The sequence below is a fragment of the Scleropages formosus genome, chromosome 2 (genome assembly GCF_900964775.1).
Source record: "Scleropages formosus chromosome 2, fSclFor1.1, whole genome shotgun sequence".
NCBI classification, from domain to species: Eukaryota; Metazoa; Chordata; class Actinopteri; order Osteoglossiformes; family Osteoglossidae; genus Scleropages; species Scleropages formosus.
Genome location: NC_041807.1, coordinates 25,101,196 through 25,168,894, shown reverse-complemented (window position 1 = coordinate 25,168,894; position 67,699 = coordinate 25,101,196). Strand labels below are relative to the sequence as shown.

The following is a 67,699-nucleotide window of genomic DNA, read 5'->3' as shown; positions in this document are numbered from 1 at the left end:
ACTGTTTTAGAGGCACAAAAGTCCATTGTCTGAATCCTTCAGCGAATAAGTCCAGTGGCTTAGTAGGAGCTGTTTTAACTCCTACTACACTAAGGTTCGGGAACAATGACGTCATATTCATGCATTCTGTCTGTAATACAGCAATGAAAGGACTGTTTCTAGCTGCACTGGAAAATGTGATTCAGTACCAGGGATTGTAGTATCTCTTTATCATTCAGCACAGACTTTTTGCTGTATTGTATTGTATCTTTAGTTGGTTAGCACACACTGTAACTAAAATGTCTTAGACAGAATACAACAGCACTCTTGACCCATTTCTGCAGTTAAGTAATATATAATAAGTTCAAGGTCAAATTGCACCATACACACACACACACATTTACTGAAACCATTTGTCCCAAGTGGGGTCGCAACGAATCGGAGCCTAACCCGGCAACACAGGGCATAAGGCTGGAGGGGAAGGGGACACACCCAGGGTAGGACGCCAGTTCATCACAAGGCACCCCAAGCTAGACTTGAACCCCAGACCCACCAGAGAGCAGGATCCGGTCAAATCCATCACGCCCCCTACTGCACCATATTATACAACAATCCCCAAGACAAAAACAAGTTTTTAAATTGTTGTGTAAAAGGTCAACTTGAAGTTGTGAAATATGTTCATCTTTGAAAGCATGATTTACTTATCCAAAAAAAACCCAGATGTGACACAGAATTCTGTAGGGACTGGCTGAACTACTTGGCTACCCACTGACATCTGGATGAATGGAGCACAACAAACAAAGAGGGATATCAAAATGTTTACTCAGAAGGTGCCTTTTGGTGCCCATTGTAGAGTGAGGTTTGTTACAACAATGTCCCAGTGGGATAGACAGCAGATTGAGAAGCACATACAAGAGTGCCTAAAGCAGTAAATCTCTCAGAAATATAAAGATCTGTAGAAAGATTAATGAAACTTTCGTCCGTCAATTAAAATATTAACCAATAACATATTTAAACAGGACTGAATGGTAAACACAAAACATATGAAATCAATTACACAACAACGAAAGGCGTAAAAACAAGACAGTTTGCAATTAATATAATACTGTCCCAAATCAACCAATCAGCAAACAGAAACATTCTTGGGATGGTGACGAGTCTCCTGGGATGGTGCCGAGTCTGCTTACAGACAGGAGGTTAAAGAGCTGGCTGTCTGGTGCAGTCACAACAACCTGGAGCTGAACACGCTCAAAACGGTGGAGTTGATTGTGGACTTTAGAAAAAACACCTCAGCATTATCCCCACTCACCATCATGAACAGCACTGTGGCAACAGTGGAGTCATTCAGGTTCCTGGGCACCACCATCTCACAGGACCTGAAGTGGGAGCCCCACATAGACTCCATTGTGAAGAAGGCCCAGCAGAGGTTGTACTTCCTTCGCTAGCTGAGGAAGTTCAACCTGCCACAGGAGCTACTGCTGCAGTTCTACTCCGCAGTCATCCAGTCTGTCCTCTGCACTTCTATAACTGTCTGGTTCGGCTCAGCTACAAAATCAGACATCAGAAGATTACAGCATATAGTTCGGACTGCTGGAAGAATCACTGGCGCACCCCCCCCCCCCCCCCCCCGAGCTCTCCAAGAACTGTACTCGTCCAGAGTCAGTAAAAGGGCTAGCAAAATCATTCTAGACCCCTCACATCCAGGCCACTTCCTCTTCGAACCCTTGCCATCTGGCCGGCGCTACAGAGCACTGAGCACCAGGACAGCCAGGCACAAGAAAAGTTTCTTTCCTTAGGCCATCTACCTCATGAACAGCTAAATCCCCCCTAGAGAGTAAACCAGTGCAATACACAATGCTATTTATATTTATAATTATTTATCACATCATATGTCTTACTCACATTTCCTTGCATTTGTATAGAACATACCTGTACATACATATTATGTCTAGTGACTATTTTTTGTATATTGTGTACTTTATATTTTTATATATTTTTTATCCTTTATTCACATATTCTATCTTCTCATCTGTGTCTTGTCACTGTCATTCTGTCTGTGCTGTGGAAGTTTCTGTCACCAAGATAAATTCCTTGTATGTGTGAACATACTTGGCAATAAAGCTTGTTCTGATTCTGATTCTGATTCTTATTTAATTGAAAGGCTCATTTGTCCTATTGAGAGACTTTCTGGTTTTCACATAAAACAGCACTACTCAGAAACAGTAAGGAAATGTGTCTGGAAACAAAAAAAGTTCTTAGTGTCTTTCTGTAACAGTGTGCTGCCTCACTGGAGCATATCTGCAATAATGTTTGGCATAGCCATTTAACCTTGATATCCCTGCTTTCTGGGTTTCATTCCCCACAGGCATAAAAATATTACTAAAGAAATTTTAGGGACGTCCAATTGCCTTGAGTGGAGAAGCCATAAATATGTGTTACGTCGATTTCTAGCATAGCCAATTTCACATTCAAAATAACATCATTTTGGTTTTAATTGTTTTTTTTTTTTTTTAATCCAAGCTGAATGCAGAATTCCAGATATAAAAATCTTCTGAATCAAGCTGACTGTGTGTTTTTGGTTTGACAAACAATTCAACAACCTTTTCATTCTCCAGACTGGTCCCACACCCTGTAACACTTCCAATTATAGTGATACACACACACACACACACACACACACACACACACACACACACACACACATACACACACACACATTTTCTGAACCGCTTGTCCCATATAAAGTCTTTTTTTACACATAGCATTTGGTCAGACTGAAAATGACATTTACATTACATTTATATTTATTCATTTAGCAGATGCCTTTTTCCAAAGCAATGTACATCTCATAGAAAATACATTACATTAACAGAAAGAGAGACTTAGATGCAGACCCGTGATTCTTAAGTACAGTTAGTGTGTAATTTCCACCATATGAATCAATGTACATTACAAGAGTTGCTGTATGCAACTTTATATGAATATAAACGATTCATATATATATAAACATTTACATTAAAAGAGTAGTTGCATGAAGGTTTATCCATTGTTTAACAGGGACGATCTCAAAGTTATAGTGCATGAACATTTACACATTACATGAACTTAGTAGATAATGGTTGAAGTGAGTCCAGAAGAGGTGAATTTTAAGACCCTTTTTAAATAAGGTTTAGAGATTCAGCTATTTCTGAGTGAGAGGGGGAGGTTGTTCCACTGCAATGGAGCCAGAAGCAGGAACCTTCATGCTTTACATGTTTTTCACTGGAACGTTCAGCGGTGCTTTTTTTTAAAAAATACTGTTATATCTAAATAGAAACTGTAAATCTCTATTATAGGATCAAATTATGGAAAACATTCTGGTGACTCCTTGACATAAAGTTGGGGCCTGTCCCTTGCAGCTGTACGTAAAAAATTGTACAGGGTCAATAGGCTGTATAGCATGTTTCTGAGGGGGTGTGGTGGCGCAGTGGGTTTGGTTGGGTCCTGCTTTCTGGTGGGTCTGGGATTCAAGTCCTGCGTAAGGTGCCTTGCGACAGACTGGTGTCCTGTCCAGGGTGCGTCCCCTCCCCTTACACCCTGGGTTACTGGGTTAGGCTCCAGTTTGCTGTAACCCTGCTTGGGGCAAGTGGTTTCAGCCTCTGTGTGTGTATTTTTGACTTTTCTTTATAAAGAAAGTTGTTAAAATCTGTTAGTGCGTGAGTGCAGCATAGACAGAGAGCAAAAAATGTGAATCCTACCATAAAAATCTGTCCCTCCTGCTCCTTTTTCAAGCTAGAACATCTGGAGTACAGAACTGCAGTTAAACCATGTGGCGCCTTGATATTAATCACAGTGGCGCTCTAGTTTTCCTCCTGAATGAAAATCAAAGCTAGAAGTTAAAGTTGTAGGTGGGCTGAAGTCTTCATAAAGATGCAAACATTATTAGGGATGAAGTGAAAAGAGCAGTCATCAAAAAGTCATTCCTTACACATTCCCACTGACACAGTGTGTCTCACAACTATGGCAACCCAACTGGGGTTGGTCATTATTCTTGTATAAAATATTAAAATAAACTTAGGAAATCTCAGTCTTAAATCTTAAACTTATAAAATGAATGAATGACTATGGTTTACATACCTGATTCTACTTACCTACTTGGTGTAACTAATGGAACTTGGGCTTCACTTATTTTTTGCACTTTCACTGCTTCCATGTTTCTACTACACACACGATTTCCTCTAAAGCAACATATGGAACTGGTCATTACACACCTATGCTGTCACAGGAGAAAGACTGATTTACATTCAATAACCATTTTATGGTAGAACAAAGGGACACAAGGGCCTCACATATGTTCAGGCCGTACTGTATTAAAATAGAAAATACATGTTGAATATATCTGTATATAAATAGGACAGTAAAGTGGTGCAGCAGGTACCTTTTGTGCCTCACAGTTCCTGGGCTGGGCCGACAGAATTGGGTTTGAATCTGATGCAGTCTGTATGGAGTTCTCCTGCATTCATGTTGGTTTCCTTCAGGCACTCTGGTTTCTTCCCACAGTAAAAAGACATGCAGCTGAGATGAACTGGTGACTCTAAAATGCCCTAAGTGTGTAAATGGGTGAGAGACTGTGTGTGTTTCATTGCGATGGGCTGTAGTCCCATCCAGAGTGTGCTTCACTCCCTGTGATTCTGAGATTTCCCTGAAAACTTAATTTTATCACAGTTACAGTGATGTGCTAATGAAATAAATGATTTCATTTCTGGATATCTTTACACGATAGGGCAGATATTCAGCAATAGCTCATCCTGCAAGCATTTTATCTCGTTAACTTTACCATTTTTCAACAAACCTTAAGCAAATAGAAACAGATGCTAATCATTGATGCTGAAAGACAATATTTCAGAGTGTGGAGTTAATTCTGTTGTTTAAAAGGTTTCAGTCACAGTGGTACTGGTACAGAGCATACCGCGTAAGGTAAGCAGAGGGTCTCATTCTCGGTCAGCTTTGTTACTACTGCTGTACCAATAACACTCTAACAGTCCATCATGTGGATTGGCAGATCATACTGAAATCATATCTAAGGAGATACATTCACAAGCTTTGCTTTGTTAATATTTTACCTATTTTCGGCAAGCTATACACTAAAAACAAGAAAAAAACAGAGCAAACAAAATAATTGTTTTTGCTGATGTCCATTTACTTTACTAATATCTAGAACCTATACTCTTTCAAGAATTGATAATAAGAAAGTATAACATTAAATGCCAGTTTTCAAAGGCTTGCACAAACATCCAAGTCTGTGTTTGATCATTTTAGGATTTTTGTGTTTGTTTAAGCAAAGACCAAGAATAACTTTGTTGAGAATGACCATGCCTTTGCTGCCTTGCCAAGGTAGAGGCTCCATGAGCCGGTCAGGTACAGTATCAATGTACCACTGCCCTCTGCTGAGCAGTACTGGGAAAGAAAAGTGCACAGCTCTCATTTGCAGAGATCATTCTCACATACGTATACAGCATTGCACAAATCACATGAAGATATACACATCTGTGTCAAACTGTTGAGTATTACAGTTTACTCCCTCACTTGTCAGGGTCATGGTGGTCTGGAGCCTATGGCAGAATCGCTGAGCTCTAGGGTAGGAGGGGTACACTCTGGAGAAGGCACCAATCCTTCTTTGCAGGGCAACCATACACACAGGCACACACTAAGGGCAATATAGCATCTACATTTCACTTTGATAACATGGCTTTTGACTGTGGGCAGAAACCAGAGCACAAGAGGAAACCCTCACGGACACAGGGAGAACCTGTGAACCGCACACTCCAGACTGAGCTGGATTCAAACCTACGACTGAACAGTCTGGGTGTTTTGAGGCAGCGCTGCTACCCGCTGCACCACCATGCCACCCATTTAAATTTTAAATATAGCACATTTTTAAGGAAATAGTACCTATTTACAGGAAACAATCTAAAAGTGTGTATTTTTATTACATATTGTTGGATGCCATTTTACCAGGTCTTCCATAATGTGCTTTAGACACTCATTTACAAAAAATTAATGCAATACATCATCTCTACTCGCCATTAGTCAATTATAGATTCACTACTTGTAATATACAGAGAACAACATAAAGCACTGGTGTAAAATCTAGATATTTTTACTTAGATTGACTATCCTTAGATAATCTATATGATGATAAATTTCTTCCATTCACTTTGCTGTATGCAGTTGTGCCTTATGCTTACATAGTGTATGGACTCCTGTCAAAAACTTTTGTTACATCCATATTTGCAACTTCCAGTGAACACTATGCAGTAGTATTTAGCCAATACCTTCCCACCTTTTTTCTTGTTACAGAGGTAAACATGATTACTTAACTCAGGCTAAGGGAATGACAAAAGATAGGAGGAATGTGGAAATTATAGGTTTCCTCCAAAACACTTGAAAGTCTATTGTTTACTGATACGAGTGTAACAATGATGGAATGTGGGAGATAGTTCCAGGGTAAAGAACGCACCATGGCTCTGAGCTGTTTGTCCCTTTTATGGACATCTGTAGAACGCGGTCACTGAGAGCACTCTGATGTATTTGTCTTGGACACTTCTCTATACATTTAAATGATAAATGACACAAATAAACACACGCAGTGATGAGTCATCGGTTTTGGTTGCAAGAACAAGATGTTTAGCGTGTAGCATGGTGACGATACAGTAACTGGAAATGACAAAGTGCGGTGATTTACATCAGGGAGCAGCTTTGGTGAGTAAAGGCTGCTGGGTCACGGTGAAATTCTTGGGTTCCAGTCACCTGGCTCCTACAGCTCCTATCTGCAATTTGTCAAGGCTTTTCAGAAAATGTCCATGTTTCTCCTCATCAACTTTATTAGGATGTACTCATTGACGCATTTCCCACTAAGTGTAGTACAATCGGTTCATTTTCAGGTCAAACTGTATATAAGAGGTGGGGGCCTTCCTGAGAGAAGAGACTGAGATGTTGCAACAGAAACTGGGATATGACAGACCAGGCAGTTTTTCTCCACTAGTCACTCATCTGGTTTTGGTAACTGAATGTTTGCTGGAGCCTCATCTTCTCATTCTGAGTTCACAGAAGTAGAATCTGGTGTGCTTTTCTGCTGCTGCAGTCTATCTGCTTCAAATGTCACTGAGTGTGTTCAGAGTGTGCTCATCTCTTCTGCACACCGATGTCATACTGAGATGCTACTTTTGCACTTGTTGCCTACCTCTTAGCGTTTGGCTGCTGGCTTCTGCCATTAACAAGGTGTTTTTGCCCAGATCAGTACTACTTATGTAGTGGGTGATCATGTGACTGGATGTTTTTTTATTTAATCTTTACAGTAAAGGGGGCGCGGTGGCGCAGTGGCACAGTGGCACGGTGGGTTGGACCAGGTCCTGCTCTCTGGTGGGTCTGGGGTTCGAGTCCCGCTTAGGGTGCCTTGTGAGGGGTTGGCATCCCGTCCTGGGTGTGTCCCCTCCCCCTCCAGCTTTACACCATGAGTTGCTGGGTTAGGCTCCGGTTCCCCGTGACCCTGTATGGGACAAGCAGTTCAGAAAGTGTGTGCGTTTACAGTAAATGAAAAATATCTGTTTTCTGCAAATACTAGACAGTGTAGAGTGGAAAGTCAATTTAATGTGATTATTTCATTCCAGATTCCTTAGATCACACATCTTGCCCATTCCAATGCTTAGTTGAACAGTAACTGAACCTCCTGCCCCCCCAGCATACTGTACATATACTGAGTTGCAGCCACAACAAGGTACACTGTTTTGAAGGAGAAAGGCATTAAGAAGCAGGTGTGCCTAATAAAGTGGCCTGTGAGTGTGTGACACGTATGTCGCGTCTCTGCTCGCAATTACACTCACATTGACATTTATTTATTTAGCAGATGCTTTTCTCCAAAACAAGAAACACCTCAAGAAATTAATACACCTCACTTAGAGCTTTTTAATAGCCCACTGATCTGGGAAAGGAACTATTTGTATTACGTGATCTTTCTTACTAGTAGTGTCGCTTCCAGGAAATAGGCCCTGACCATTGAGTCATCTAAATATTGGAACCTGTGTGTTGTTTTTATAAGTAAAACTTTTAGGAAACGTCCGCAGTCTTTGTCCTTGAAATTACAAACTCACGATTTCATTTCTGAAGTTTTACTGGTCACCACACAAATGTTATGATACTAGTACTTTAGCAGGATTATGGGGAAACTACTGGCAATGTAACCACCACAGCTAGACTCTAGAGTAGAAGCTCTTTATTATTAAAAAAAAAGAAAAAGTATAACGATCAGATAAAAGTGATTTTTTGGAGAAGTCATGAGACGGGCGCTTTTCGGACCTTCTTCTTGCTTGGGCTAATTGTTCATTTCGATGTGTCGTTCCTTCTCTGTCTTTCTCTGACTCTGTCGCGCGCGTACACACACACACACACACACACACACACACACACACACCGAGAGTACACACCCACCGCTGTCAGGTATAAAAGGTTGGTGTGGGAGGCACCCGTACTGAACACGGGAGCGCGCAGCAGACTCTCGGTCGCCATGTGGACGCTACTGCTCGCACTCGCCTCGGTGCTACTTCTGATCCGGTTTCTGCTCATCTTCGCATCTCGAACAAGGTGAGTCTCCTTATTTGAATACCTGCTTCTTTCCAGTTGCGACTTGTCTTAACTGTGAACCCCATCATCGTGCCTTACACGTGTTCACAGCGGGGTATTACCACTGTACCATACAAGTACCTGATCAAGTGTACGTCAGAAGGAGTGGGTTTCGAACCCGAAACCTTACGGTGGCCAGGCGGGAGCAGCGCGCCCCGCTCTTTGTTCTTTTGGACTCGAGCAGTGAAAACGCGCTCGTGCAGCTCTGCCGCGTGCGTCAACCGATCGGCTTGAAAACGACCCGCGCGTTACGCGCCACTCACTGTGACTGTGTCAAATCCACGAGAGGTTCGGTGTCCCTCGCTGTCCCAGCCCGCACGTCTCTGGTTCGAATCCCCGCTGTAGTGCGGGATCCTCATCAGGTACTTGCCCTGAATCGATATACTTGTTTAGTTTGGTAGATCGTTGGCTACCGTAGTAAAATACATGTTCATGTTGTCCTGTGGGTGGTCCAAGGAACGCTATTTCTCCCCCTAGTTATTTATGTCTGAAACAGGTAAACACAGGTTAATAACAGCAATCAGTCGTGTTCTGCATTCGATTCGTGTCCGTTCGGAAAACTCCGCGTGAATTTCTTACAGCAACTTATAATATAATATTATATCTGAAAGCAGCGCAACATAACGTAGCTCCAGACCGCGTCGTATGATGGCTGATTATTGGCAAAAGTTGCATGTGCACTAGACATCCCAACTCTGTGTGTGTGTGTGTGTGTGTGTGTGTGCGTGCGTGCGCGCGCGCGCGCGCGTGTTCTGCGCTCCCGTGAGATAAATATACTATAAATATCCGCATATCTGTCACGTCGCCCAGGAGCTCAGTGAGTGAGAAGGGAATTTACCTGCGGTTTCCCACGTGTCCGTGACAACATCTCACCTGGTTCTTTTTCCTCACTCTAACTTGTTCATTTCCACGGTGCTTCGTACAGGCTCTGTGGATGACTGCCTTAAATTATGTCCTTGTCTAGCCTTTGTCTGCAGTAACTTAAAAAGCGAAATTATATTTACAGTTACAGTATTTGCCCATTTATACAGCTGCGTGTTTTTTCCCTGTATGAATTCAGGAGTACAATATGAAGGGAGGGATTTGAACAAATCTTACCTTCAGGTTAAAATACGGCAGCTCTAACCGCTATGTCACCTACTGGCCCGTGAAAGGACAAAAACCTAGGCATGCTTCTTTGACACTGACCAGATTGAATTGAATGCCAACTAAAAAAAACGGACCCCTGTGTCATGCCCCCGGGAACAAGCGGATCGCCAACACCTGCAACCAATCAATGAAGACCCAAGATAAAAGGAGCTCCGTGTCTGAATAACGATGCGGATTCTTGCAATCACCTTCGAGGTCTTGCAGTATCAGCGTTCTTGTTCTTTGCCTAGTATTCCTGGTTGTCGACCCTCACTTGTGTTCTACGACCACCGAGTATAGCCTTGCCTGTGAATTGATGTTTGAGCCTTGCACGACCTTTGCCTGTCCCTAACCCTGATCGTGCCCAGCCCTTTGGACCTGAGGAAAGAAATAAAACCAACCCGCAGCTGGGTCCATACTCACCACCTGTCTCCGGCCACTCTGTGTGACACCCTGACACCGACCTAATGAGTGACAGTGTTAATGTCATCGTTTAAATGTCTCTCATCTGTCTTTGGATGCAGATCTAATGATGAGCCACCCTTAGACAAAGGATTGATTCCATGGCTCGGTTATGCCCTCGAGTTTCGGAAGGATGCTGCAAAGTTTCTGTCAGAAATGAAGAAGAAGCACGGTGACATTTTCACGGTGAGGACTCCTCGTTATGTTTCCATCCGTGTGTTGAAGGGCTGCTGTAGTAAAGCTAACTAATCTGTGTCTAATTATTAACCATAATACACTCACTGAACATATAATGACTGGAACTGAAAAAATGGTCAGCACTCTTCTGACACCATGGTACATTCTGCATTCAGTGTTTTATTTATTCTCTATATGTACGGACTGATTGCATTGGGAGTTGTGATGTAAATGCTTGCATGTATTTATTCATTGTATATCTCCAGATTAGTGAAACGTAATGTTTTCAGGTAGCAGATGTTAGTGTTGTGGAAACTGCCACTGGTTTTAGTGCCTTTGCAAACATCAAAAATGCCGTTCATTGTACCTGCAACGACTACACAAAGATGTAATAACTGTTTCCAGGTTCGAGCTGCTGGGCACTACATAACCGTGCTGTTGGACCCCAACTCATATGATGAGATCCTCAACAATTCAGACTCACTGGTGTACAGTGGCCAGAAGGTTACAGAGAAGGTCTTCAGCCTAGATCTCACCAGTCACAACAGGGCTGAGGAGAAGCGTTGGATGCAGCAGTAAGTATCCCACAACACGGTAAAGCCTGTCTGTTTCAACATGTCTAACAACCACTGGTGTGGCTCAAATACACATTTGGGCAGGTTCAAAATCACTACTACAAGTTCAAAGGAGTGCTGTTATTAACAAAAAACCGCAGACTTATCTAGGGCACACATACATAAACATTGGGGGGGAAAAAAAAGTAAAACCTGCTTGACAGACAAGGGTTTACTTTGCCTTCGAATGGAGCACTTCTTGGAACTGTGCACTAACCAGCGTCCCCCCCCACAATCCCCGTTCACACTTGCCATCTTAAAAGTGGATTTCCAGTTCAAGCATGTCTTTTCTTCGTTGTGGAAATGCAGAAAACTTTGAAAAGGTGACAAGTTTGCTGAAAGGTGTCTCTGTGGGCTGTGCTCCCAGACGTTTCCACGGGGAGAACCTGGATGATTTGAGCAGGTCAATGTACAAGAACCTCCAGGTCCTGTTGCGATCAGCTGAGATCGTCCAGAAAATGACTGAGTGGAAGCAGGATCAGCTCTTCAACTTCTGCTACAGCCTACTCTTCAAGTATGTCATCTTTTGTTCATTATGTTGTCTGTTAGCTTCGTACAGAGGAGGCCTTAAATGACTTCTCAGAATAATGCAGAGTCGCTAGTTCTGTATCTTGGTGCTGATACCAGCCAAGCCTCCAGCCCACTGATAAACAGCCTAAGAATGCAAGGCTTACTGCCATCTTTCATCACAGTTCGAGTTAATGCACACAGTGTGCTGTTCGCATGGATTCTGGGAGTCATAAAATTGGGTGGGGCTGAGCACAGAATCTAACAGGGGTCTGGAATTCCTCAGCGACCGCAAACACTCCCAAAGCAGCACCCGAAACCTGTTCTTCTGCTGGGCACTGAGCACGTCACCATGCGTATACGATATTTCGCGCTGGCTGGAACTGTCGAGTACTCCAGTTGTGAAACGTTCACAAAGGAACTTTGCATATAAATCTAATAACCCAAAAAAGAGATGCATGACAAAGTACCGTGGAATTAGGTAGCTGGTTAACTTTGCCAGTACTGCACGAAGAAGGTCCAGCCGTGTCAAAGACCCTCCTCAGGTGAAACTTCAGCCATCCTTGTACAGTACCAGTCGAAAGTGAGTGCACTTAAGGTGTATAAGTCAACGTCTTCCTGGCTCTTACATTATTTATCTGACGCTTTCCCCAAAGCAACGGACAATTATTTGCCCATTTCCACAGCTGGACAATTTTTAACGGAGCATATTTTAGGGTAAATACCTTACGGGTACTAAAGTTGAAGGTGTGAACTGAACCTGCAACCTTTGGGTCCGAAGGCAACAGCTGTAACCACTACGTGCTGCTTGACTCTTCACTGGTGCTGTATAAGGGATCATTATTGGTGGTCTGCAGGAAGTTGCATCCCCTGGATTTGAATGACATATTTAGAAAATGATTTCACTCAGTATGAGTCAGTGTTTGGGTGGGGTGCGGGAGACTGAAAAGTTTACATGTAAACCTGGCCCTTGTCCGAAGTCCTTTCTCCTTAAACGTGGACACTCAGATTTCAGACTTTTCAGAAAGTAAACATCAGCCTGTTTAGTAAAAGTTCTTGAGTTTTTGAAAATCCCCCCCCCCCCCCAATATTTCTTGAATCCATAACCTGTATATTCACTGTAGTGTGCGTGATGTTTCAGCCAGCACCCTTTCTTCCTCATGGTCCTCTTTAATCGGAGCGCATGCCAGGGCTTGTGATGACCACTGAACAGTGATTGGTGTAAGGGTACAAGCTGTTTTGGATCAGCTGCAGCTCTCAGTGCCATTGCTTCCCTTTTTCCACAGAGCTGGGTATCTCACACTGTTTGACAAAGAGCACAACGGCAGTAGCGTTGACCTGGCTGCAATTTACAAGGAGTTTCGCACCTTTGATGGCCTCCTTGCAAAAATGGCACGCTCATCCTTGAAGTCTGGTAGGACCACTACAAATTGCTCGAAAGTGGGGTGGGGGGCAACTGCAGCTTTTCAGATTGACCAAAGCATCTGTGTCAAGAACACATGTGTATAGGTGTGATCATTAAAGGCAGAGACACAAGTTCTTGTCACTTGATTGTCCCCCTCCATCGTGTAGCACCTCCAAGACTTGGCAGCAGTTGGAAAAGCTCGAGGCGCTTGTGTTGCATCAAAACTTGACAGCTGAATGAGTGACGCATCTCTCATACTTCCTGTTGCGTCGCTCGTGGAGACACATCTTTAGAGGTGCTTACAGTTTCAGGGGAGCTTCCCTGCTGGAAGAATGCAAGTGTCATTCAGCCTCTACAGAACTTCTGGTTACGAACAGCTGATGGCAGCTTTCACATGGGTCTGAGTCATGTGAATCCGCCTGCAGTTTCATTAATGTGTACTATGTGTGAAAGTACCATCAAGCCCATGTCAAGTGATAGAGACCTATAGTGAATAGTTTTATTCTCAGGGTTTGTGGCAACAAACAGTGGTAGATCCTCAGGTCTTTGTTCCATGTAGATACAACTGGCGTTGCTGTTACCACAAAAATGTGGCCCTGCAGTGTCCCATGCTGCTGCTGACGTGGAGCAGCGTGCTCCATGCTGCTCCGTGTCTCTCTACACCTGGCTAATCGGTCTCCTGTCTTGCTCACAGGGGAGAAACAGGTGGCATTCTCTGTGCGCAAGCGGCTGTGGGACCTGCTCTCTCAAACCATGCAGAATGGCAGTGGGAGTTCCCATTCCTGGCAGCAGGACTACCGACAGCTCTTGGAGGAGAACGGCATGGACAAGGAGGCACAGCGACGCGCCATGCTACTGCAGCTCTGGGTCACACAGGTGAGAAGCTCCGGCCCTTGCAGGAGCTACTAGAGGGTTCGCCCAGAGCACAAGCTCTTGGTCATTCTGTCATCAATAGCAACCTACCGCTGGGTCGCAGGGACTAAGGCAGGGTACACAACTGGAAGGGTATCAGTCCATCACCGGGTTACTATATACTCTCTCATTCGCTTGATGGGGATTTTGGCAGCACCTGTTTATCTCAAACATGTGACTTTGCCTGTGTGAGGAAAGCCATATGAACACTGGAAGAACACACACACACTTCAGACTGAGCTGCATTCTTGGCCACATCCAAATCCCCCAGCTCAGGAGGTGTGAGGCACCATCACTATCACCCAGGCTGATTATTGTGTCTTAGAGAGGCTCTACAGTTCATGCTACATCCCAACAGCCTAGCACATGATCCATCAAGTACCTTTCAGTACATATGCCCCCACCTGGCTGTTGCATTTACTGGTATTTGCACAAAAGGAGATCATTCTGGTTGTAGTGTCTTGCAGTGCTCTTTAACTTCAGTTTCTGCAGCACACAGCCATGAACCTGCTGCTAAACGCTGGTTCCTGGAGACACGTTACAGCACTTTAATATGGTACTTCCTAGTTATCATGCAGATGACAGCGCTTGAACACCTTCCGCAACGCAGCTCTGCACTTGTGCCATAATTAACTTCTCATGATAAGCCATGGGGAGATGTCAGATGGTTTATACTTCTGAAAGCAGATATTTACACGCAGAAAAAACATGCTTCCATAAGCTATATTAACACTCAGAATGAGGCCTGACTGAATTAACAACTGCAACATACAACCCAGTTTCTTCAACTAAGCAGCACCGTTGCCTGCAAGGTTTTGTCAAGAACACATTTGCTGTTTCATTAATTAAACCTCCACTGCAGACGAAAGTGTGTGTGTGTGTGTGTGTGTGTGTGTGTGTGTGTGTGTATACACACACACTTTCGTCTGCAGTGGAGGTTTAAGTAATATAAGTATATACAGTATATATAGTATACCTATACATACTAATATATAGTATAAACACACACATAATATGCTTCCAGCTGGCAGCCTTCTACTTGCTCCTCCCTGCTTCATCCTGTCTGCTGGGGCGCACAGGAGGAAAAACACTGCAGGAGATGCATGTGTCCCTCAGGAGTAGACGTGCTGTAAAACTGAAGCCAAGGAGTGTGTTCTGAGCCATAACTGCTTGCTCAAGCACACATGATGATGATCAGCGGTGAGAGCATTGCCCAACCCGTACAAACCATATTCCGTGAGGTCATGATTTCCAGTGAGGAACTTCGCAAAGATACTTAGGGTTAGGTTTCTCTTAAAATTTGTGCAGAGCAAAATCCTTTATTTCTGCTCCACAGCTTATTTAAAATATCTCATTAGTTTCTATGTTCACACTTAAGTTGTACCAAGCAGTTAAAATTGATGCTGGGCAAACGCGGCGAGCCGGATGTCAGACTGGTGCTGTTTCACAGCATCGGGTGTTTTCACACAGATTCAACTGAAGAGGAAGTTATTTTTTTATAACAAATGACTGTGACATGATCCTTTTTCTAGTGAATAATTTCTTTAGGCCAATTTTCATTGCATAACATGAATGATGTACAAGGAGCTGGTCAGCTGATTGACAAAATTAAGCCCTGTTTTGTGTGCCAGAGTGTGTATGACACAAGCATAAAGTTTAAAAACAAGTTTCCACTGAAGACCTCCAGTTCTGGTTCTCTCATTGGTGAATGTAGCTAATATGACGGGTGGTGGTGGTGGAAGGGGGAGGGGGGGGCATAGCTGAACAGTTTATGCCCAGAGCTTCATAATCTTGATTATGAACAGAATTGAAATCCTGAAATTGAATTTGAAAAGCGCTGCAATACTGCCTCCTACCACGTGGGGGCAGTGCTGTATGGTGTAGCTGATGTGAATCCCCGAGATTGAATTGAATTGAAGACTTTATTGTCATTGTACTACTGTGCAATACACCTGAGTTCTTTAGACAACAATATAAAACAGGACACTTGGATATTAAAAAAAAAAAATTGGTGGGAGGGTATCGGGATTTGTCTGTCCTGTGTTTTATGCACCTACTTGAACGATGAACCTTGGTGCAGCAAGTGGTAGGTAATGAACTAGGTTTACTTGAGACTTTGTCTGCAGCTATGTCTCTTTCTCATAATTTAATGCATAAATTGTACTTTTGCTGAGATGTATGTTGCTTTGGACAAAAGCGCCTGCTAAATGAATAAATGTAAATTAAACAGTTTAAACTGATAACACAGTAAATAAATGGATAATACAGTACAATATAATACAATAAAAATTAAGCAGTGTTCCGCTGTTTCACAGCTCTGGGGAAGAAGCTGTTTTTCATTCTTGCGGTGTTTGAGTGGAATGTCCTGTATCCCCTTGCACAGGGGAGCAGTTTGAAGAAGTGATGTGCAGGGTGAGTGGAGTCACTGATAATTTTGGAGGCTCTGCTCTCATGTCAGCGAATGGTGTGCACTTTATATAAGTAGTGCAAGAATTACTTTTTTGGGTGTGTGATTGTGGCCTTACACACCTGCGTGTAGAAAGTCAGCTGTCTGTCTCTTGTTATGACCGATTTATAGTATGTATGATGATGCAAAGGAGTCTGTCCACTTAACAGCTGCACAAATGTAATGGTGGACCTATCATCTACACTGGACAGCATTCTCACAATTCCTTGTTGACTCTGTCTTCCTGTGTTGGCTCCCAGTGCAATGCTGGTCCTGCTGCCTTCTGGCTCCTGGGGTTCCTGCTGACCCACCCAGAGGCCATGCGAGCTGTACGGCGGGAGATCGATGACCTCCTACAGCAGGGCGGTGCGTCACAGGGCCTCCCTCTGGACAAGAAGGCAGAAACACCTGTGTTTGGTAAGACTTCTTCAACGTAATATTTCTTGTCATTCTTATATATAATAATTACAATATTTCTTGTTTCCTCAGTTAAAATCATGCCAGTATCAAGCAGATCAGTTAGTGTTCATGGTTGTGTCCTGCAGTGGTTTGAGTCTGAGCTTCTCTATCATTATCACCGTACCATTGCCATGGAAAGGACTTGCACCAGAGTGAGAACTTGAGTTGAAAGCACACTGGAAAAGAATTCAGAGCCACAGCATGAAGGTGTGTTCCCCCACCCCACCCCCCACAGACAGTGTCCTGAGCGAAACCCTTCGACTCACCGCTGCTGTTCTTATCAGCCGGGAGGTGAAGCAGGACACGATGCTGGAGCTAGCGGATGGACGGAAGTACCGCCTGCGGCGCGGAGACCGGGTGTGCCTCTTCCCTTACCTCAGCCCCCAGATGGACCCTTCCATTCATGACGAACCGGAGGTGAGCACCTCCTCCTACACTTAGCGATCAGCCTTGACTACAGAGTAGGTCAAGTTATGGCTGGTCCCACATGTAGACATGACATACCGAGAAGAGTCTTAGCTGGGCGTGAGAAACACTTCCTACAGAAACGGTCTTCCTCCTACCCACAGGTGTTTAAGTTTGACCGGTTCCTGAATGCGGATGGAACCAAGAAGACGGACTTCTTCCAGGGCAAGAGCAGGCTGAAGTATTACACTATGCCATGGGGGGCAGGGACGAATATCTGCGTTGGCCGAGATTTTGCCATCAGTGCCATCAAACAGTGAGTGGTTTCTCTTGAACCCCCCCCATCCCCACTCTTTACCTGTCGAAGTGAACTTTGTGCATGCGCAAGAAAGACACACGTATGAACTGGCAGGCCAAGGGCTAGCCCCCGAGCCAAAGTAACTCCAAAGTCATTGGCCAAACAAGCAGCTCAGATCTTTGCTCAACCATGATGCAGTGGACATCCATTCAAGGTTCTAGTCACGGATATTTTAAGCCCTTCACATGACTCCTTCCCCCACATCATTGCAGCTGTTGGTTCTGTCATCCCTACATAATTACTTGCAACTACTATTTACCTCTTTACCCTCCAGTGTCATTGAGTCAAACAGCAGTAATATACAACGCAATTCATTTAATTTGAACTTCTTGTCTGGTTATTTAGGTAAACTTAAGGTGAAACTTTCTTAACAGTCATAGCTAAGCACCCTTCTGCAATAATGGCAGTGCCCTTGCATTTAGAAGAAGCAGTCTAAAGGTTTCTAAGTCAAGTTCTTCACACATCTACACCACTGGCTGCTCTTCATCACAAATGAGCTCCAAGGAAACAGATGGGTCAGTTTGCACCAGCCAACTCATCTCACTCTTTTTTTCTTTATCTCCACGGTGGACAGGTTTGTGTTTATGGTGTTGACCTGCTTTGACATGGAGCTGAGTGACCCGGACTCCAGCATGCCGCCATCGAACACCATTCGCTGTGGCTTTGGGATGCTACAGCCTGAAGGAGACCTGAATATACGTTACAAAAGGAAAGCGTTGCTTTAGGAGCTGACATTTCAGATGTTCCCTATCTGACTTGTAAACTGTCTTTGTATGTCGTCCTGGTATTTATTTTATTTCATTAATTTTTGTTTATATTTTGTGATTGTATTTACCAGATATCCAAATTATTTAAACTGCTGTTGAATATCATTTGAATTAAACATGACATCAGTAAGAAAATTTATCACTCTGCTCTTAGCACAAAGGTACTTGGTCACAGGACACAGGTGGAACGGTGAAACTCCGTGTAAAAGCACCTCACTGTCGGAAATCTTGCATTTTCTTTTTTGTCATCTTACACTGACTGTTAAAGGTTCTCTTGCTGCTGCAGTTCATATGTTTTGTGCAAGATGGTAAATAAGACAAATGGTATTGTTGGACTGAGTAGTTACTCTGCTAGTGATGCAAAGCCAGGCCCAGGTGTTGCTTCTCTCTGTACTTAGTTTGCACATCAAGAACATGGTTTAAGATTACATGAGTTACTGTCTGATGTATTCTTTTTTAAATAAGCTTCTGCAAAAGTCTCAGTATTTAAACAGTCATAAATAGCAGAGGATTATTTTCATAGCTATTAATCTGTAGTAGATTTCTTTGACAAACCATCTTTATAAATTAGCACTCACCTTAGTGTTTTTGTATTTTATGAAAGGCAGAATAAAGACTTTGACAAAAATGATACTTTTTCGTGGGGGAAAAGATGTAGACGCTTGCAATTATAGTTTAATGGTCTGGATGGAGCACGACTCGACGAAGGCTACGACAAACCAAGCAAGCGCAAAATACTAACAAGAAATCATTTGTGTGATGTCAGGAAGGTAAGTGAATCAAGCTGAATCTCCCATCAGAGCTGGATGTGCAAATGTCAGATTATTGGGGGTTATACTGACAAAATTGCCTGCTGCGTGGCTGTGAGTAACTCTAAATTCGTTACTTTAGGCAAAAGCGTCGTCTTAATGAAGTAGGAAGGTCGTCACTACCTCCTTCATCTAGAAATGTTACTGTTGTGTGTTGCTGCATATAAGGGCCAGCAGTCACCCATTAATATTGCATTTTATGCCCTGTTTGAAAATAGCACCAAACATGAGTAAAGGCAGCATCACAATGCCATGTGCATGACATTATTCAGATCCATCTCAACCAGTCCCTGGGAAAGCTATGTTATGTTAAGAGCACGTTTTATATTAGTCACAAACAACTGACCTGACTTAGACACGAACTGTGCAAAGAGAGCCGCTACGGTGGTGTGAAAGCAGGCCAGCGAGCACAAAAATAAAACAGTGAGTAATGAACTCTCTTCTGAACTTCACATAATAGTCTAAGTGTAAATCCTCCGCAATGTGTGAACAATGGAAACGAATGCATACTTTCAAACTGTTATGCAATTTTTACACCTCTTCTCCAGTTATTTAAGAGTTACAAAATTAATGCAATTAAAATGCACATTTGGAGCATTTTAAGTACTATTAAAGTGTGATGGTTAAATTAGTGTGTGGTGCAAAGTTACTGGAGAGTCAGGGCACAGTGATAGGATGCCGCACAAGGAGACACCGGATTACAGAATTATGATTATTCTTTATTCCCTGACAGAGTTGTCCGATGCGACTCATGTTAATCAGCTTTGCAATGATTTGCCCGTTTCTCATTGTATCAGTTTGGGGTAGGTGCCTTAACCGTGTTCTGCAGCAGGAGCTCTCTTCAGTCCCCAGACTGCAGATTTCCAGACATTAGCTCTAACTACTATGCCACCTAGTGGCTCAGACACATTGGTGTTTCCTCACAAATGCACCACCCCGGCTGGCACCATCTTACATTTACATCTTCCAGAGCTAAAGAAAACTGTTGACCATGTAACATCAATCCATAATATTTGTCTTCTAGCTGGGGGGGGCACAAGGCATCGAAATGAACCTGGCCTGTGCACACCAGGTGCCCTGTTACTTAGGGCCAGTGCCTTTCTCTTTTGATGTTTCGAGTTTGAATCCCACTCCAGTGATACAGTAGTACCAGTGATCAAGGTATATTTACCCTGAATTGATGCAGTTAGATGGGGGTGCGGTGGCGCAGTGGGTTGGACCACAGTCCTGCTCTCCAGTGGGTCTGAGGTTCAAGTGCTGCTTGGGGTGCCTTGCGATGGACTGGTGTCCCGTCCTGTGTGTGTCCCCTCTGGCCTTCTGCCCTGTGTTGCCGGGTAGGCTCCGGTTCCCTGCGACCCCATCTGGGACAAGCGATTCTGAAAATGTGTGTGTGTGTGTGTGTGTGTGATGCAGTTAGAATACCTAGCTGTACAAATGGGAAAATCACAGTAAAGTCAATTATGTAACAACGTGCCAGATAAATAAAGTTAAAGAAAAATATCAATACGGGCGTTGCGTCAATGTTTTCTTCCCTGGAGGCTCAGTTTTGTGTGTGTGTGTGTGTGTGTGTGTGTGTGTGGAAAAGTCCCAGTGCAGTGCAGGCAGCGTCAGGGTTAAGGCGCTGTGTTTGTCGGCGGAGCTGCAGCGAATCGCCGCCCCGCAGAAAGAGCCGCCGCCGCGTCGCCCTTCACGCAGAGCCACGCACGCAGAGCCACGCAGGACCGGCTGCGGGAGCGCCTTCTCCGCGTACTTGTTGATCGCCTCCATCGACACGGACAGCTCGGACAGGGACCTGCCGGACGCACGGCTCGCTGTGACGGACGGCCCGTGGGCCGCGCGCGGGGCTGCGATGCGAAGGCGCGCCGCCGCGCATGAAGTGATGAACCTGTGACGTTTCTCCATTTTATCTCCATCCGAGCCGCTCTCACATCCACATCCTCGGAGGAGCCTGAGCAACAGGAAGGTACGTCTCTCCCCACCATACACATGATGATCGATCGTTCATTTACGCCTCATTTTCCACCGACCGTTGTGTGGGCAGCGATTGGTGCTTGGTATCGATCCTAATACTGAGCATTATGGTGATGGACTTATTACTTAACACTCGCATCCCACGGCGACCAATGACTGTGGGGCGGCGGGCAGTGCCTGAATGAAGAGGCACTGGGGGAAAGGCCTCGCGACGACGGCTTTTCGTGGCTCGCGCGGTCGCGCCGTCTGTTGTCGCGCGGCTTTGCGCTGCGCTGCGCTACGGTGCGCGTGCACAAGTTTTCTCACCACAGCGGTGACACTGACAGCTCCTCGGATGGGATCGTTGCAGTCATTCACCAGTGACCCAGCGCCAGTCCTGCTTGGTGGATCTGCGCTCATGAACATCTCCCGGTGCCATTTCTCTGCGTTCCTTCCTTCCACTCTGCCTTTCAGGTTGTTATCTTTCTGTTTTTATGACACTCAACACCATCTGGGAACTTGATTCTTAGGTTAAGTGTCAAACATACAGAGCAGTATGGAACCCGTGTGATTCTGTGTTGTGGAAAGTGCTGCAGCTGTAGTTCAAGTGTGACTAGTATTGGGGATGTGTTTTAAAAAAAAAAATCAAAAGCGCTTCAAAACATGACTTTTGACACCACGTTGGACAATGCAACAATAAATATATTAATTACATTTGTCAGTCTGCACTGCACACCAGCATATGTTTAAAAAAGCAAACAACTGTTGGCCAGACGTAAAAGAACACCAGTCTTTCCGGAGACTTGTATGAGAACAGGTGTTCCTTAACCCAGTCCAACAAGAAAAGATATAAGTATGTAATTGATGATGTTGCGAAGCTCTTTTGCACCTGGTACGGGTTCAAGGTCCGCTAGATGCTACAACGGATCTGTCTTTTACAGAAGTGTATGGCTGAAGTACAATACTTTCATTTGTGTAAAATTTCTTTTAAATTCCATGTATATGCACAGTTAAAGCTGGCGTTAACTTTAAAAATACTATGATGTGTGTCAAAATTGTTTGCTGTAATGCAATGTTTTATTGCTGTAGCAGCTAATGTAAGTCCAGGTTAAGGCCTTGTCTAAATTTTTATTATTACTCACTGGAGGGGGGGGACATGGTGCTACAGCAGGTAGTGCAGATGCCTCAGAACACATAGATTGTGAGACTGGACATGTTTTGATTCCACTCAGTGTTTGTAGAGTTTGCATGTTTCCTCTGTGCTTGTGCAGGCTGGGCGCTCCAGTTTCCTCCCACAGTCCAAAGACATACCTTTCAGGTAGATTGGTGTCTAAATTGCCCGTACTCTTTTTGTGTGTGTGTGTGTGTGTGTGTGGGGGGGGGGGGGGGGCTGTGCTGTGGGCTGGTCCCCCTGCCTAACCTTGCCCTCTATGCTTTCAGGATAGGCTTTAGACTACTGTAACCTTGCAGTGGCAAAAGCAGTTATTGACAGTGACTGTGTTGACAGTAATATTTTATGGTAATTATAGAATATAGAAATACATTCTGCTACTTTACTTATATATATAAAAATGTTTTAACAAATTGTCAATTTAAAAAAATGCCCCTGTTGTTTATTTTGTAAACCACATAATATATTTGATCCCTGTAGAGGCTGTCATACTGATGATGAAATGTTGATACACTGTGAAAAACCACAGGACATAGGAGCTGCACCAAACATAAAAGGTGCACAAAATAAATTCATCTGTCTAAAATCGTTGAGTCTGACTGCCAGGTTAAAATGAGAAACACTATCTCTGTAAAGAAGTTTTTCTTTTTAAAAAAATCGGTTATTTTTATAGAACGAAAACGAGAAAAACATATAAACTGGGTGATTACATGGAGTAGCACCCCGAGACTGAGTTGTTCCCATACTCATACTGCGCTGCCATGATGGGGTGAGCAGCAGTGACAAGACCGGCCTTTGCAGACATTGCATTCAAGTTCCCTCAAAACATTGAAGAGTGAGCAATCATGCAGTGACAACACACACACAGTATGAAACCGCTTGTCCCGAGTGGGGTCGCAGCAAACCGGAGCCTAGCCCGGCAACACAGGATGCAAGGCAAGAGGGGGAGGGGACACACCCAGGGCGGGACGCCAGTCTATCGCAAGGCACCCCAAGCAGGACTCGAACCCCAGACCCACCAGAGAGCAGGACCCGGTCAAGCCCGCTGCCCCACCGCGCTCCCTCACTGCAGTGATAACTCAGTCGTTAAATATTGTGGGTCTTTAATTCTGAAACTCGATATTTAAACACGTTCTGCTTCACCGCTCTATTATATGGATACTTGAGCATAACGGTGTCCGCGCAGAATTGTTCTTTTTCTCTTTGAGCGGCAAGGACCAAATGCGCGCTCCCCGAATTCCTCCAGACGTTGACTCACAGCAGTTTATTCCAGAAATTCCATACGTTATCATTCTGGGAATATTTCCGTCCGATTTGCAGATACACAGCGGAGACTTTCTTAACGCAACAGTGAAAAACGAGAGTGAGCGGGAGAGATTCCACTGCTGGAAATGAACGCTGAACCCATTGCTTAGATTTGGCTACTTTCGTTATTTCTTTTTTTTCCCAATTAAAGGTAAGTGGGAAGATGGAAGAATAACTCAATGGAAGCGATGTGCCAGTAGATCACTATCATATCACTGAGGATGGATACATTAATATTAGGTCCGATATCCAGCACTTCACTGATAGGCGGGTCTGTCTCACAAATACCACACATTGACCGGCACTACAAGTACAAGTATCAGTTAATGCCTGAATTGTTTCAGTTACTTGTGTGATTCAATCTTCTGCCTTTAAGCTTTATTTGACATTTATTTCTGGATATTGCTTTTATTATTCTGGATACAGGTCTCAAGGAGGAGGCTGAGGATGCGTTGATGTTGCCCCGCGGAAACGGCCACTGGTCCGAGTGGCAATAATAAGGCGAAGACCGACTGACTGCCGCTTCTCTCTCTGACCTCAGCGTTCGCTCGTGACGTTTCCACGTTCGATCAGCAACTGATTCACGCCCTTTCTTTCCACGATCATTCTCACCTTCCGTTTCTGGCAGGAAAAGTCAGCAGATTAGAATGAATGGTGTGTATGTGTAGAAATACAGTAGATTAGTGTCGGCAACAATTCATTCGTTCATTCATTAATTCATTCATTCATTCATATTTGATCCCATTTGTGCGCTTATCATCATGGCGCGCGTCGACAGCTTGACACGACAAGCAATTAAGACAGAAGCATGAATGAAGCTATAAATATAAAATCCCCCGCCCCGCCGTTCACGGGGAAAACTCGCTGTTGTTTGGATTATGAAGCCATTTTATCTTCGTTAGTTTGAGCTGTTATCCCCTTTATGGTTTGCCACTCCGAACAGTCCTTAAAATGGCAAACGGCGACACGCTCACCGTGCACAATGGGATCATAAACTTCGCCCCATTCGCAGAGAGCTTAAAGTCGATAATGTCGGGCAAAAGGAAAGAATGAAAGGTGGGCATTCTTTCGAACGGCCTGTGAGTGCGACTGTCACTGTCTCGAGGCGGGTGGGCGGGGAGCGCTGCGCTTTCAGCACCGCGCGGCTGGAGAGCGCTTCTCGCGCTCCTCTGCGCTCCTCGCGCTCCTCTGCGCTCCCACCGCCGGCTCCGAGGAAAGCCGCCCGGCGTCTTTCAGATTAAATCGCCTCTTTGCTGCTCCGATCAGCGGAGGACCCACGTGACACTGCAAAAGAAACGCTCTTTTCTCGGTTCTGTGACTCGCCAGGGTTTGCCTCCATGATGTCAAAAATGCCCCCCTAATTCTCCCATTTGCATTCCCCCCGTCGTAGCCTCAACATGAAGGAGATCATCCCCAAATGTAGAGGCTGATTCCTGGGACAGTCGCCCACCGCAGGACTGACGGAACTCGGCGGAACTCCGGCCTCGCAGTGTCTCGCAGGGATCACCGCTCCGTGGGGATGAACAAGTCGGGCTCGCGCTCCACGTCCTCGCTGCCCCCCGAGCCGGTGGAGATCATTCGCAGCAAGTCCTGCTGCCGCCGGGTGAGGCTCAATGTGGGGGGTCTTCCACACGAGGTCCTGTGGAGGACGCTGGACAGGCTGCCGCGCACGCGGCTCGGCAGGCTGAGGGACTGCAACACCCACAGCGCCCTCATGGAGATCTGCGACGACTACAACCTGGAGGATAACGAGTACTTCTTCGACAGGCACCCAGGGGCCTTCACCTCCATCCTGAACTTCTACCGCACGGGAAAGCTGCACATGATGGAGGAGATGTGCGCGCTCTCCTTCAGCCAGGAGCTCGACTACTGGGGCATCGACGAGATCTACCTGGAGTCGTGCTGCCAGGCGCGCTACCACCAGAAGAAGGAGCAGATGAACGAGGAGCTCAAGCGGGAGGCGGACAACCTGAAGGAGAGGGAGGGAGAGGAGTTTGACAACACTTGCTGTGCCGAGAAGCGGAAGAAACTGTGGGATCTTCTAGAGAAGCCCAGCTCCTCTGTGGCTGCCAAGGTGAGTGTCCACACCCAGTGTCCCAGAGTGACCCCCCCCTGCCGGGCCAGGTGGACCTCACTGTGGACCTACTGTCAACACAGCCCTTCACGCAGTCACTGTTAACTTACTTTAACAGTTGCTGAAAGGGAAACAACGTGCTGCTCAGTGGTCTGTATTTAAAGGGGTAATTGTGGTATGTTTTTTCGAATGAGGCTGATAGGAAGTAAAATTGATCCAGAAATGTACTGTGAAGTAGAGTCTTATCATGACAAAGGCTGGTGTCTTGAGTGTTGCCAGTATTATACTGTTTGCCTAGTAGGAAGTTACTTTTTCATTTATGTGGGATTGGTATATATTTTTAGCGTATGTACTGCTTATTAAGATGTGTACATACTGCTATGAATGGACTCAAATACAGAAAGGTCTTTCAGCTGAAGGTAACACGTCGTCAGAAAACTAAAAGAAAGATATTGCTAAGTATTGGAATTGTCTCTCGACATTTTTGAGAGAGCATGTCATGTCTAATGAATGACTGCCAAACGAGCACACTTTGAGGTAGTTCTGTAATGTGGATGTTAGTTTAGCATTCTGATTAGTAGGTCAAAGCATAGGTGTTGCCCTTGGTTTCTGATTTCACGCTATTGTCAAACTCATATTTTAAATTTGTACATCATGTACACATTTAAAGCCAGTACTGGAAAACTCATATGTGGGCATGTTGGTGAAGTTTTCTTCAATAGCCCACTATCCTGTCCGAGTCTTCACACGTTTAATGTTTGTCTCCACACATCTTCTGCCCTGGAGGCTTTATGGAAGCATGAATGTAAAAGAGTATCTAAAAAAAAATTCAGTTGAAAATACTCGGATTCTTTAAATCATTTAGCTATTAAAACACTTTAGTTGAACACGTTACAATATTTAAAGACCAGCTGGTAGCGTAGTGATTAGATCTACAGGCAGTCCCCAGATTACGAACGAGTTCCGTTCCTAAGTCTGTCTCTAAGTCAAATTTGTACGCAAGTCAGAATAGTTGGGTACGGTTTGTATCTAACATCAATTAGTCAGATATTTGTCTTAATATACTGTATATCGTGTACATTTCAGTGCATAAAAACATTAAAGAAACACTTCCAGATACACTAAAACATCTTTAACATAATACAGTTATAATAATAATAATAATAATAAATGTTACTATAGTTTTTATGATAGAGAGAGAGAGACATTAGGACAGAGCCTTTTACATGCTCCATTATTTTTGCTTTATCCTTTAAAATTGTCCCGATTCTTGACCAACTGTAGCCTAAGCTTTTCCAATGTTTGTTGGCATTTCACCTTTTTCCACACACACACACACACACACACACACACACACACACATCATCTGAAACTGCTTGTCCCATATGGGGTCGTGGAGAGCCGGAGCCTAACCTGGCAACACAGGGCAAAAGGCTGAAGGGGGAGGGGAGACACCCAGGATGGGATGCCAGTCCATCACAAGGCACCCCAAGCAGGACTCGAACCCCAGACCTGCCTAAGAGCAGGAGCCAGTCCAACCTGCTGCTCCACCGCACCGCCTTCCCTTTTTCCAATCACTTTATTATTTCCACTTTCGTTTCAATCGTGATTGTTTTCCTTTTCTTTGATGCGTCACCATCACTTGCATCACATTTAGTCTTTGGTGCTATGGTTACGAGGGTAAAAACAAAAATAATTAAAGCCAAATACAGTAACACACGAGACACTGTTAACAGCAACATGGTCTGGCTGAAAAGAACAAAGTCTTTGTCTTACCTCAGGCCCATGCGCCCACGAGCCGACAAATCGTTGTAGACGCGCAATGCTTTGATGCGGATTGCAAAGTAGCGCCCGTTTCTTATTATGAACCATTGTACGTAACTCAAATTTTTAACGTAATAGGCTTTATGGGGATGGTTTGTAGCTACAGGTTGTACGTAAGTCAGACATTCATAACCTGGGAGTTGCCTGTATTGCCTTTGGACCCCAAGGTTGTAGGTTTGAATCCCACCTCCAGCTACAGCATCCTTGAGCAAGTTACTTACTCTGAGTTACTCCATTAAAAATTACTCAGCTGTATAAATGGGTAAATAAGTTGCTTTGAGTCCCGCTTGGGGTGCCTTGTGGTGGACTGGCGTCCTGTCCAGGGTGTGTCCCCTCTCCCTTCAGCCCTGCGCCCTGTGTTGTCGGGTTAGGCTCTGGTTTGTTGTGACCCTGCTTGGGACAAGCGGTTGTAGACATTGTTTGTGGCTGTAATTTTTTTAAGGCTTTCGGAAAGGTTTTTTTTTTTTTTTTTTTTTTTTTTTAACTTGGCGGCTTTTGATATTGAATAATTTAACTTTATTATTTTTTTCTTGTTTGTTCAATAAAGTTTGTAGACTGCAGCATTTTGTCTTAAAGGAACAAGTACTCCACAGCACGATCAGCAAGTGCAGCTGCAGCTGTGATAGTGGAAGGCACTGGGAACTAAGTCTGTTCATGTCATCTATAAGTTGCACAAAAATATGGCATGGTGGGCCATTTAAATTTATGAAATTGGCATCCTGTCAAAAAAGTTTTGTGGATATAAACTTAGATCTGTTTGATTTTGCAACAACAACAAGGACTAGAATAAAGCTGTCCGGTGATTTGGCTGCACTATATATGAGAAATCTGAACATGGTGTTTTATGCTGATTAAATATTGCAATAGTAAACACATGGCTTGGTGCGTCAGTCTCGTTTTTAGGAATCCTTTGTCCCCCCGGTGCTTCACTAGACTGCATTTACAATATAATTGTTTCAAATTCTGTTTCCTTGATTCTCTGAAAGGTGTAGTTTCTAAACTGATGGCTTTGACATGTACTGTTCATGATATTCAAGATAATTTTGTCTGAAATAATTTCACTTCACCATTGTCATCAAAGTGCTTGCTTGCTTCATCTGTCAACATTTCACGTTGCCAAGTTGATTTTCAACATTTAGCAGCATTTGCACAACTGTAGAACATATATCAATATGCAATTAACTTAAAAGTAGGATGTAAAACTATATGCCAGCACATTGGGCGGAATATATTACTGAGGCTGTGGAGGTCCTGTACAGAACAGAGACTGTTTTGAACGAGATTTACCGCAACCGGCGATACTGTATTTTTCTGCCGCTGTGGTTTCACAGAGCATCAGATCACCTGTGACAGTGATAAATGTGCGCAACATCACTGCAGCCTTCATGTTGGTTTTCCATTCTCTCAGACAATATGACATAATAAATATTATCCACAGGCAAGTGCATATTCCAAGAGCCACAGTTCCTGCCCTGTGCTCCTTTAATCAAATGTTGGTGTATAACATTACCCAGTAAACGTGTAACTGCCCACAGGCATGTGTAGTCTGCTGCTTGCATCACCTCAGCGTAGGGGTTTTCATAATTATTTTTTGTCTTTTTTTCCTTTTTTCCTCACTGTATTTAGAGGCATTGTTCAATATCTGAAAAAGCTTCCAGGTGCAAAACTCTTTAGAAAAGATGCATAACAGCATGTGGCCAAGGTTTGCAGGAACCAACCTTACTGTAGCAGCAGAATAACATCTGTAAAGTGTTTATATGATTAGCTGGGTCGTTTCTCGTGGATTTTTATTTCAGCAATTGGGATTAATAGCTCTGTGTAACGCATCGTAGTGACATGTCGTGTCCTTGTCTATATCCCGCACTGCACTGGTCAGTGTGCATCTGGTGTTTGTACGCAGGGACAGCTGGTATGACATGCAATAAAAGAGCGAAATGAAATAATTTATTTGTGTTGCATTTAGCCTGATGGCAGAGAGGTCAATGGCTCTACAGCTAAGGTTGAAAGCGCACTTCCTTTGCATGCAGACGCTAGTGGTCCATTGTGTTGTGGGTATTGGACAAGTGGCCCCGCTCTTTACGAAGATACTTGTCGTATTTTAAAGTATCTGGATGAGTTTCGGAAACACTTTGTGAGTGGTTCATTTAGAGTGTTTTCTGAGCACACTTTACATGCAGCTTTTAACATTTGTAAAGTACACAGACTGAAGAAAAGAATAACTTCCCATTAATACCAGGCAGGGGGTGCGGTGGCACAGCGGGTTTGTCCAGGACCTGCTTTCTAGTCGGTCTGGGGTTCAAGTCTTGCTTGGGGTGCCTTGTGATGGACTTGTGTCCCCTCCCTCTCCAGCCTTATACCCTATATTGCTGGGTTAGGCTCTGGCTTGCTGTGACCCTGCCTGGGACAAGTGGTTTCAGGCAGTGTGTGTATGTATACTACCAGGCAGAAAGATGTAACTGCTGAGATAAACATTGAACAGTTTACCTTTTTCTCTGTGTAACCATGCTTGCTGTCGGTGGCCCACACTTTTACTCTGTTTTGCCAGTTGAGCAGTAGTAATTACCATCCTGCCACTTCGTATTGTAAATTAGGCATGAGGAAGCAAATCTCAATTAAACACCTCTTTGCTTTGATTTCAGATGACAAATTATACCTGTTATATTCAGATTCATAACAAGAATAACACACAGACCAATTGTCAGCTGAAATCAAACCATATGTTAAATGTTAATTCGGAAAAAAATAACAAATCTACACAGACCTAGTCAAGAGTGTACGTATGGAATGTCATTCGTATATTGCGCTAACTTAAGAATTTCTTATGAAAGCCACTTAAGAAGAGAAAAATTTGGAAAATGTTTTTTTTTTGGAACACATGGTCACTGAAGGGGCTTGTAACAGTGGGTGTAATGTTCAAGCAGGCCTGGTGAGGATAATACTTTATAAGGTTTTTTGAGAGGTTGAGGCTCACACATGAAGTGTACTGTATACCCTAAAGTTACAAGTGTATCTTAAGCCTAGGTGGCCAGCTTTTCTTTCTCCAGGAGCAGCATCACACCCACAAGACATAATTCGTTAGGTATAACTAAATTCTGTGGGTGACTGCGTGTGAGAGCTCTACACAGTTTCCCTGCATCAGGCGTGCTCAGAAGAACAGATCAATCCTCACCAGCAGGTCCGTGTAAACACAAAACAGCAATGTAGACATTTGAGGCATCTGAGATGTGGGAAGCTTGGTGAATGAAGATAACTTTGTAAAAGGAGCTTGTTTTACATGCGACAGCAGGGCACTTTCATGGGCAAAATGTAATGTTGTGCATGGCCAGTTTTCGCAAGTGAAAAGGCCTTTACTTTTTAAAAAGGACAGATATGCATTATATATTTGTGGAAGCAGGCAGGTGTGCTTTGTAGGTAGTCTCTTTGCCAAAGCAAGTCCAACTCTTGCGTATGTTCACTTTTATTTTTGTTGATTTTCCCCCCCATTATGTTCATTTTGGAAATACTGTATTTCTCTAAATAATTGACAAACCAGTTCTTTTACTTGAGAGAAAAAGTGCTCTTTGAATATAAATTCATGATACAATTCCTAGTTTGCTTTGTGGATTTGGTTGAGAAGTCTCCCAGCTGACATTTGAAAGGAGACTTTTGGAAAACAGACAGGTGGATTTTGGGTCTTCCTTACAGTACAGCAAACTTGGTTAACATTGACATGGTTTATCACACTTCCTGCTTCACTGACTTCAACTCTTCTTTGCTTTCCCTAATTTATTTTATAGTGTTCTGCTTTGACTTAAGCAATTTCATTTCCCTGCACTTTTTCTTTTTGTCAGTGCTGCCATTGTCACTGACTTGCAGCTTGTTGTAGGTATACTTGAGTTTTGTCGATAAGCTGAAGTTCTGATAACTGCCTTTAAGACTCTACCATGAATGGCATAAAGCAGGAAAAATCTGGGTTTGGATAAGCAACCTGATATTATCCATGACTGCGTCCTTTATCCACTTTAGACACTGACAGCACAGGACTCTTTTGTCATGAGGAAAACCCACATGATTGATTTATTGATAGTTATCAATCAATAATGGGTCAGAAACAGCATGGATATAGATTCAGTTGAAAAAATGATCACTGAACACTCACCTGATGTTAGTTCTCTCTGCTTTCCGTCAGTATTCTATTATATTGAGAATAATGAACCAAGCATTATGAATCAAACTTGTCAATGATGAAGTCATTTTTCAGCATACCAACTCATATAAGCTTAATAATGTGATCTTTTTATGAATGCACTATTTATGTACTACCTATATGACATGTATATTGTATTCATTGTTGCTGCTTCCCTAACAAGATTTCCTCCCATGGCCTTTTGGGGAAACGGTTTCCTAATCTGGTGGTACAAATGAAGCACAATTTATCTTTTAATAAGAATATTGAAATGAGTATTCTGTGTGGTGATTTGTGTGTATTTACCATTCTGTATTCCGTGGGGAAGGGATCTCTGTTTGTTTACGCTGCAGCCCATATTGAAAGCTTCAGTGAAATCCATGAAAAACATTCATCATTGATCAATGTACTTTGCATAGGTTAATCATCAATGATTTATCAATGGGCTATCTCAGTGTTGCTTCTTAAGACTAGGGGAATAAGTAGGAACTTTACTGAGGCACAATCTCTGCAACTAATGAATACATTACAATTGAACTAAATCAATCAAGTTATAAATAGCTCATTTTTGTGCAAAAAGACAGAAATCCTCACTTTTACTTTGTTAAGTATGTGCATACGCCACAGGGGACAGTCAGAAAAGTCTAAATTACTTTTTTAGTACAGTTCCTTTTTTCTCTGCTTTGATGAATGCAAGCTTTTCGGCACCGTCGATAGTTGTGATGTACCCGTGTTAGCAAATGTTTTATTCCACTGGTCTGCAGACTGTCAGTTAACTTGACTGACCTAATTATATAACATTTTCTTAACAGTTTAAAATTAATCTGAAATTATCATGTTGCATGTAGGTGTCAGTTAATGTGAGTGCAAATATGAGTTGCATAATATAAATCTTGTTTTCCATCAGGGCTCTCTCCCCATTATTATTATGCGGAAAAGTCTTCCTAATCTTAATGTACCATTGTTGGCAAGTGCAAGGATATGAGGCAATCCCGCTGTATGCGCACGCTTAAATAAAGCACCACATCAACTAAGATCGTAATGAACGGTGCAGGAAATGAGACATTAAAAGTTTCATCTTTTGACATTCTTGGAAAGACAACTGAGCCAAAAGCTTCATTTGCAATTGGTTTTGGACCAATCATACAGAAGGACTGGTGGCGGGAATGTGAGACACACCAGAAATTTAGTACCTAGATATATTCTCCTAGAAATAAGATTTTGGGTCTGGTGAGAAGCTTTAACCTGTTGTAATCATGTGGACCTCCACACAGAATTGAATGTTTGGGCAGAAGAACCTACTGAGAGCTACTTAGGTGTGTTTTGCTACAAGTTGTTCCCATATTCGTTTTTGTCACAGATATTCCAGTATTGTTTTAGTACCTTATTCATTTGTTCTCTGTAACTTGTTCAAAACTGGTGGACAACTCCGAAAGCACTCCTGGGAGAGCTGATTCCACATGATGTTTGTTACTGGAGACCGTAGCATGCAGTTGAAGGATATTGGACTTGACTCTGGTCAATTATTAATTCTGCAACTTCAGGGAGGGAGGGGAAGCCAACATACTTGGGCTTCTGGTGGTGGATAAACTGTTCATTTACAAGGTAAGAAATCAGGTGAGGAATGATCCACAGCTTACCAGTTCCATTTGTCATTATTCAGACCTACAAGAAAGGCTCTGCACTGTACACATTTGACCTGCTCACAGAAAATAAACATTTAATTCAGACTTTTAATGTAAAATTTTTGGTACAAATAATTATTTTTACTGTAGTGAAACCCCAAGGTCGGAGAGGGTGTGGTTGGATGTTAAGGAAACTGCTGGTTGAAGCAGAGTCTGAAACAGGGTCAGAAACATGACCTGAAGCGTGGTATGAAGCACAAATGTCTGGGTGCAGCAGTGGCCGAGGTTGAACCTGGTGTTAATTCATTCCATTACTGCAAAGGGCCTCAGCCGCCAACTATGCTTTTAGCGCTTTGGTAACAGGCTGATCAGCCAGTCATCAAAACTGACTGGCACTGGAGTTTGAGCACAAAGGCAGACGCCAAACCAAGAGACTGCTTCGGGAGCAGGGGCTGCTCAAGAAACAAGCCAAGCATTACTTGCAGTAGGAATTTGGTGTCTCTGTGCGGAGATTTACAGCATGCTTATTCAAGGAGAGAGAATTGGGGGGACAGCACTTCATGATGTATTGTCGATTAAGTGTCCCAATGCTCTTGTAAGCGACCTTAGCCAGACTCCCAAGAACATTATATCTAATGAATGCACTCTGTTTAATTTTTTATTATAGCATAAGGCCACCTGCATAACCTTACTCACATGCAGAACCATTTCTGAGGAGTTGTGTGACCTTAACATGTGGTAGCCAATAAACATTGTATATAATAAACTAATCAATTGACAAATTTTTATTGGTCTGTGGAGTGCTGTGGCTGCAAGGCTGCATTAACCTGAAGAACTGAAACATTCCTTTCAAAACCTGAATTATTAATGTTCACATATGACAATGATTTCAAATTAAAAGCTAATTGATGAGGAATATAAAATCCTGGAAAAATCCCATTTTAAATGCTTAATCAAAGCTAGGTGATATATTTTTTTTTCTGACTGAGTGGAAGCAGCCAGTAATGTTCTCAGATAAGCTGTGATGTGACGCTTCTAATTTATATGGACTTGGTGAAGACTTTGTAGTGGTTTTGTGGGGCGTCAAATAAATCAACTGGACAATTTGCTGATTTTCTGGATATAAAAATGCAAAGATCAGTGTCCTCAGTGGTTTTTCTAAACAAATTCTAAGAGACCATGACTGGAACTTGGTGAAATAGTTATTTGCCATCACAGCAATGTTATTTTTTTCATGAAACAGGTGGTGAAGGAGTGAAGAACAGAGATTTGTTATCCCAAGATTGCTAGTTCAAGCACCACTCCCAGCTACTGTGGGACTTTCTTGGAATTGGTGCGGTCTGTGTTGAATAATAATATGAGGTTCCTGCATTTGCACAGGTTCCATGGCACATGAAATCTACGCTGTAATAGAATGGGTAGTTTTGGTTGTACAAAGACATATTCCGAGACAAAATGCTTACCTCTTGGTCCCACTGTTTTAATGTCAGTGTAAGAAACCAGTTCAGCCTGCGGTGAGAATGCTGAGGTGACGAGAAGAATGAGCATTGCAGATGAACAGCACTACAGGTAATAGAAGTGCACAGGTAATATGCTCATTCCATTCCAATAGCTCTTTCCGTGTCTGGCTGTATTACTAGAAATATACATGAGCTAATCTGAGACTTTGGCCTGTGAACGTTTGTTGGATTGCCCACGCGCTTGTTGCAGCAGAGACCAGTATAGCAAGCTTGTCCTGGCCCATCATTGTGATGTCACTCAATCATGATGCTATCTGGCTTTCTGCTGACAAATACTGTAAAAACACTCCGGTGTTGAAAAGCGTCACTCACTCACCGTGTACCTGCATTGTGGTAATAATCTCCTTTCCCCTGCCCTTCTTCAGTGTGGTACACTAACTGACAATCACACAAGCACTGTTTTCCAGGGTGATTCTAAATTCATCACTCTTTTCATCTGGCGTTTTTCCTCGTTGGGATTTTCTGGTTTATTGATCTGTAATATCCCTGTGGGAGGAAGGAGGTGATGAATATTACGCTGTATGCCACACACACACTAATTAAGGGGGATGCCTTGGAGAAGACTGTCTCCACCCTGACAGTGTGAGTGATGCCGGAAGCTTCTCTACCTGAGAGACACTTCAGTGTCTGTGGCTTGTGACACATTGTCCCTAGGGGTAGCTATAAATACACACGGAGACTAACATTCGCATGCCTCTCCACTGATTTGTGGTGTACATCTAGCCTTTGTCATGCTGGGTCATTTGCAGTAACCAGCCTTGTTTCACCGATATGCAGTTGGCGTGTAATATATGTGGTTTGGGCAACGTAATTAACTATGTGATGGGTTTGAGAATGCAGAATTAGGGCATTTTCAAGGGCACAACGGACAGGTCAAGTGGCTGAGTCGAGACACCCTATCAGCAGGGGGCTGTCGTGTCCCCACTGGCAGTAAGATCTACTGGCAGATTCAGGGCTCAGAAACCCAGCAACAAAAAAGACAGAGAAAAACCCACCAGAGCAGCAGTGCAAGCTGTAACACCAGAGAGTGTGTGGATTACGGGTAACTATGTGAGAGGGTACTTTTCCAGTTCACTTCTGAGTCTGTCTATCCTTCTTTAAAACTAAGTTATAGGACAAAGCTGATATTTTTGTCATCATTCTCAGGGATGTAATAATAGTAGTGGGGTGCGGTGGCGCAGTGGGTTGGACTGCAGTCCTACTCTCCGGTGGGTCTGGGGTTCGAGTCCCGCTTGGGGTGCCTTGTGACGGACTGGCGTCCTGTCCTGGGTGTGTCCCCTTCCCCCTCCGGCCTTACGCCCTGTGTTGCCGGGTAGGCTCTGGTTCCCCGTGACCCCGTAAGGGACGAGCGGTTCTGAAAATGTGTGTGTGTGTGTAATAATAGTCTATTGAATTATCCACATAAAAGCTTGTATTCATTTCAGGACAATGGGTTGCTGTCTGAGTGTCTAATTCTGACAGTTTTTTCTCACCTGATGTATGATGGGTAATGTCATGGTGTTGATAAAATGTGACCGAGAAATCAGTGGCTCAAGGTTCAAGTCCTGGCTTCTTAGTTTATGAACATAACTGGAACCGTATGTAATTAAACTGCAAGTCTGTAATTCCTTTTTTTCAAAGTTATGTTTACTACTAAACCACAGGTACACACACACACACACACACACACACACACATTTTCTGAACCGCTTGTCCCATTCGGGGTCGCGGGGAGCCAGAGCCTAACCTGGCAACACAGGGCCTAAGGCTGGAGGGGGAGGGGACATACCCAGGACAGGTAAACCACGGGTAATAAAATATTAATATTAGATATGTCCCTCAATTTATTTACACTGGGCTGTACAGAAGTCAGGGCTACAGTTCCAACACAAAATCACTTCATAAAACTTTTTTTTTTTTTTTTTTTTTTTTTTTTTTTAAATTTTGAGCTGCTTTAAAATGAATCCAAATTTAAAATCACTGAAAATAATATGTTGTCCTTTTCAGGCCTGACTGTTGACAGATTCATACCATATGATTGTGCAACATTCATCATCACATTATTGATAGCCAGGATTGCTGAACTCCAGACATGAGTTGTAAACAAGTGTTGAAACAATTTGAATTAAGATGGTCCCACACTCCTATTCTGTGTGTTTTACTAACGTCAGCCAGCTTGCAGGATAAACACAATCCCTTCTCTGCAAAGTGACATTTCAGAAAGCAGATAAATAGGAAAATGTAATTAAAAATAAATGAAGAAACTGGGGGGGGGGGGGGGGTGCGGTGGCGCAGTGGCGCAGTGGGTTGGACTGGGTCCTGCTCTCTGGTGGGCCTGGGGTTCAAGTCCCGCTTGGGGTGCCTTGCAGCGGACTGGCATCTTGTCCTGGGTGTGTCCCCTCCCCCTCTTCTGTCCATATCAGAAGGAGCCACTGCAAGAGATACAGTAGCTGTATCCAGTGAGTTTCTCAGTAGGACAATGAATGAGGGACCCTTCTGTCCACCAAGGGATGGTCTGCATTCTACTGGATGAGTTCATATGATCTAGTCTTTAGGAGGAGTTCTGGTAGACTGTACCTTTTGAGAAGCTGCCTGCAACAGCAAGGGAAAAGGATGTTTCATCCTTACTAAGGCCAATGCTGCACATCGGAGTGGCAAGGGATGAGCAGCAAGATTGACACGGACCGACATCTGACAACTGGAGAAATCTCCCACCTCATCCTGTCTCTGCCCGCAAGAAATTTTACCTATTCTTACCTTCTTTTCTACTGATATGTTTACCTCTCTGCTCCCTTCGTACCTTCCCTTATCTCCTTACTGTTCTTCCTCTATTTCAGACTCTCAGTAGTCCTATCTTCTTATGCCTTCATACCCACATCTGGTAAAAAACGCAAATACATAGGATGGATCTGTTATCAATTATTTCCATTTTGCAAGTTATACCTTCCACTGACCATTTTTCTCCCCTTCTGGATTATCTAACTTCAGATATGATCGCTTCTTTCCGTGTTTCTCGACATAGACTGTGTTATCACAAGCCTGCGTGAGAGGATTGTCAGACTTTTCCAGATCTGTTGAAATGACTGTGGGGAGGTTTTTGTGACAATGCAGATAATGCTGTGACAGGTTATTGTGGTTGGACAGTGCAGAGATGAAGGGTTGTTGTGAATGGACAGTGAAGGGGGAACAATGGTTCGTAGTGAGTGCTGGAATGTGATGGGGCCAGTATCTCGCTGTATGTTGGAAGATGACAGTAATTTATGAGGCTCAAGAGTGTTTTTGTGTGAAGGGGAGACAGGAGTCGTGAGGGGTGGGTAGGAAAGAGTTGATGTGTCTCCATCGAATCTCATTAATGTCTGGCCTTCCATCTCACCGCCCTAAGGGCCTCCCTCATCACACAGGATGTGGCTTCAAAGTGCTTTTGGGTCATCACTTCAACTCTAGGTGGCTCTCCTCTCATCTGCAGAGGACAAAGTAGAAGCATAATCCTCCATTGTACTGAGCCGTGAAGCACCGCGAGGAAATAGCCCACAGAGCCGAAATTCCGAGTCCACTCCCAGCAGCGGCTTTTATCACTACACAGAAATGACTTTGACAGGATTGTCAGAGCAACAGTACCAAAAATAGACAAAGCTGCACATTAATCGAAGAAATGGCAAAAGAAAATCACACAGAAAAGAGGGAAGGCGAGAGAGAGGAGTGAGAGAAAGGGAAAAGCAATGTTAGGACTGACATCAGAGTGTCAATTTGTCAAAACTCTGTAGGCAACAAAGGCTGTCCGACCAAACATATAAACATGCAGTAGTCAAGAAATCTGCCTTTTATTCTCTGTTCATTTATAAGACGTATACTACCAGTAAAAGGCTATCCTGTATTCTGTTCTTATTTTAATATTTTTCAGCTAATAGCTTGACAGTGACGGAGAAGTCTGAGGTCCGTCTTCAGTCCAGATTTCAGTGAGATTAATTCAAACAGATGTTTGTTGTACGCACTCCTCTCCTGCTGGAACACCAGGCAGGATTTCCTAAGCAGGGGGTGGATGCCTGTAGATGTCGGGGTGTCTCCCTGCATTATGTGAGGTGGTGCAGTGCAACCCCGGATTTGTCTGTGGGTTTCAAATGCCTGAGAGGGGACTTGGTGGACAGCCAGACAGGTCTCTTCCAGGAATCCCAGAGCAGGACCTGAACTGCAAATGACATTTGCACTTTATGGACAGGGCATGTTCGAATCATCCATGGATAAGCAGAACTGTCACAGCACTGAACTGAAAATGCGAGAAAAAAAAAAAAAAAAACTCTGCAGCAGCAGCTCATTTGGTGCCAAAGATGTAGCCAGAGCATTGAAGGGTCAGCTGCCAATTTCAGGTTGTGTCCTGTGAGCAAGTTTCTGAATCTTGAATTAGTCATGCAAATGTCTGGCTGCATGTGGTTAGAGCCGTCACCTTGTAATTATTGTACACGTTCTGTATCGGTGGGTAAATAACTGTAAATATTGTATCATATTGGAAAAACCTTGATGTTGTCTTTGACAAAGGTAAAGGGCAGTCAATGATGAGCACAAAAATGTAAATCCATCATTTTAAAATGTGCAACAGTAGTCTTGTACATGTGTAGAAAAACTGTTACTGGGATCCTCCCACACAGGTAGTTCTCTACTTATGACATACGCGATGTGGTAGGAAGCAAAAGACTCAGGACAATCAGACACCCAGATTGCAGAAAAGTTCATTTATTCATGTGCACATGGGTGAGCCTCCTAGAGAGAGTCACACACCAGCAGTTAAGCAAGCAGGTATCTATACATATTCTCGGGCGGTTCTTCGTAAGCATCGTGAGATACATGTTTTGTTTCATCATCCCAGACAGGTCAAGGTGCCCCCCAATCTCCGTCCTTTGATGAAAAGACTCCCAACCGTCGCTGGTGTTATCATTCTCATTACGCACAGCCTCACGGGAACTACGTAAATCTGTATTCCTCCCGATATGTTATGGGAACAGGCTGACACAGAAAGGGACAGACTGGCACCAGACTGCTGCCTGGAATGTGGCGCTTTCTTGCATAGGCCGTTTCACTAGTTAGGCATGGTAATACCTAAGCATATAGGCATAGCAAAACTTTAGAATCAAACTTTCATACCACAGCAACTTATGATGACCTGGACATATGAAAGCCATACCATCAGCCTTATTATATTACTTTTGAACGTATAGTCTAATGATGACCGCTACATTTCCTGTATGATAAGATCGACTCGCTGTACTACACAAGGCGCAGATATTTCTTATTGATTCAAAGTGTCTATCAGCCATTTGTTTTATTTACAGAATGCATCATTTGTGAATAGGGCAGCATGAATATATAATCATAATACTCTACTGGATTTATGTTATTATTCTATATTAGTATTATCTTAACATGAGCAATGTGTGAAATTTGTGAAAAAATATAACTATTCGCGGAACTTTAATCCCTAGCTTGTATTCACAGTGAGAAGAAAGTGGAAATGCATGTGTCTTTTTACAGGACCCTCTTTGATTTTAGGGGTGAGGGTTAATTTGTAACAGCAGCTTGAATCACCGACTGATTCATTGTGTCTAGTGAAATGGTTTTTTTAGCTGCTTGGGCTGTGATTGCTTCCGCATTACCAGTTGCATGCACTGAGTTTACAAGCTGCCGGACTGATGTGAGTGGCACTCTGATGTAGGTTTATGCTTTGCAGTGAGGACGTCATTGAGGCCTTAGAAAAGATGAGGTCGTTGTCCCCAAACGATATGTCCTCAGAAGAGATAGGTTCACTACAATTGCCTTTGTTGCCCCTGCATTCCTTTGCAGCCCCATGCAGATCATAATTGCAATTTTACAGTTCTTGAAGGATGGCAGAGGTTACGTCAACCATGAGACCTTACTTAGCAGCTGCATAAGCACCGCATGTACACATGTCAGGCCTGTGGAAGTTGTAACACTCCGAATAGCGTTAACTCTCCTGCATAATACCCCGTCTCACAGTGCTCACCCTGTTATGTACTGTTTCTGTAGGATGCGAACCTATTATATGCAATATTCAAGGCATCTCACAGCTTCACCCGTTTCTATAGGTTATCATTTTACTGTAGCAGCTCAGCTGAAGCCCTTCTCTCAAGAGTACTAGTGAGGGACCCCTTAATCACAGTGATACCTGTTGCTGTACTTACATTATAAACAATCCTGTTAGTCTGTAAGTTTCCTGTGTACCCTTGGTGGTCTTTCTCTCACTCTCCAATAAGAATGGATCATACTGCCATTCTGTCATTGAAAGAACCTTGACCATTTACCGAGTGCAAACCAGAAGCAGACAGGCAGCTCAGAAAGCCCTGCCCAGACTGAGAGTAATGCAGCTCACCTGGGAATGACCACTGAAGATGCGGAAGCTGAATTCTCCAGCTGCGCTCGGAAAGAATGGGCTCTGCTCGGCCGTAAACTAATGACAAAGGCCATCCAGACAGTCGTCTCCCAGCCTTCCAGTCTCCTCCATTTTGTCCCACTTCAGCTTTTAATTACATGACTGAGGCAGTCGGTTGAAAAAAATGAAATCGTGTTTTTACTTAGTTTTTAATCACTTTAAATAGAGTAATGATGCTCTGAGTGAGTAGTTTCCGACTACTTTGCTTTGTCTGTGATAAAATTTTCCGTTCTCACTGTTAATAGGGTTTGCCTGGGCAGCTGTATTCGTGTTATTGGAAAGAAGACCTTTTTAGTTGAGACAGGTAGCTCTAATGGTCCAAGACTATTCCTCAAAAGAATGAGTATTTTCTGCTTGTATTATTGAAAAGTCATTACTCTTCAAAACGGGAAAGAAAACAGCTATATTTTGAATGTTATAATCTATTCTAAACCACAGTAACCTTCACTTCTTTGCAGCTTTCATCCTTTTTTTTTCCTTTTTGTGAATGCCCTCATCCCTCTACCGTCTTCATAATGCAAAAAAAAAAAAAAAAGAAAAAAACCTGCCGTCTCCATAGCAACAGCAAAAAGCAAATTCTGTGACAGACCTACACACGGCTATGTATGTTTATATCTGTTTGTGTCTGTGTTTGTATGTTTGTGGATCTGTTATGTCTCCAGCTGCAGATCAGCTTGTCCGATACGATTGTACTGACCATACCTGTCTATTGACTTCTTGGGTTTAAAGCAATATAAGCCAACAGCAGCTACATTAATTATTCTGAATAAAACCGAAGGGCCTGTCAGCTCTGAAAACATCATGTTATATTTCCTTCACAGTTTGATTACATTTGTAATTCCACACACATCAGAAATAATGTGATTGGAAAATGTAAAGAGGCGTGCCCTTAAGCTGTTCTGCCCTCGGAGTGTGTGTGCCGTTCAAATCTCAGTGAACCAGCACTACAATGACAGCCTGCTGCCTGGAACTCGTTCCTGTAAGCTACACACATTTCTTCCCCACACAAAGGGAATGTCAGGCTTTGAAACTGCAGAAAAAAAAATGTTTTACTGAGTTGCTGAACGATCCGCAGATACCATGTTATCGGTCAGAGATGCTCTGGCTTCTTTGTGCTCTGATTTTAGGACTTAAGGAAACTCTTAGCTAAAAGAGAACCAGCACAGTGCTTGCCACAGTTTCTATGGGAGCAAAACATTTTTCTCACAAGAAATCATGTTACATACCTGTTGGCAAGCAAACTTCGGTCTAGCTACAATAGAAAATAGTATAAATAGTTCATTTTATTTCTTTTATAGGCTCTGGCTTCTATGTCCTTATGTCATTTAGTAACAAACACATTTCAAATCATATACTGTATATGTGAGCAAGACAAATTCAGACAGTTGATTCAACACAGAGTGTTGGGTTGCTATTATATATTATATAGTTCAATGTCACATACATACAAAATGCAAAACATTTACAACGTGTGTCAAAAATGAGGTACAGAGTGTTCCACAGTTACATCTACATAACAGTAACATCTGGACACATTCATAGAGACTGGGGTAAAGTTTTGTCTAAAGAGGCGGGTTTTACTCTCTTTCTGCAGGGACACACGTTAAGTGGGTTGCCCTGGTATTTTTAAACCAGTAAGCTCGGAGTATCCGTGGGTGATTCCCATGGATGCAAGTCAACGCAACTTCTTGATGTCAATACGGGGCTGGTGGTCAGAGGGTAGCCAGTCACTCTAATTGATCCTGTGACATTTCACAGTTTTGAATGGTAAACCAGCTAGAACACAACAATTTATGAGGAAGTGCACTTGAGATTGAGGCAGAGGAGAAGGGGGACAGAAAGAGAACAAGAGTGAGGAAGGGCACAGGTATAGCCAAGCCACACAGTGTAATTACCACCTGAGGTGCAGCAAGCAGGGTAGCCATGACAACAGCAATTTGTCGTGCAGCAGCACGGGAGCCACATCAGATGCTGTCACGGGATGTAGACCAGGTGATGTGGACAGAGGACATCTTAAAGCCACTGGTCCCAAGGGGTCTCCAAGGGACACAGAATGAAGAAGCCTCATTGTTTAGCCTGTCAATTCTAGAGCCTGGATGGAACCGAGACTCACTCCAGGTTGATCCTGCGAATCAGAGTCATCTCGATGACAAGAGCACTAGTCTGTCTGAATGCCGTTGCAGTTTCATGAAATTCGAACACGGCAGCTACCGCAACCAACTGGCACGGCAGACACCCACCACTTGAAAGGCTTTCTTATGCAGCTCCTCATAGCTGCCACATGATGCAGCGAGTGATTCAGAAAGCGGGGGGCACGTTAATGAAGCTTAATTAGCCATTTAAAAGGAGCTACGCAACAGGGGGCTCAAAGCAAGGACCGTCTCCCTGCGGGGCTTGAACTCCCCTGTGCCCACGGTCGTCTCGCAGGAGCAGGAGAGGTCCTGCACACTCTGAGCCCCATTTTGCAGGAAACGTACCACTGTACCAAACACGGATTGCTAGAGTTTGGGATTTCCTGGCATCCACTAATCCTTTGGAAATCTCTCATTATGCCGCTGAGCCCCGTGGCCATTTTTGTACACAACAGGTTAACCTATAATATAAAGTCTGGAGAAAAGAAGCCCAAGTTTCACATAATGCCCTCCCACTCCACGATTATCAACAAGTTCTGCAGCAGATTAGCGGCTAATCCAAACTGCACCGGAGTCTGATTGCTAACACAAGGTAATGCCATCAGGGGGAATTACGATGTGCTTCTTTGTAAATAAAGGTCAGCTGGTGGTGCTTTGCTTTTGCAGGCGGTGTACCAGCCTGGCTTGCTCTGGTTTCATTTGCTGTGAATGAGGCCAGTATCGTTAACACCCCTTCATTCTCATGGCAGCATCTGTGCATGTGTCATCCGCCATGTGTGTCCCACAAGTAGCAGCTCTCACACCTGCCGGCCACAGAAGCCTCCCTCTCCATCGCTCCACCGTCAGCAAACCACCGACAGCACAGCAACCCAGTGGTAGCTTTTTAATTGAATTTCTAACAAAGCATCATTAAATGAAATCGTGGAAAACCCAGAGATCCAGTTTCACGTCCTCCTTCCTGGGCTCAGATTTCACACACATCGGATGACTACATTGTGAACAGATTTATTCAGAGCGTTATCGGCAATCTGCCTGTTTTTGCGCAGCCCACGCAGAGCAAGAGTCCAGTCTAAAGGGAGCGCTGTGCCTATGGGAAACCTCCTTTGGAGCACTGAACGCTGATAAACAGGTGTATTTACTTCAGAGGACAAAACAGTGACACTATTAACTGGTTCGGTTTTCTGGCAGATAAAAATGGCGAAATGTTTCAGTTGAACATTCAAAACATACCAAGAGGGTGAGCAGGCAATACAAATATAGAAGAAAACGTGTGTCACTACGCAACACGACATCTCTCAGCCCGAGGAATGAACAGGAATGGAACACAAATACTGTTCGTCCCCATACACATTGCAAATCACACACACCTAGTTTGAAATGGATGCCACAAATTTTACTACGTAGCAGAAGGTATCGCCTCTACCATAGCCTCCCGAGTCTCTAGCTCTTGCACTTCATCTTGGACTTGACAGTCAAATTTGGCGATACTCTGATGTGACGCATTGTACTCTGGTGATCTGCCACACCTGTGTATTCTCAACACTTTCACAGAAAAGACAAGAAACCAGTACACGTAACCCTTTGAACATAGAAGCAATCAGTATAGTTGTCCTACTCAACAAACTTACGACATAAAAGCTCTTCAAAACATAAACTTGTCACAGTATAGATGGTTCAAGAATTTTAGGTCAGTGATGAACAGCCGTGTTGATGCTTCAGGTTTAGTTCATCTACGTGGGTTACACTCACTCACTCACTCGTTCACTTAGTCATCAACTGCTTGTCCAAGCCAAGGTTACGATGATGTGGACCCTATCCCAGAAGTACAGCACACTAAGCTAGTCAGGGTAACCTTGGAGACCAGTCGATTGCAGATGTGTTTCACAAGAGGGTTGTGATGAAAAGTGGAAGTGTGATCGGAATATCATGTCTAGTTTACCGACCACATGAATAAGAAAATCAAAGGTGAACAAGTCTTTCCCATGGCCAAAATCTGAGATACCCTGCAATGGGCTGGCATTCAGTCCAGAATGTACTCCCCAGAGTAATTGTGGAATAGGGTCTGGACCAGCCTGACCCTGAGAAAGGACAAGCGGTTATCAAATGTGAGTGAGTGAGTGAGTGAGTGAGTGAGTGAGTTATTCAACATGGCCTCATGCCCATACTAAGGCACCATTAGGTGGAAGAGCTCTTTTCCAGGAAGCACATTCATCCTTTTGGCCATGACTCCAGTGAAATCCCATATGGACAGAGACAACCAGGCTTCTCTGGTCAGGAGCTGCCTGCTTCCAATCTGAAGAACAAAGTTTTGTATTAAGAATCAAGGATCTTGATAGAATGTGAAGTAAATGACATTGATCTTCCATGGTCTTCAAAGGTAATAATGCAGGAGAAAAACTGCAATCACAATGCATTGTACAAGGAAGACAGAGTAGCAAAGAGAATTAAGACATAAAAAAGCCATTGCCACAAGTCTACTGATGATTTACGGAAATAACAATTCATCATTTGTCAGCACTGATCCTTAAAAAGATGATGTCATTTGCCTCCCTGTTTGAGGTCTGGGTTTAAAAAAAAAATGAATACAGTCTGAATTTTTATAGCACACATAAAATTGTTGATAGAATCCTGAACAAACTTTGCCACCTATGACAAAAAGGTTAATGAACAAATTCAGACAAAGACAATTAAATCATCTAGTATAAGAAAATGAAGATGATAGATTTAACTTTTTTTCACTCTATTAGTTAGGGGTAAAAGGTTTTGCCTGCTTTGAATAATTGACATGTTCATTGTTGAACTGAAAGAGCACAGCAAGTCTTAAAATAACCTTGATAAATCACAAGGTTAAGAAATGTCTTTGTGACGTTTGCCTTAAGGAATGAACTTGAAGAGCTGGCTGTCCATATTTGTGATGCTGTCACTTTGGTGCTCCCAAACTAGAATATTCGCCTGTCCCCTCATTACATCCTTGGGGTAAAATGGAGTTCCATCTGCATCCCCTCAACCTTCTCTTTCACTGTCAAACTAAATTTCTTATTTATTGGCTGGGCAGGAGATTTCCATTGTTTTCAAAGCAAAAACAAACAAAAAAAAAAAAAAAACATTTGCAGAGTTACAAGTAATAAGAATGATTAATTAATTACAGACATTACATTAATCTCTCATTTTCTTCATGTTCTTGAGTTTAGGCTGAAAATAATGTAACCTCTTGTTTATTTTAACCACAGTTCATTTTAACAACTATTTATTCTTGGAATTAAAAAACCCTAAAGAGAGAAATATCTAAAGAATATGCTCTATCTGCTCCAAAAACTTATACAGGCATCATATGAAAAAGAGGAAGAGCAATTAGAGGGGAATAACTAATTTGTACTCACCAGGCAGTTAAAAGAAAAGCTGATCTCACATGTATACCCTTTGAAATTCAGTTTTTACCATAGAACAACCAAAGAAAACAAAAAGAACCAAAAAGATGAAGATTTTGTAAAATAATGGTGATGAAGTGTAATTTCAGGCTTCAGGGGTTTAGAAGTTTTTTGTTTTTTTAACATTAATTTTCATATGTGTCACTTTTGCATTGTCTTTTTTGCAGAGCATTACTTTTTCATAATTTCTAGAAAAAGTGTAATTTTCACAATAATATTTGAAACTGATACTTTTTACTTTTACTGGGGTACATTTTAAAAAAAAAAATACTGTAACCCAGAGAGCAGGCACCGGCTGAACCTGCCGCTGTTTTGTACTTTATCTTTAGTCTAATTCACACGCACATTTTCTGAACTGCTTGTCCCATACGGGGTCGCGGGGAACCAGAGCCTACCCGGCAACACAGGGCGTAAGGCCGGAGGGGAAGGGGACACACCCAGAACGGGATGCCAGTCCGTCGCAAGGCACCCCAAGCGGGACTCGAACCCCAGACCCACTAGAGAGCAGGACCCGGTCCAACCCACTGCGCCACCGCGCCCCCTAGTCTAATTCACAATTTATATTATTTACACAACATATTTAATTTATTTAAAAGTATATATATTTGTATATATGTATATACAGTATATTCGGGTGGGTCTGTGGTTTGAGTCCTGCTTAGGGTGCCTTGCGATGGACTGGCGTCCTGTCCTGGGTGTGTCCCCTCCTCTCTGGCCTTGCACCCTGTGTTGCCAGGTTAGGCTCCGGTTCACCGCAATCCCACTCGGAACAAGCAGACATTGTGTGTGTGTGTGTGTGTGTGTATATATATTTGCATATGGTGTCTGTTTTCCATGACTTAAAACTGTATGTTGTAGCTGTTGCATTGCTGGTTGTTCAAAACCAACCTTCATTTGAACCAAACTAACTGCAGTACTTGAGGAGTTAATTGACATGATACTGTTGAACTCAAGTAAATTTTTTGGGTGGGAATTTTTACTTTTGTATAAGTAATTTTTTTAGTAATAGTATTTTTTGCTTGACTGTTGTTTTTTTTTGTTGCTCAACCCACCTCTGTTTCTGCAGGTAAAAGTATCTATAGAAGTTTATTGGATTGTCATTATACATTGATAAATAGATCTTCCGATGTCTTTTTATCCTTCTTCTTCCTCTTCCTCTTTGTTTCTCTTTCGCTTTGATCGTTCCTCCGCACATCCACATTGTTGTCAGAAGATCGTGGAAAGGCCATCTAATGCATTAGATGACAATGGTTCTATGCAGCAGACAGAAAAGTGAGAGAGAGTGAGAAGTGAGTGGGGGATTGAGTGAGGGCAAGAGAGTGAGAGAATGATTCAGTCCTAACACAAAACTGTCATTACAGCTGTGGCCTGTCCCTGTTTACACATGGACCACCTCAGGCAGCAAAGCTATTTTTAGATGGACAGTTTTACCACCATTACCCTTGGGTTTCTTGTTTGCTGGAGCTTTGCATTTTCAAAAGAAAGTACTCACCAAGCATGTGACATGCTATGTTGAAGCCAGAAAACAGACAAGTTTTTTTTAAAAAACTAAGTTTTTACACTTGGATGCAATTTCCAGCTGAATGACCGAGGAACTTGTCCAAGGACAGCGATAGATGTGTGTAGCATAAAAAATAATAAAAGAAATGAAATAGTTTATCAGAGGATTCCAGAGCCACTACAACAAATAGGATTATTTACATCCCTGCACTTCTGGGTCGAATCTATGCACATTTGGCTTGAAAGGGTTTGGGAATTCCACCCAGGATTAGGGCCACAGAGGCAAATGTTGCAGTGACCGCTGGGTCATCAGTCATTTGACTCTCAGTTGTGACTTTAACGTGGAGCCCAGGAGAAGCCCATAAACGTTTCCTGTCTTAGGAGGCTTAATATAGAATTACAATCCTATTACATTCATCCTTTACCATCCTCAGTCTGCTGGTGACAGTCATGCTTCTTGGGTCTAATTTTTCACATACTCTCTTTCCTTTGTCCTGCTCCTCCTATATGCTAGAAAAACCTGACTTGAGCCTTTATATACCTAGTTTTCCTTTCAATTGCTGCTTCCATTCACCTGCCTTAAAAGCTATTCAATGAACAGTCATTTGTTTGCTCCTAAGAGCCATGTTAAATCACATTTGGCATCTGTAGCAACATTCTTCTCAGTGGGCTTTGCCCATGGTGAGCCTCCCACATTATTGGTCATTATTGGTGCATTGAAAAGTTCCTCCCCCTTCCAACCTCCTGCTGTGTGACAAAGCATGCTCCACTGATGCTTATATGACATCCTGACATGGGCCTGTAGTTAAAGAGAATATAGTGATATGTAAACATATTGGGCTGTTACTCATGTCTGTCGAGCCTCTATGGCAACAGAGTGCTTTCTCGTTCTCTCTCTCTCTCTCAGACTCCCTGATGGGATTCGGATAAGGGCAGCTAGCATGCAGGTCTCACCTCTCATTGTTTGAGGATAAAGGATTTGGCCCTTAGCACACCTGACCTTGCAGAAGCCAAGGAAACCAGGACTACCTGTCCTGCCGCCGGCTCATTCACTCTTGTTTCTATTTATGCTGAAGTCTCCAGGGCAAGATGTTAAATATTTAGATGTTAGCTGATAGTAGTGGGGTGGGGGGGATGAGGGGCCGCTCATTCTTGTGTAATTAGAGAGCCATCAAGGCCAAGGTGGAGGGCTGTGGTAAGCAATACGGAAGCAGCGCTTCCGATCTTAGCTCCACAACCCCTTTACTGTTGCTGTCAGCCTGTTGGGCTGTACCCAGTTACAAGGTGCTCAGCCCATGATAGAGTAGAGAAGTGGAAGGGCGTTTACCCTACAGCAGCCTAGAGGAAATCAGCGTGTTCAATGACATAACGCCAAGGGGTGTATCCAGTCGTCATGGTCCTCCCCTAGGCCACCCTCACCCAGATCTCTTCCTCACCAGAGAGGCTGAGCAACATTTTGACTAGGGCTGCAATCGCAGAAGTTCTGACAGCTTGCAGTAACAGTGCCTGATTGATAGGTGATGGCACCTCTCCTGTGGATGCAGCTTCCTTTGTATCTAGTAGTTCATCACCCCTTCCTGGGTGTGTATGTGTGAGTGTCATTGGACACGACTTTCATGCTGAGGAGTGGCCCGTATAGGGCATCTGAGTATGTCGAAAGTGTACAGATTCAGCTCATCCATGCATATGTCATGTGTGCTCTATCACACCACCATCAAACTAGTAGGTGTGGTTGTAGCATTCAGCGAGAGTTCTGTGGTCAAAGTGGCTCAGTCACAGACCTACCTTGGCTGGCAAGACCCTCAAGAAAATGGGATTATGTGGCATGAGTAAATCAGTCTTTTAAAACTACAGACAAACACCTGAAGTGAAGGAAAAGGTACTAGTTTGTAATTGATTTAATGCACAAACACAAGCTCAGTTATCCCTATGCGTCACATCGCATTTTTAGTGATCTGATGGGCAGTAGATCTGTCCAGTGGGCTCTTTTGATTAATGGCATCCAAAGCAGAATGCTACACATTCCTACCATTTATTTCTTTTTAATGTGACCATTTTCCACATAATCACAGCTCAGCAACAAGACCACAGTGTATGCAACTGGACATGGTGCTTCACTAATTGTATCCCAGTCTGCTTGCAGGAAGCAGTTTACTCAGTTTTATTATAGCTCCTGTGTCTCGCTGATGACTTGAACCTTTGGCAGTGCTGGTTCAAGATCCGTTCACTCACTCCTGTAGGTCCTACTTCAGGTTTCACTTGGAGTCAAGTATGGCATTAAGATCATAATTGGATATGATATTTACAAATGGCAACATATTCTCTTATAGGTGGATATGAAACATATTCCGGGTAGGATCCTGTGGTTTCCTGTGGCTGTACCTTATATACAAATTTTAGAAGAGACAAACATTTTCCAATTTATGTATTTAATCTTATTGTATTTTCTTCAAAAATATATTTTCTAAAAATATCTGTTTGTTGTGGAGCAACAGAGACCCAGGATTCTGTTCCCAGCCATTAGGTGTCAATGGAACACACTCCAACTGAAAAAGCATATGGGACCATCTTGGTTCAACTTGCTTCCACGATGTTTTCAGCTTGTGTCTCATATTTGTCAAGGTTGGTAATCAGCATCTTGGATAAAATGGTCAACAGTTGACATTAAATAGAAGTTTTGTGGAGGCAATAGATTGTTTTTCAGTCACTTTAGTTTTAATTAATTAGTTGATAAAGTTAATAAAATGTTAAAATAAAAAGAATTTTTCTTATAACTATATCCAAGATTTTTACAAAATATAACCTGTAAATATATCATGTGAATAATACGGAAAATTGAAACTGACCAGAAGCCAACAAACTTTGTGTATCTGTATGTGATGAATCAGTAAGCAATCAGAACTGAATAAGGTTGTGAAAACATAATTTTCTATTTTATTTTTTAATAATTTTTAATTTTGATGTTATTTGAATAATAAAATTCTTAAAGGGTTTTTTTCATTTTAGTTTTATCTGTTAATTGAGTTACATCTCTGTGCAACTTTTTATTGATTGCTACTTATTCATAAAAGTGACTTTTGATTTTCAAACAAATTGCTTGAAGAACAGATTCTGGCCCCAGTTGTGTTTCCGAGCTCAACTTGAATTGCTCTAGTAGAAAAGCTGTACACATGGGTCCAACTGAAGGAAACTAATTAACTAAGAATGAGCAAATGCCTACTAGGCAGAAGGTTGTGTAAGGATTCTGCCCTTTTAAACTCTTTTGTTTTATTGCTACTCATTTGAAGAACTTCACTTAATGCTAGAATGAAGAGTTTCATTGAATTCTTTCCCATTCAGGTGTAGAGGATGCCTGGCAGGATTAATTAAAGCAGATGGACACTAGGAGGTGTCCGAGGATAAATCCTACGTTCAAGTGGCCCAAGAAACGTGACTTTTGTGTGACAGTGTGCTGAACTGATGAGAGTGTGCCTTCCGTGCATAGAAACCCTGCAGTGATAGAACTGATTTCATACCTGTTTTTCACTACACAATTAGAACTTCTGCTGTTGTTTTATTATGTGCCAGGACAGGACACAGCCTGTTCACCATGTACAGTGCTGCTTGAAAGTATATGAACCCAATGGGGATGGTCATTATTCTTATGTAAAGTATAAAAGAAACATATAAAATCTAAATCTTAAATATTAAAATACACACACACACACACATTTTCAGAACCGCTTGTCCCTTACGGGGTCACGGGGAACCAGAGCCTACCCGGCAACACAGGGCGTAAGGCCAGAGGGGGAGGGGACACACCCAGGACGGGATGCCAGTCCTCCGCAAGGCACCCCAAGCAGGACTTGAACCCCAGACCCACCAGACAGCAGGACTGCGGTCCAACCCACTGCGCCACCGCGCCCCCCTAATATTAAAATAAATTGATAAAATTAATAAATTGTTATGATTTGCTCACTGGATTCTGCTCACCTACTTGATGTAACCAGTACAACTTTGGGTTCACTTAAATTTGCACATGTATGACTTAAATTTTTCTACTACACACACGATTTCCTCTAAAGCAGCATATGGAACTGGTCATTACACATCTATTATGTCACATGAGAAAGACCACTTCCACTAAATAACCATTTCATGGAAAAATTAAGGGGCACAAGCGGTTTGCCTGCTTTCAAAGTGCACTGTATATACAGTAGTGCAGTCTCCTGGGTTCTGTAGTGTGTCATGGATTTGTTTTCTGATAAAGGATCATTGCCTGCTTCATGCAGTTGCCAGTGTTTTTACAGTTCCAACTCAAGGACAACCAAAAGACGATCTACAGATTCATATGTAAAGCGTTCTATAGAGAACTTTGACAGTGTTTTCCATCGAGGATAGCTGGTTGTACTACATGAGGAGCTAAAGACTGTTATGCCCTCCACTCCCGCGAAACAGGGAACACCTGCGGTGGATCTCGAGATGCTCACATAAAACAGAAGCTCCGAGCGCAGCAGGACGTGGAGCCTTAGTTCAGCCTTGCTAGTCGCCTGCATGTTGCATCTGCTCTTCTTCTCTTCCCCCTGTTTCCCGATCTCCTGGCCCTTGTTCCCGAACCCTTCTCCAATGTCTTCAAGTCTTCCCGGTATCTTCTCAACCTACTGCCTGTCTTTGTGAATTACATCTTTCGGATTCTCCTTTTAGCCTACGTTCGCGCCTTGGTGACTCCTGCCTGTTTTGAGGACAACGAGTTTTTGGATTTCCCTTAATTAAAACATCCTGAGTCCCGCACTTGAATTCCGAGAGGAAAACATGACAAAGACAACATCCTTACATATGCATAGTGTTAGAGGTGGTATCTTCACTCTCTCTTTTTGGGGTAACAGTGTTCTGCATGTACCAAAAAAAAAGATGAAAAAAGTGAGGCGTGAAAAGGGAGACATCTTGTCAAAATTTACCTGTTAGAAGATAAGCAAACATAGCCACCACTGACACCTTCACATCCCACACAGAAACATTCACACATTTCATCCATGTTCCTTCTAACAAGTCAGACAGGAGGCCCACCTGCATTACCTGTGAAATACGTCCTGTCCCAGAGCCTGCTGTCTGCTGCCCCCAAACACCTGTGTGTGTATTCCACAAAGGGTCCTAAAGCAGCAATGATGCAATGTAGCACCATAATTCTCATACACCTGTGATTGTAGTGCCCCTGTAACAATTTTCAGCCTTGGGGGTGGATACCTTGTCAACATCAGAGAAATGTGTATGTGCTATACTCTTTCTGTTGACAAAATCTGAATCAATGTCTGTAATTTTTTTTACAGGACTACATATTTCATATATTTGCATCACATTGTTTTCTGGGTATGGGGTGCGGTGGTGCAGTGGGCTGGACCTCATCCTGCTCTCCGGTGGGTCTGGGGTTTGAGTCCTACTTGGGGTGCCCTGTGATGGACTGGTGTCCTGTCCTGGGTGTGTCCCCTCCCCCACCAGCCTTATGCCCTGTGTTGCCGGGTTAGGCTCGGGTTCCCCGTGATCCTGTATGGGGCAAGCGGTTCAGACAGTGTGTGTATGTGTTTCTTTGTGTGTGTTTTCTGGGTCTCCTGAAGCAAACCAAAACTTGTACATTTTAAAATAATTCTTGGTGTTATATATTCACTGTAATACGGATATAGTTATGCAGAGTTTACTCCGCAAGTAGCTGACAAATGTGACTATAGCTATGCACTTTTTCACTTTATCACTCTAACTCATTTGTTTTTGTCTTGGAGGCAACCAGCATTTTCTACAACACATCCACGGCACAATTATTTACCACTTATTGCCAGGGGCAGCAGGTATCACACTGGTTGCTATAAGTAACTTAATATTGTAAGTTGAACTGCTACTGGAAACTATCTGGCAATGCTATTAATATATAACCTTTTAAAACGGTAGGCACGGTTGTGTGTCATTATACAGTATGTACATTGTTATGACTTGTCAAAGACATAAACATCTACCAGTTTATTTTTGTTTAAATAGTATTTTCCATGTTTCTTGGAATGAAAGCAACCCGTAGCAGTTGTTAGTTTAATCCGCCCATTATTATTATTATTATTATTATTATTACGGGGGGCATGGTGGCACAGTGGGTGTGGCCGGGGCTTGCTCTCTGGTGGATCTGGGATTCGAGTCCCGCTTGGGGTGCCTTGCGATGGACTGGCGTCCCTTCCTGGGTGTGTCCCCTCCCCCTCCGGCCTTACGCCCTGTGCTGCCGGGTAGGCTCCGGTTCCCCGCGACCCCGTATGGGACAAGCGGTTCTGAAAGTGTGTAAGTGTGGGGGGGGAGGCATGGTGGCACAATGGGTTGGACCAGGTCCTGCTCTCTGGTGGGTCTGGGGTTCATGTCCCACTCGGGGTGCATTGTGATGGACTGGCATCCTGTTCTGGGTGTGTCCCCTCCAGCCTTTCACCCTGTCTTGCCGGGTTAGGCTCTGGCTCCCCGTGACCCTGTATGGGACAAGCAGTTCAGACGGTGTGTGTATATATATATTTATGGAACCTAACCTGTAAATAAATTGAGGTATGTCCACATTGTTAAGCTTTTATTGACAAATAAATCAAGTACAGACTTCTGGACTCAGTTGTCTGTACAGTGAGGAGCTAGTTCATATAATAGTCCCCTCCAACTACAATAAAATAAAAAACTTTTCTTTGATAATATGGAAAACAAACAATGTGAATCAACATTCCTTGCCTCACCCTGTCTAAATTATATTGCTGTCTAGGGTTAACGTTTGACCTTTGCTGTAAATGCTACTTTTTTCATATACTGACAATTTTTCAGCACTGTTCCATGGGATTCTCATGAATATATAACATTTTCAAGCCATTCATCATCCCACAGTTCCAAAGACTTTTAATTAACCTTGAAAATCCTCATGAATCCTACTTATGTGTGTCTGTATGATTTAGATTTACTTAATGATTTAATATTTTGTTAACTTACAGGGCATATGTTTTATTTAGATTTTTAAAGCAGGAAGTGTATTTGCCACGTAGCGAACTGAGTTGCCATTGATGTTTTTGAGTTTTGTTGAGTGCAATGTAGAACCTACACCAGATTCTCTATGTCTTCTTCAGTGACTGCCAAGAAGATCTCGCCTGATCCTTCTGTTTGTATCTTCATGTCTTACAGATCCTGGCCATCATATCCATCCTGTTTATCGTGCTGTCAACCATTGCCTTGTCTTTGAACACACTTCCAGAGCTACAGGAGACTGACGAATTCGGCCAAACAACAGATAACCCCAAATTGGCTCATGTGGAGGCTGTGTGCATCGCCTGGTTCACTATGGAATACCTACTGCGCTTCCTTTCCTCTCCAAACAAGTGGAAGTTTTTCAAAGGTCCCCTGAACGTCATTGACTTGCTGGCAATCCTGCCCTACTATGTCACCATCTTCCTGACTGAGTCCAACAAGAGTGTGCTGCAGTTCCAGAACGTGCGGAGAGTGGTGCAGATTTTCCGCATCATGCGCATTCTGCGTATCCTCAAGCTGGCGCGGCACTCCACGGGCCTGCAATCACTGGGATTCACACTACGCCGCAGCTACAATGAGTTGGGTCTACTGATCCTTTTTCTTGCTATGGGCATCATGATCTTCTCCAGCCTTGTCTTTTTTGCCGAAAAGGATGAGGAAGACACCAAGTTTAAGAGTATCCCTGCCTCTTTCTGGTGGGCCACCATTACCATGACTACGGTAGGCTATGGGGATATCTACCCAAAGACTCTGTTAGGAAAGATTGTTGGGGGCTTATGCTGCATTGCTGGTGTACTGGTGATTGCCCTTCCCATCCCAATCATTGTTAACAACTTTTCTGAGTTCTACAAAGAGCAGAAGCGACAGGAAAAGGCTATTAAGCGTAGAGAGGCTTTAGAAAGGGCCAAAAGAAATGGTAGCATTGTGTCCATGAACATGAAGGATGCTTTTGCTCGCAGTGTTGAGCTTATGGATGTGGTCATAGAGAAGGATGGTGAGAGTATAGGAAGGAAGGAGAAGCTGCAGGACAACCACCTCTCACCCAACCGCTGGAAGTGGACACCCAAACATGCAGTTTTAGAGACAAACTCTAACAAGTCTTTCAATGCAAGTGAGCATTGTTCCCCAAGTAAGATCAGGACCTCCAGCCCACAGCACCTGAATGTGCAGAAGCTAGAGGAGATGTACAACAAAATGGCTAAGACCCAGTCCCAGCCCAACCTCAACACCAAAGACCGAGGGTCATCATCAAAAGGCAGCAAGCAGAGGGATGAGATAGAGATGGGCAGCATGCCAGGAAACACCACGCGAGAGGGCACTGTGGACATGAAAAGCCAGTCCAGCATTGACAGCTACATCAGTTGTGCTACTGACTTCCCAGAGAGCACTCGTTTTTCACACAGCCCAGTTGCTTGCCTTCCTGGGCGACTCATGGCCAACCCCGGGCTGCAGACCACCCTGGAGCTGGAGCCCATGCTGGTACCAATAAGTGCTGGCAGGCCAGCTGGTCACGGCTCTGTCCAGGAATTCAGCTCCAATCCAGAGGGCTCCAGGCACGGGCTTTTCTCTGACAGTCCTCGGGGACTGCGCTTCAGTAACCCTCTCAAGGCACATTCTTTTAAGGTCAACTTCCGGGGAGGAGAAGCAGGCACCTCCTCCTCTATGCAAATGGGAGCTGCCCCTCTCTCAGAAAGCTCTGCCTACTCGGATCGCTCCCTGCTGAGTCCAGAGGTGTCCATCTACAACACAGCCAGCAGCAAGACACCACCCAAATCGCCCGAGAGCATGAGCATGACACCCGCAATCTTCACATTCCATGACACGTCCATAAACAAGTACATTGACGCGGACACTGATGACGAAGACCACTTGCAGGATGGCTCGGACTCCAGCCCTTCAAAGCGGCTGCTGGACAACATGAGTCCAAAGTTTAGCGTAAGCAGTGGATTCCAACGAGGGACCAACCACCTGGAGATGTCCCAGAGGATGCTGGGCCAGAACTGCATGTTCCCTCTGGAGGGTCGGGCTGGCAGTGGGCAGGAGAACCACGTGGCCCAGGGTCGGCGCGTGGCCCCGGGGGAGAGAGGCCGCACTAACACTTTTGATGAAAGCCTCTGAACTAGTGGCAAGTGAACCAGAGAGGGAGACTAAATCCAATGAGGGAGGGGGTGCGAGCCAGTAAAGGTGGTTAAAAATAAAAAATACACCATGAAAAACATGCCAGGAGCATTGCTGAGTGGCATGAAAAACTTCAAACCAAGACGGAAATGGCTCCGAAAAAAATCTGCTGGCTCTTTGGAAAGATAGGTGCTGCTGAAGGCCATGCTCAGATAGATAAGAGCTTACAGGAGCTAATGGAAGGAAACCACTTCTCCTCTTAATGCCTCACCCACCAAAACCAGAGCGCTCAAGAAGAAGGATTATACAGCCTGGCGTGTGCTCTGCAGAGTAGCAGTGAGCCAGGTGGTGGGTGGGGACAGGAGGTGAGAGACAGGACCCGTGCAAGAGGGTATGGTTTACCTAGCTGGGCCCAGATGGTTAGCAAAAGCTGTGGTGCAGAAGGAGCAAAGAACATACCTGTGCGTCCAGTGGAAATGCAAATGCTGCCCTGCCACAGCCCTTATCCGCACCCGCACCCGCATCCAGGACAGCTCTCCTGGCCTTCACCACTCTACCCATCTCCATCACATACTGTAGATTAGGGATTACTGAACATGCTAGGAGCAACATGCTGTTTACTTCCCAGTGTTTTTTCCACCTCAAAACTGGCCTTAGGCATATGCAAATATGTTAATGTGTACTGCATGTATGTGTGTATGTGTGTGTGTACACTCTAAATGCGTGCATACAAGTATATACACGTACATACTATCTGATATGTGTACACTGACATGGTTAATTTTATGGTTAACTGAACCAATTTTTTTTTTCCAGTTATTTCATTGATATCAGTATTTATTTTGCTTATCACACCCTCCATGTGTACGGACATATCAGTTAATGTTCTGCTTCATTGTGGACAGTAGAGGCTCTGCATAGTTACTGGGTAAATACAGTCTCTCAAGTTCCTGGTGCGTAAAATGTCCAGGAGTTCAACATTGTTCTAGAGAGTCAAAAATCTGTGCCTACAGATGATATCTTTTTTAGTTATTTCACTTTGATTCAGACGAGATGTAACCAGTGCTTTAATTTGAAGAATTTGATTCTGAGAGCAGCCTCGCTGGTTTTTACATTGGAAATCTGGAACGCAAACAGGAGTTTCTCTTATGTTTACTGTTTACTTGTCTCCTGTGAAAGCATTGTCAAATTAAAAAAAAAAAATCATAAGTTCATCAGAGGGGGAAACAAATCCTGTTTTCTGTCATCAGAGTGTTCAGGGACTTGTTTTTGACCACGCTGATACAGTGTAACAGTGCATCTTTGCTCATATTAGGAGAAACTGTAGACTGAGGGGAAAAGAAAAAACTGAAATTAATATTTTTGAAGTAGTTTCTAATAAGGGTATAAAAATATCCTCATAGTTTTGCTTTTCCATGTATAATTGTGTCTTTAAAGATTACATTTATTTTGAATGATCCATTTTGTCCCAACGTGCGTGTACAGAGCACACGCTTTCCGTCCTTTTTTTACAATGTGATGAGCCAAAGAGTTTTTTTTTCCAGCCAGTCTGTGTGTCTGTGTGTGTTGCTGGGAGGGAGGGGGATCTCCCACGTGTCGCACACTCCGTACACACCACACTAGTTCGCATTGCTTCCTTAGCCTGGGACCTGTGTGCTCAGCCCATGTCTAAACTGCACACAATTAAACAACCGCCCTAGGTGGACAAACGCAGGGACCGATTGGAGGTGAAGGATGCCTAGAGTGTTCGCAGAGAGCAAAAATAAAAAGAGACCTGTGTGAGCGAGAAAGAGGGATAGACAGGGCAGGAGAACTCCAAGAGATTGGCGATTTATCGTGCAGCAGTGGAATAATTCATAAGACCCTTGGATGCCTGACAGGTTGTGGTTGGCAGTAAGGCGTTCCAGCTGTCTTTCCCAGCATGCGTAATCCATGTGTACATACACATGTACACACACGTATAGTACATGTGTCCTCTGAGCTGGGTTGGGGTTAGGGGGAAGCCATTAAACAAACACACACACACACACACACACACACACACACACACACACACACACACACACACACACACACACACACACAGCCTCATCATCATACATGTGAGGTGGAGAGGTTAAGGTTAGGTTTTTACCAAGAGGTTAAGGGGGTTTTTACCAAGACAGACAGTGTTTCATGCCCAACTGGGTGTGGGTCACGTGGAAGGCTATGACATATCCATTCCAATCATACTGCCCACTGGACCATCCCCATGATGCCTTCCACCTGAGTCGGAGACATCAGTGCACCTCTGCGGAGCTCACCTGCAACCTTCAGCACAGAATGAAAGCGTTGCCTGCTAAACACTTACCACATGTGTCCTGCTGGGTCTGAACTGCCATAGAATAAGATATGTCTCCTGCGATAGGCAGGGTACTGTAAAAATGTCACTGTAATGAGGGAAAATTGCTACACCCTTTTAAACAGTCTAAAAATCAAGTAAGGCATGTATGGGGTCACTTGAGTACAACCAGGTACTTCTCCCAGAAAACTGGTCACAGAAATATCAATTAAAAATGTGGTTTTATCTTCCTGCATTAAAAGCGTAAAAAGTTTTGATCTATCACGCGTGTAGCGGATGACCAGAAATTGGATATCTTGCATTTTGTGCCATACAACGTGAATGAGGCCAACCCAAACACACAGGTACAGAAGACAGTGTATCTGAGACCCACTAAAGCTAGTTTCCATGGTGACTGCAGCCTCATCCTTGGGAGGATGAAACACTCGCTGTAAGGCCAGTCTAATTGGACGATTGTCTTGGGGGGGGCGGGGGTGGCGTTTGACATTCCCAAACATTTACCACCGCAAAGGCACATGCAGACAGACACGGGCTCTCTCAGCATCCCCACATGTGCGCGGTGTACGCAGAGGCAGTGGAAATGTCACACACACCGAGACACGTACAGGAACGTATACAGACGCGGTGCGAAAGCGGGCTGTCTCCAGAGAGTAGCTCACACGGTCTCTGCGTGCTCGGAACGAGAGAAGCCGAGGTGTGAAGAGAAAAGCAATCGCCGTAGGACCGAAGAGCAGGGGCCACCTGGGCGCCCGTCCTGGGTCCGTCATCCGAGCTGCCTGGATACCATTAAACAGCGCAAAATGAAGCAAGATAAGCAGGGATCTTCTCTCGCCATCCCTTAGACATAGAAAGGGACCTACGGCTGCAGCAGGGCTGATGGATGGGGGACTCATTGACTTCCGGGTGAAATAATAATACGATAATAACAATGAGATAGAGGAAGGACTCTAAAACCCCCATCTCAAACCCTACCCCCCTTTATCACTGTGCTCTGCCTCTTTTATACTGATAGAGCTTCTTTCTTCATTATTTACTACTACTTAAAGAATATTTATATATTAGTTTCACAAAACAGAAAATTGTACAAATTGATACTCCGCTGTATTTTTTTTTAGAAATTCAGTGATGTCATCCCTGTACGAAATACTATACCAACTCACAAACAAACACACCCCCCCACCCCCCCGGAAGGAAATTACACACTTATTTTCCTTTCTTTTCTTCTGTTCACCTCTTTTCTTCCGCACCTGGATGCTGCTCTAGCAGTCAGCCCTTCAATGAGCCGCGCTGTTTATCTGGCACAAAAGTTTCTAAATGTAAAAGGATAACCGCACTGCAGCGAATCAATCAATGGCCCTAAGATAAGCCTTCGAACACGAACGATATTTAAAGCATTTCCTCTTTCTTTGTTCCAAGCCTAACCTTGAATGGTACATGACGTTCCCTCATAACGAGGAGGAGGGACAATACTGAAAATGACTAATATTACTGACGGTTGCCATGCAGAACCCTGCAATAACCGTGTGTGCACGTGTGAATATTCATTTTGGGCTTTTTGTGAAACGTGCCAATGGCAAAGAGGTTACGGACGGCTCTGCAAGCATCTCCCGCTCTAATGATACATCTCTGGGACTATAAATAGGCGTCTGGGCCAGCTTCAGGAAGCGCACACAGCTCCACTGAGAGAGGTTCAGTTACACCGGTGCCTTTGGTGGCTCCTGCTACGCTTTGTGAGATCAGCCATAGTGGGACGGTTGTGAGTGGAGTCGGGGGTTGGGGATGGGGATGAGGGGGTACATAATAAATCACTGCAAGCAGAGGGTGAAGTAAAAGACAGGACCAAGAGATGTGATCACCGTGACTCCCCAAACCGTAAAGCTGAAATGGACCTTTGCTTCGGTGCCCTTCAGTCTCAGCGCTGACTGAGGTTCGCGGAGGGTTAGGGTTCGGTGACGGAGACATTCGATCCCTTTGACTCCTGGGGTCCCGTGGTCAATGCGACGGCCGCGTTTCGGAGCGATCTCCATTACACGGGCGAGTGCACCCGGCAGCGAGCGACCGCGCGGAGTCCGAGCACGTACGGTACATTAGAGCATCGTTTGTTTTTGGTTTGCAGCTTCGGCTGAAACATAAATTAGCTCGTTTGTACTTGGGCTCCATTCAAAAGAGAACAATTACTGTTAAATTCACGCGGGTCTGATGAGCTCGCTCTTCGAGTCACACCGCGCCTCAGAGGCCTGTCTTACATTTTCAGTTAGGGACAGAATTTGATTGCACTTACAGATATTCAGTAGTTAAATTAAGGGAACTTATTTAATCAACAACTAATACATGACCGTCCTCATTACTTTAAGGGCCATAACAAAGAACTTAAGTTAATTTTAGGATCCTTCCAAAGCTTTATTATCCAGGTTTCTCCTTCCCTTGTTTGTCATTTCCTGTGCCATCTTTTGTCAGAATGCCAGGAATTTATTACACCTTCGCCGCTGCATTTAGGAGATCCCGGTGTCCTGAAAGGCGGCAATTCATTGTCAGTTAACCCATCACAAGAACGACAATCATTTTTGTTTATGTGTATTTAATGTCTGTGCGTTTTGGAACACTTGTTCCATAGAGATGGATGGGAGGAGTCAATAGAAGATGCTCTAAAATTATAATTGTAATCTCTTACGGTGGAGAATAATTATTCTGGTCCATTGTTTTATATACATATAATAGTTCTCATTATTCTCCACCGTAAGCTTAAATCATAGCAAAACAGCTCACTTAAATATTCTTAGGTACAGGTGTTTTTTATGCAAGACACAAACTTAAGGCCAATAGCTCCGAGGGCAACGCTCCCACCTTCTCCTGGATCATTCACGCGGTGCCCATCAGGGCCGGTCGGAGTCGGACCACCGCGGGGGGCCGCGGCCCCGAAGAGCAAAAGGAGCTCCCATCGACCCACAAGGAGTTCCTTCAATCTACCGCAACTCTAATGCTGCACACTTAAGCAAAGGACAGAGCATGCCCTGCAATTCATAGCTTTACTGTTCTTTTGGACGGAGTTCCTCAAATATATTTGAAGAAGATATTTTATTTTTCAGTCCTCGCAGAAAGTGCGAGGAAACGAGACGGACTGTAAGGACGGCTGTGCAAGAGCGGAGTGTGTCCTACATGGAGACTGCAGCAATGGGGCGGTGGAACAGGCCCAGAGGACCCTCTGAGGTGGCTCGGGGTTCGGAGACGTCCGGTTCAGTGCGACACCACTGTCCCACCTCCCTCAAGCATGGCTCCGCCGTGTCCACCGAGACAATAACCGCTCACGCTCGTCCGAGGCCGGTTCAAGGAATGCATTTTTTTCCTGAACGAACAGTGTATGTAGCAGCACTGCTGCACATGATTTCACCAAACCGCATTTTTAAATTCATTCCATTGTTCATTTCTGCTGCTGTTTGTTCGTTCATATGGGCATTTTGTTTCAGAGCACTTTATATCAGCTGGCTGTCTCTTACTTTAAGTGAAGAACCGCAGTTCGCCATAAACGATCTTCATTAATTAGTACAAGGATCTTTACAATGAGTTTTGTTTTCAAAGTGTTTGTAAAGGTCGGAAAAGGGTTTATTATGTTTCCAACGGAAAGCACAATCCAGTGACTTGTTTAATTTGGTCTGTTAGAATTTTTTTCAAGTACAAAACTATTTTTTAATAAAACGGTGATGTCAGGTGCCATTGAAATTAGCATGAAAGATATGAAAATCACAGCAAAGACACACACCCCTATATCCAGGGAATTTAACGAGGAATTTGCTTCCCCCTGACCTCCTATGACGTTGTTTGTAGGTCTCGAGGCTGTGTGTTTTGTAAAGTTTCTACCTGTTGACTTTCTATGTCGTCGTTTCTGTATGACCTTCTGTTGTTCTCAGCATGTAGTACTAAGGAGCTGTGACTCTATGTGACACTCGAACCTTGTTCCTGTCTTGTAAAAAAAAAAAAAAAGGTGTCTAGCTGTCAGAGGATCTTTGTATTTCTTTTTAAAGAAACCCCAGCCATGACTGACAGAAAAATTAAATAAACTATACAATTACCAACGTGTTTTTCCCTGCACTTTTTCTTGGGGCGGGTTATGAGCCACGTTGTGGAAGTGTGGTTTTTGGGAAAGGACACCATCCTGCATCCGGAGAACAACCTGCAACTACGACCCACTGTGGTCACCGATCATTTGCAGAGGAGCATGACCCCCCACCCCCCCTCCCAGCAACGCTGATGTGTTGTTTCACAGCATCACATATTAGCCAGAACAAACAGCTCCCAACATGTGACTCATCCACAGAACCTCAACCCTCCACACTAGAAGAACTGAATTTGTTCTTATTACCAGGAACTCTTTACATTTATTCATTCAGCTGATCCTTGTCTCCAAAGCCATGTACAGCAATATATTAATTTCTACAGCTGGGTAATTATTTAGTCAAGCAGTTCAGGTAGGTACCTCACTCAAGGGTACAATAGCAGGGGGTGGGATTCAAACCTGTGACCTCCAAGTCCAAATGAGGTGATGCCTACTGCCATACTACCGGCTGCCCCTTCAGCTGAAAGTATGGACGAGTATTGAGTTTTCTATAAGTGACAGTCCGGTTGTACATAATTCAGCACCATGCCACATTATTTTCAGTTTAAAGCTTTCTATAAAGAAAGGCAACATTTTTAAACAAAAGTGTCCAAAGTTCAACAGAACAGCTGAGCACTGGCGTACAGTCACACTCACATTGGTTGAGCACACACACACACACACACACACACACACACACACACACACACACACACACACATACACTGCTTGTCCCAGGTGGGGTCGTGGGGAGCCGGAGCCTAACCCGGCAACACTGGGCATAAGGGATAGATCCAGGATGGGACGCCAGTCCGTCACAAGGCACCCTAAGCAGGACTAGAACCTCAGACCCCCCCGGAGAGCAGGATCCAGTCAAACTGGCTGCGCCACCGCGCCCCCCCCCCCAACTTAATGATATTGATGGTTATTGATACTGATGGTTATTTTTCATTTTACTAGAGCAAACAGGCGGAAACAGAATACAGTTACAAATCTATGTCCTTAATGGTTGCGCCACCTGCTGCCCTAATCTGATCATCCACAAAACTTTTATCATCTGTTTTGTCGTGTTATCCTAAAATGGACTGGCATCATGACCCTTGTCTTGGACAAAAGATCACAGATAATGAATGAATGAATGAATGAATAAATTGCCATGTGTATCCCATTAAGTGAACTAAGTTGAAGCCATTCGTTGCAACGAATAACGTCTGTGTGTCTTTGTGTACACACAGCACATGTGAGTGTTTGTGTGTGTAAGAGGAGGGTCACATGATTAGATGAATAGAAAGCTGTGGACCTTGGGCTTAGAGCGGAAATCCACCCAGCAAATGTGTTTCCGCACGCCCCGGCACCTTACATTCCCCACCGCATGTCACTGTAGAGCCAGTGTCCTGGGAAACAAGGAGACATGGGTAGGGGTGTGAAAGGGCCGGTGTTACGGTGGCAACGCGTTACAAAACACTGGTAGGTCAACCGTTACCCAGCATTCTTTGCTCTCCCGTTCTCCTACACCAGCAGCCGCCTACTGCAGATAAAAATCAGCCTCCTGCTCGACAACAGAAACACAGAAATACGCACAAGCGCCAGTGTGGCTCACTCTTGCCAGCCAAGCTCATTAACATGCCGTGCACACGTTACGTGCACGCAGGAGGGAGGCGGCCCAATTAGAATTCAAGCGCCGTGACTGAAAGGAGGCGAAAGTGCGCAGATTAAGTGACGCATGCCTTTCACCCATCATGTCAAAGGCAGGCTGCCACGAAGCCATGCCAACCGAGACAGGGCTCCGGCACCCCTGCCCCAGGGATCAGCTCTGCCAGTCTCAGAGCGCCACCTGCTGTTTACAGCTTCACTGTCACACGGCCATGAAATAACCCTCCCTAACCCATGTCGCACCTCCTAGGTAAAGAACTCCTCATTCTTTAACCATGAACGCAGACTTCTGCACTCTTATGTTCACAGCACTGCAGCAATGTGAAATAAAACATGCAGATCTGATTGAATTATTTAACACTGAGCAGCAATAATTGAAGAGGATAACAGAACTAATTTTAATAGATGGATAAATCGCTTCGGGGGGTGCGGTGGCGCAGTGGGTTGGACCAGGTCCTGCTCTCCGGGGGGGTCTGGGGTTCGAGTCCCGCTTGGGGTGCCTTGCGACGGACTGGCGTCCCGTCCTTGGTGTGTCCCCTCCCCCTCCAGCCTTACGCCCTGTGTTGCCGGGTAGGCTCTGGTTCCCCATGACCCCGTATGGGACTAGCGGTTCAGATAATGTGTGTGTGTGTATAAATCACTTCTATGCTGCAACATGTGCAATATACAGTGTGTAGTAGCACAGCAGCAGGAAATGTCCATTAGCAGAGGGGACAGCCTTACGAGGGCATGCAATCTGAAATGTGAGCAGATCATTGATTAAAAGCTTTAATCGCAGCATGACATCCAGGATGCGGGCAGACGACCTCAGAAGAACATTGATTGTTCTTTCGGCATTAACTACCACTGTTATCTTTTGTGAGTCAGCCTTCATCATACCTGCCCCGAAGTGAGAAAATAATGACACCGCACAGCCATTATATGGGGGGGGACTTTGTCAAGTTTATGAACATCAAACACAAAAACACACACACACACGCATGCACTTTTTGAACCTCTTGTCCCATACGGGGTCGCGGGGAGCCGGAGCCTAACCGGGCAACATAGGGCACAGGGCTGGAGGGGGAGGGGGACACACCCAGGAAGGGACGCCAGTCCATCGCAAGGCACCCCAAGCGGGACTTGAACCCCAGACCCACCAGAGAGCAGGACCCGGTCCAATCCACTGCACCCCCCAAAACATGCAGTGCATCAATATTCACTCATCTTATTATTTATTTACAAATAAGATGTTTTTACCCAAGCAACTGTCAGATTTACCCACATAAGAAGGTATACAGACATACTTCTGAAAAAACAAGACACACCCTTCTCAAAGCCACAATATGTGGACCCTTAAGGCAACTTAAATTTACAGCCTTCTGTTCCAAAGTTGAGGGGGTGTGGTGGTGCAGTGGGTTGGACTACAGTCCTGCTCTCGGGTGGGTCTGGGGTTCGAGTCCCGCTTGGGGTGCCTTGTGGCGGACTGGCGTCCCGTCCTGGGTGTGTGCCCTTCCCCCTCCGGCCTTACGCCCTGTGTTGCCGGGTAGGCTCCGGTTCCCTGCAACCCCATAAGGGACAAGTGGTTCTGAAAGTGTGTGTGTGTGTGTGTGTGTGTTCCAAAGTCCATGTTGTAACCCAGTATGACATCAAGTACCACTTTCAAGCCCTAGTTCTACACCTACCTATCATCCCCAACCAACACCTCTCACACCCTTTCCTGAACTGGACCCATTAATGCCAGTATTTACCTTCAACCATTCCTTTATTTAAAGCTTATGCCAAAAATGAATCCATGTGATTTATGGAAAAAATCCATGTGATTTATGGGAAAAAAAAAATGGATAATGGAAAAAAATTCTCTCATACTGAAGAAATTATTGCAGCAGCATAACAGCAGGAGGCCTCACCCAGTGATTTGAGGCGCTCCTTTCTGCACAGCCAGCAACCTCTTGCAGGGGTGCACAGGGATTCCCACATTCCTCCCTTCCGGCTGTGCGGGCACACCGTTTCCCGGAAGGGTTTGGAGCAGCGAGACCACACACGGTGACTCCCTCACCTTGCAGCCCATGGATGAGCAGTGAAGACCGGGACAGGAGGCAGGTAGGAGCAGGGAAAGAGGGAGGTCCCTGTAAGTGCCAGAATCTTCATCTCTGTATATACCCCAGATGGGTATATATAAATGGAGGGGCGACGTGCTCATGCAAACCCCCCTCCTGCCCCACCCAGTATTTGTGTACAACTACACTGAGTACTGCTGCGTCGCCTTATGTATTCACAGCTGTACCCATTGGTATATATTCAGTACCACTGCA

At 44.0% G+C, this 67,699-nt stretch overlaps 2 protein-coding genes across 5 annotated transcripts; both read left to right on the top strand.

Moving 5' to 3' along the window:
* Positions 1-8,505: 8,505 nt before the first annotated feature.
* Positions 8,506-18,412, top strand: ptgis (prostaglandin I2 (prostacyclin) synthase). Its single transcript, XM_018760064.2, has 10 exons — positions 8,506-8,598; positions 10,290-10,413; positions 10,810-10,979; positions 11,386-11,532; positions 12,812-12,939; positions 13,625-13,806; positions 16,549-16,705; positions 16,983-17,164; positions 17,317-17,468; positions 18,085-18,412. The coding sequence occupies exons 1-10, from the start codon at positions 8,522-8,524 to the stop codon at positions 18,233-18,235; spliced, it is 1,470 nt and encodes a 489-aa protein (XP_018615580.2). The 5' UTR covers positions 8,506-8,521; the 3' UTR covers positions 18,236-18,412.
* Positions 18,413-20,782: 2,370 nt separating this feature from the next.
* Positions 20,783-63,684, top strand: kcnb1 (potassium voltage-gated channel, Shab-related subfamily, member 1). 4 transcript variants are annotated; one of them, XM_018762885.2, is made up of 4 exons: positions 20,783-21,049; positions 23,939-24,166; positions 24,903-25,586; positions 55,360-63,684. In XM_018762885.2, exons 3-4 carry the CDS (start codon positions 25,032-25,034, stop codon positions 57,319-57,321), a joined length of 2,517 nt encoding a protein of 838 aa, XP_018618401.2. In that variant the 5' UTR covers positions 20,783-21,049; positions 23,939-24,166; positions 24,903-25,031; the 3' UTR covers positions 57,322-63,684. The 4 variants fall into 4 exon arrangements, with proteins under 4 accessions (XP_018618401.2, XP_029105692.1, XP_029105693.1 ...); XM_029249861.1 differs by lacking the exon at positions 20,783-21,049 and adding an exon at positions 23,605-23,663; XM_029249859.1 differs by lacking the exon at positions 23,939-24,166.
* The last annotated feature ends 4,015 nt before the right edge of the window (positions 63,685-67,699 follow it).

Coding starts and splice junctions, on each gene's coding strand:
- kcnb1 (XM_029249859.1), top strand. CDS start 25,032: ATGAACAAGTCGGGCTCGCGCTCCACGTCCTCGCTGCCCCCCGAGCCG. Junction 25,587..55,359: donor GCTCCTCTGTGGCTGCCAAG/GTGAGTGTCCAC, acceptor CATGTCTTACAG/ATCCTGGCCATCATATCCAT.
- ptgis (XM_018760064.2), top strand. CDS start 8,522: ATGTGGACGCTACTGCTCGCACTCGCCTCGGTGCTACTTCTGATCCGG. Junction 10,980..11,385: donor GAGAAGCGTTGGATGCAGCA/GTAAGTATCCCA, acceptor CTGTGCTCCCAG/ACGTTTCCACGGGGAGAACC. Junction 16,706..16,982: donor GGCAGAAACACCTGTGTTTG/GTAAGACTTCTT, acceptor CACCCCCCACAG/ACAGTGTCCTGAGCGAAACC.